This window comes from Schistocerca serialis, chromosome 2 (assembly GCF_023864345.2).
Source record: "Schistocerca serialis cubense isolate TAMUIC-IGC-003099 chromosome 2, iqSchSeri2.2, whole genome shotgun sequence".
NCBI lineage: Eukaryota > Metazoa > Arthropoda > Insecta > Orthoptera > Acrididae > Schistocerca > Schistocerca serialis.
Window position 1 is genome coordinate 856,053,556 of NC_064639.1, and position 72,089 is coordinate 856,125,644.

A 72,089-nucleotide genomic window follows, 5' to 3' on the forward strand; every position below is an offset into this window, starting at 1 on the left:
CAACCACTGCAGCACAACCTGTTGAGATGGATGAAGTCACGAGGGAGGAGGTAGGCACTGCATTTATTCCATACACAGGCGCACTCTCGGGGAAAATCGCCCACATTCTGAAGAAACACCGGGTCGGAACTGTGTTTTGTCCTCCAAATAAAACTCGTGCACTGGTGGGGAGCGCCAAAGATGACCTCGGTTTGAGGAAGGCCGGCGTGAACCACATTCCGTGTCAATGTGGCAAGTCGTATATTGGTCAGACGATGCGTACCGTCGAGGATCGATGCCGTGAACACCAGAGGCACACTCGACTGATGTATCCGAGCAAGTCGGCGGTCGCTGAACATTCTTTGTCGGAAAATCACGCCATGGAGTATGACCGCACGAGGATTCTGGTATAGACGTCGAGATACTGGGACAGCGTTGTTAGAGAGGCCATCGAAATTCGCACCAATGACGACCTCATAAACCGTGACTGTGGCTATAATCTTAGCAAGGCTTGGGAACCAGCGATCGGGTTAATCAAGAGTAAATCGAGGAAACGAATAGTTGTGACGACCACGGCGGAAAGAGCCATCACACTGACGTCATCTCAGACGCCGTCGCAATCTGTTCCACCGCGCGACCGTGGCGCGGGGCGCGGACGGCGGAGGGAGCGCGCCGCGGGCGGAGGGTATTTAAATCGGCCGCCGCCGCGACCGAACCCAGTTCCCTCTGAGCAGCCATAGCGTACGGATCTCCGTGCCGGCACGTTCACAGGAGCTCAGTCCGTCAGTTCACCTGATGAGGGCGACATGTATGATCGTCGAAATATTGTGCCCGTTGGACACTATAGACCGGCAGCATACCCGTGGATATTTTGTACATCCATTCCTGTCCATTGTATATTCCGACGGTCTTGGGGAATTCCAGCAGGGCAATGGGACAACCCATACGTCCCGAATTGCTACAGAGTGGCTCCAGAAACACTCTTCTGAGTTTAAACACTTCCGCTGGCCACCAGACTCCCCAGATATGAACATTATTGAGCATATCTGGAATGCCTTGCAACGTGCTGTTCAGAAGAGGTCTCCACCCCTCGCACTCTTACGGATTTATGGACAGCCCTGCAGGTGTCAATACCTTCCAGCCTGCAGGATTCATGGTGTCAGTTCCCTCCAGAACTACTTCAGCCATTAGTCGAGTCCATGATACGTCGTGTTGCTGCATTTCTGCGTGCTCGCAGGGGCCGTACATGATATTAGGCAGGTTTCTTTGGATCTTCAGTGTATAAGCCTATTGTTCTCAAAGCCCATTGTTGCTTATCCGGCGCTATTTGCTGATTTTATTTGTAGTATGCGATTTACGAGCATCTAAAACTAACGGCCAATTTTTTTTAGGCTATCCATTTTCAAAGTAAGCAGCCTGTGTCTGTGTTACAAGGTGCTACATTTCTCGTCCACGCCAAGTGCACAGTGGAGATCCTTCTTGTCTGAATTTCGGAAATACATCTTTAAGTCCTGATTTCCGTAATAGACTTGGTCGAAATATGTTGTCACGTCTAGCTCCTTTTGTTTTATCGATATAATTAACCGATGCACGACTTCTAAGACAGATTGATCTTTGACCTGGATACAGGAGGTTATCTTTGAAGGCTTCAGAAACTAACTTGCATTATTTTAACATGCGGAAATCCTTCACTTCATTGGTCGATTTTACTAACTTTTCCACTTTCCTTTCCTTTTCAATTATTCCTGGTATTTTTCCCGTTTCCTTCTCTCGGGCGCCAAGTGCTCCTTATTATCGGGGCTCCACAGCCTCTTTATACCCCTGCATCTAGTACTGTTGTTTCTAACTAAATGAAAATGACTCTTGGACGGATCGGCACTGCCTCATCGGCGAGGTTTCAAGATTTCAAGGAGGATGTTAAAGATGGCCTGTAACACTTAGGACCAAGTGTTTCACAAAACAAAGCGTAGTACAGCTGCCCGAAAAGCCTGCATACAAAGTGATCCCTTTCGGCAGTTTCCACCCCCCAACTAAGGTATCTAACAGGTTCGCCAGAGTATGAAGATGGTAGAGAATCGAAGCTCCAACGTGGACAAAATCTTAGTGCGTTAGTTAGCTCAAAAATACAGTTATTTTGTAAACATTTTTCTTTTAGGTCGATGCGATTTATCCAAGAATTTTTCAGTTTCCCAGAATACCTTCTCTCTAGTATACGACTCTCGTAACCCTACAAAATTCTTAGCTACGACTGTCAAAGCCTCTTCATTGTACTGAAAATATTTTCGAACAACGACTTTCTTCAGAGATGGGATATGCAGTGGAAGAAGACATGTTGACGTCAAATGAATGCTGGTGAATACGTGGATATTCTGACAATTTGTACTGCACACCCGTCAGTTTTCATACTGCTAAAGCAGGTACGTTGTCCTCGATTATTTCCGAAGACAAAACTTCTGTAGAAACTCGCCCACGTATGAAGAACGAGGTCAGTGACAATGAGACGATTCACTTTCTAAACTTAGTAAGTTTTCGTGAAGTACAGCTGCTAGGATTTGTTATCAGAAAAGACGGAGAGATTTTGTCATAAATCTAGATATAGACAGAACAGTGCAGTTATCAGCTACTTTTGCACAGGACATAAGTATTTGAAACATAATAGTGACAGCGAAATAGAGCATGAAAATTCTTATATAAAAACCACAACACAACCGATGGTCAACACGAACGGTACACGAGCCGAAAAATCTCTTAGAAATATCAGGGGCTTGCGAAGAACGCATTAGATTAAATTTCATATATGAATAAGTATAAAAAGGTATTGCACTATGCAATTAGAAAATATATTTATTTTTCAGACCTGTTTCAAAGCATTCATTATCAATGAAAGAAATGCGGGCCCTAAGTCAGAGTGACGTTCCATCGACAGTTATGAAAACAATACAAGCGGCCTTGAAAACTGGCACAGGGTAATTACGTTTAAACGTGTTAGATAAAGCAAAACCAAGTAAATCGAGGAACATTAACGACCTATAGCAAAATCTGATTACTACAGTTGTAAGTAGGCTGTTTATGTTTTCTCTATGTAAGTAGGCTGTTTAGGTTTTTTTATTGGTAACGCCACCTCTGTATGAAAATCACTGGCTGTGCTGTGTGCAGTCTGTGGCTGCTTTGCATTGTTGTAATACTCGCCATTGTAGTGTTGGGCAGCGGCAGCTGGATGTGAACAGCGCGTAGCGTTGCGCAGTTGGAGGTGAGCCGCCAGCAGTGGTGGATGTGGGGAGAGAGATGGCGGAGTTTTGAAATTTGTCATGAACTGCTATATTTATATATGATGATATCAAGGTAAATACATTGCTTGTTCTCTATTAATATCTTTCATTTGCTAACTATCCCTATCAGTAGTTAGTGCCTTCCATAGTTTGAATCTTCTATTTAGCTGGCAGTAGTGGCGCTCGCTGTATTGCAGTAGCTTGAGCAGCGAAGATTTTTGTGAGGTAAGTGATTTGTGAAAGGTATAATTTAATGTTAGTCAGGGCCATTCTTTTGTAGGGAATTTTGAAAGTCAGATTGCGTTGCGCTAAAAATATTGTGTGTCAGGTTAAGCACAGTCATGTATAATTGTTGAAAGGGGACGTTTCATACAGTACTTGAGTGACACCCCAGTATCCCATAGACCACCAAAAAGGCGAAAGACTTTCCACGCACAATAAATATATTTACTACGTGCATGACGATCGTAAATGCATGCACAAGATATTCCAACACAATGTGGGAGATCCTGAGCAATATACTGCTGGATTTAAGTTGCAAACATATTTACGGGACTATTCGCTTGAAGAATAACTGACAGCGTTGCCATAAAGACTCTTGGTTCAAATGGTTCTGAGCACTATGGGACTCAACTGCTGAGGTCATTAGTCCCCTAGAACTTAGAACTAGTTAAACCTAACTAACCTAAGGACATCACAAACATCCATGCCCGAGGCAGTATTCGAACCTGCGACCGTAGCGGTCTTGCGGTTCCAGACTGCAGCGCCTTTAACCGCACGGCCACTTCGGCCGGCTATAAAGATTCTGTCTAAGACATTTAACACACTAGTGTCTATCCAGGACGATGTTCTCGTCTGGATCGTTGACTGCGAATTGGGGAAGCGTTCATCTGCCAGACGAGCCACTGTGGTGGCGTAGAGAAACTCTAGCAGGCGTGGGTACGCCGGCGTTTCCCATTTGTCGGCGGGCCATGTCATGCTTGTGTCTTCGTTACGAGGTGCCGCCTTTGCTTTGGCACCCCGTTCCTCGAACGACACCACATTCACTGGCAGCAGATATTTGTGAGGAAACAGGGCTGTAACAAAGGTGAAATGAGTGGTACTTTTGACAACAGGTTCCCCAAAATAAGGCAATCTGGTTCACGTTTCTCGTAATATAGAGGGAGTGATCTTGCTTCTAGTTTGTGTTCGTCCACTACTGTCAGTAACAACGAATGTACATTATCTGACAAAAAAAGTGAATTACCCAGCAGGAAAGGGGGAAACGGAAACGAAAGTTCATGGGCTGAGATTGTATGTAATGCTTTTTCGGTGATTACCAGATACAGACAAATTCAAAAAGAACTTTACAGTTTTGAGCCCAGATATCAGAATGACGCTGCACCACATCTGGCTTAGATGCATGCACTGATTCCGTTGGGACGGGTGGCACAAAGATATTTTATCCGTAATACCCTTGTTGTAACTGGGATTCACAGTCATAAATTTTTTTTGGAGGACATCATCTTTACGCTAGTTACTGTTAGAAGTTTTTACTACACTATTGCAATTTCGGCCTTAGGCCATTATCAAGTGCTAATATTATGACTTTAAGCCATGTCAGCTTACATTACGTTGACATATTATGGCTTTAAGCTATGTCAGCTTACATTACGTTGAGATGGCTTAAAGCCATAATATCAGCACTTGATAATGGCCTAAGGCCTAAACTGCGATAGTGTAATAAAAACTTATAACAGTCACTGGCTTAAACATGATGTCCTTCAAAAAAACTGGCCCACAGCTGTTGGAACTGGTTCTCAGTATCGTGGATACTGGCACTGTGACGGAGTTGGCATCCTGACTGCTCCCACACACGCTCTATCAGGGAAAGATCACTCACTGGCCGAGACACTTCCTCATCACGCCGACTGTTCATAGAGTCACGTACCTGTTGAAAAATGGCACCACGACACCGTCACGAGAGATTTAACGCCTGAGGACACAGGATGTCCATGACGTACCGTTGGACGGTCAGAGTCCTGTCAGTCACTTCCCTGTGCTTGGACCTCTTCCTCCCGAACTCGTCGTCGGGAGGAGGTAATTTTAACTAGACTCCGGATAGGGCACTGTCTTTTTAGCCATCGACATCTTTTAAGCTGCGATCCTCCCCCACTCTGTCCCCACTGCTCTCAACTGTGGACGGTGAGACACCTTTTACTTGAGTGCCCCTATTTTACTCCATTACGCGCCCGTCTACAGCTGTCGCCTGATATAGCTTCCATTTTAGCAGACGGCACGCGATCAGCCGATCGCGTTCTCGAGTTCATTAGTGCCAGTGAGATGACGTCAGTCATTTGAAGCTCTGTTTGGGGACAAACAACCCCCCTTCTATAGTGGTTTTTAAAGCTTTCCTTCCGTTTTTGGTTTCCCCACTTTTTCAGTTTCGCTCCCATTGCCGCTGGTTTCCTGTTTGGTTTTTTTAGCTTTTCCTAAGTCACGGACCGGGCGCTAATGACCGTAGCAGTTTTGCGCCCTAAAACCATTAAAAAAAAAACTGCCAGCCACGACCTGAAGTCATACCCGATGGCTCCCCACGTCAGGAGTAACGCCGCTGTGTCTCTCCAAAATATTGGAGTAATAAGACCTCTTGCCACGTCAGAGCCATACTCGCTGACGGTGACCATCCTGGTTAGTGCAGAACCGCGATTCACCGTTGAATGCAATGCGACGCCATTCATCAATAGTCCATGCTGCCTGGTCATGGCAGCACTCCAAACACAGCCGTCTGTGATGTGTTAGCTGTAGCCTACGCATGGGACGGTAATACCCTGGTCCGACTGCTGATAGTCTCCGATTAATTGAGCGGAATGACTCAGAATGTTTCAGGGAGTCATTTACTTGTTCTCGGGCAAGTGCAGGTATGAAGGGAAAACGACGTTAGTGGTCGACCGGAACCTTAACAACGAGTTTCCTATGTAGTCCAACATCCGACCACCGTCACACCCAAATGTCCCAAAAATTAGAGACTGCAAGGTTCGACCAGCCGACCAAATGGAGACCCACAATGCCGCCCTTTTAAAACACTGTATCACATGAGAATCCGGCACCTCCTTTTTCTTCACAGTGATCCTTAACACCTGCTGCTATTCACCCCCTCAGGTACCCTATCATTCGCTCGTGTGTGTGTGTGTGTGTGTGTGTGTGTGTGTGAAAGAGAGAGAGAGAGAGAGAGAGAGAGAGAGAAAGAGTGGGGGGGGGGGGGGGGAGGTAGGCTTACAAAAATGGAATACGGAGGGAGGAAAAAAGACGTTAACGTTCCATCAACGGTGAGGTCTTTAAAGGCAGAACAGAAGATAGAACTCGAAAAGAATGGATCTACAGCTCAGCCGTAGTGGTCTCATTAAATGTTCACTTTCGAGCAGTATTTGTAATTGATACCGAAATTACAGTTTCTTTCTTGAGGCCTTTGTCCCGCTTCAACGCGGGGTCTGCCGTGTTACTATTGAGTTGGCAGTGTTAATTGCAGAGGGTAGCCGGATGCCCTTCCTGCTGCCACCCCGAACCACCCCGGGACAGAATTAGTGTACGCCAGCTGACTGTGTCTAGTGTAAGCCATGGAACAGTGCGAACGTTTTCAAAAGTCTGCGAGTCGTGTAACCGAGGTGGAACGTGGGGACCATCCCGGTTTTCACCTAGCGGGATGTGGAAAATCGCCTAAAAACCACATCCAGGCTGGCCAGCAAAATACCGAAATTACCATAATTTTGTTAATGTTATAAAATACGTTAAAGCCAAATATTACATGTTTCCTGTTATGACAGTTTGTGATCCTGTTTTCATTTTCGGCATTACGTAATATCCTGCCAGAATTTTTCACATTAGACTTTCCAGTGTATTTAGAACTTAGTTTCGCTAGTATCTCATTACTGCAAGCCGTACACTTACTCGTAAAACATGTTAATTCTTACATCGATATTTACGAGAAGTTGCGACCTTGTGGGTTGCATTCTAGCCTGGGAGTGTAAATCACATTTAGGACGGATTGACTTACTTAAGGCTGGTTGCTTTAGAAGATACAAATCACGTCAGATTAGTTCCGCAACTGGACGAATCAAGTTTTCACTTGGCCAGCCCATTGACACACTTTACTGGGATTTAAACTTCGCATTCTTTTCAGAGCACGGCGTTGACTATACCTTACTTTTGAACATAATGTATTAAGTGCTAATCATAAAATTGTTCAGTGTATTGTTAAAGCACAATTAATCCCTGGATTGTTTCATGTGCTACTGGGTAATTAACCAGTGTTGCTCTGTTACTCATTTGTGTCACTCCTCTACTAGACTCGAAAGGGAATCAAATGTGCGAATAGTGCATTCAAAAATGGTTCAAATGGCTCTGAGCACTATGGGACTTAACTTCTGAGGTCATCAGTCCCCTAGAACTTAGAACTACTTAAACCTAACTAACCTAAGGACGTCACACGCATCCATCCCCGAGGCAGGATTCGAACCTGCGACCGTAGCGGTCGCGCAGTTCCAGACTGTAGTGCCTAGAACCGCTCGGCCACACAGGCCGGCCAATAGTGCATTAATACGGCACCAAACGAGCTATCAAAAAATTTGTTGGTTTCCTAGCAAGCAGTATAAAGTCTTGCATGGGAGAAATATGGCTAACTCGTTGCATTGCTCGTCTCAAATTCAATAGCAGATCCATTGAAATGAGTAGTGTCTGTTAGAAGTGCACAAACGAGTAAAAATTAACTAACTGATTTCACCACCTAAACACAAAAGTCGTTTCTGCGTTCTCCTGACCCCTTCAAGAGTTCTACACGATTCTAACAAAGTTCCCCTATCTCGTACAAAGTTCTTTCCGAGTAAATTTTAACTTCATTGTCATCTGAACTATCTCCTATCAGCCGAGTGACGTCGAAAACGTTGGATTCTATTTTCGGTTATTTTTATATGACAGCATTTCCCAGTCCCATCCCTAACTGTGTGGTGATGGTGAAGTTTCAACTCATAACATTATTCTTCCGTACAGTAACTAATATGTGAACTGAGATCCCCCGGAATTGCTTCAAGAGGAAGAGCTTTACAAATTCAGCAAGTCAATAACGCGTTAGTCCACTTCAGGCTTGCACACTCTGCATGCGAAACACACCTTGTCCAACAATATCGCCGGATGTCTCCCCAACTACCGATGGAGGTGGTGCAGTGGCTAGCACACTGGACTCGCATTCGGGAGGACGACGGTTCAGTCCCGCGCCCGGCCATCCCGGTTTAGGTTTTCCGTGATTTCCCTAAATCGCTCCACGCAAATGTCGGGATGGTTCCTTTGAAAGGCCACGGCCGACTTCCTTCGCCGTCCTTCCCTGATCAGATGAGACCGATGACCTAGCTGTTTGGTCTCCTCCCCCATAACAACCCAACCCTCTCCTCCCCATTTGAGAACATTTGCAGCGTTAACGGCAGGGCCCCCCAACCAGCTTGGGATTTTGACGATCTAAGTTGCCAATTGGACAGAATTTGGTACGATATCCCTCAAGAGGACATCCAGCGACTCTATCAAACAATGCGAAGCGAGTAATTGCATACATAAGGGCTAGGGGTGGACCAAAGCGTTATTGACTTGCTAAATTTGTGAAGCTCTTTCTCTTGATAAATTATCCAGTTTTTCTGAAATTGCTAAATTTGTGAAGCTCTTTCTCTTGATAAATTATCCAGTTTTTCTGAAATTGCAATCATTTTTTGGCTGTACATCTATGTATACCAATTTCCTCATGGTGCGTTAGTGTATATATTACAGAATGAATATGTGTATCGAGATAGCGTTTCCGCCAAGTTAGACCGGACAATATGGCATATTTCCTCGCGTTTGCAAGTCATATTATCGTTTATAATCGCCATATTACAATACAGACCTTGTTTTTTTGTAGTGGGACTAATACGTGTCTCTGTGGCATTTGAAAGAAGCTTCAAGAGACTCAAAGACCTAACAAGTATGGGACTTGATCAAACAGTATCAAATAACAGACCACAGGCCAATGCGCCGTCGTCAGGAGAAAGGGTTACATAAATGTCTGGCTTATTATACTTGTTGCAACACAGAACAGTAAGGGGTAGAAATTAGAAAAAAAAATTATTAAACCTCACGTTGCCTCAGGAAAATTCAAGTCATGCCAGAGACAGAGGCAGAAGCAGGAAGCAAAGCATTATGTCGCAAGTGGGTCAGGTAAGTAAGGACCAAGCGTTCAGCAGAAAAAGAGGACGGAAAACCAAAGGAAGCGAGACAAGCATTTTCGTTAGCTCGTAACGCATGTTGCGAGAAACTGTATCTGCTTCTCTACTTCATAAGATCGCATAGAGCAGTTACCGATATGTTACGTGGATGTAGCAGAATAAGGTGGACACATTCGATCATTACATCTACATCTACGTGATTACTCTCCTATTCACAATAAAGTGCGTGGCAGAGGGTTCAATGAACCACCTTCAAGCTGTCTCTCTATCATTCCACTCTCAAACAACACGCGGGAAAAACGAGCACTTAAATTTTTCTATGCGAGCCCTGATTTCTCTTATTTTATCGTGATGATCATTTCTCCCTATGTAGATGGGTGCCAACAGAATGTTTTCGCAATCGTAGGAGAAAACTGGTGATTGAAATTTCATGAGAAGATCCCGTCGCTACGAAAAACGCCTTTGTTTTAATGATTGCCACTCCAACTCACGTATCATGTCTGTGACACTATCTCCCCTATTTCGAGATAATATAAAACGAGCTGCCCTTCTTTGTACTTTTTCGATGTCATCCGTCAGTCCCACCTGATGTGGATCCCACACCGCACAGAAATACTCCAGAATAGGGTGGACAAACGTGGTGTAAGCAGTCTCTTTAATAGACCTGTTGCACCTTCTAAGTGTTCTGCCAATGAATCGCAGTCTTTGGTTTGCTCTACCCACAATATTATCTATGTGATCGTTCCCATTTAGGTTATTTGGAACTGTAATCCCTAAGTATTTACTTGACTTTACAGCCTTCAGATATGTGTGACTTACCGTGCAATCGAAATTTAGCTCATTTCTTCTTGTACTCACGTGAATAACTTCACACTTTTCTTTATTCAGGGTCAATTGCCACTTTTCGCACCATACAGATATCGTATCTACATCATTTTGCAAGTCGTTTTGATCATCTGATGACTTTACAAGACAGTAAATGACAGCATCATCTGCAAACAATCTAAGACGGCTACTCAAATTGTCTCCTATGTCGTTAATATAGATCAGGAACAATAAGGTCCTATAACACTTCCTTGTGGAACACCCAATACTACTTCTGTTTTACTCGATGACGAACCGAGCTTTGCTCCATACCCCCCACTAGCTCCTTATAACTACTCCAACCCTCCAGCTCCCGTCATGAGTTGATCATTGCGATCGATGGCATTTATAGTAATAGCATTGTATTCCATGATTACGATACAGTAGTTAATCTATGTCCTAGAAGCCCCAGCACAGTATATGAACCAGCTGAAGATGTACTCGCCACATGCCATCTTCATTTCTTTCTCTTGCTACTGCCTTTATCCCGCAACGTGTGCAGGGTGAATGTGTTTCAAATGTCTCCTGGTCGTGGAACTGAGACGGGACGTGGGGACCAGCCCGGTATTCACCTAGTAGGATGTGGAAAACCGCCTAAAAACCACATCCAGGCTGGCCGGCACACCGGCCGTCGTTAATCCGTCGGGCGGATTCGATCCGGGGCCGGCGCCCCTACCCGAGTAGCTCTCTCGGCTACCGTGGCGGGTTTCGCCACTTACCATCTACTGATTGATAAACTGACTGTCTTCTGACAGTATTACATCGCAGAGTGCTGCTAATACCGAACTTCAACACAGATGCCAGTAACAGGGACTCTTGGGGTACACATACCCTTTCAACACTTAGGTATCTTCGGGTGCTGAAACCTACCAAGGGGTACGGAGGAGATCAATCGATCACAGGGCTACCGACACCAGTTACACTGTGGATGGGTCATCAGAAGTCATCGTAGAATTCGGAGTGGGACCGAGTACACTCTGCAACCGGCGCGGGAACCACTTAACGCTAGTCAACTGTCATCCTTCTCTCCGACGGCCACCGCGCCGCCAGGGTCCCTGACATCACCTCTTGGACGTAAAAACATGAACTGATTCGACGGACGTCATCTAGAATCAAACACACAGCTGAACTAGCAACATTAGAGGCTGCTGCAGAAGAACGACGACTTGTAAACATTGTGAATAAATAACTGTATTCTAATAATGTTTCACTGGCGTCGTTGACGCTTCACAGGTTCCCAACAACTATGCTAAATTCACGCAGAGGTGTCTCCCTTCGGCTCTCCGTAAATTGTTGCCAGAGGTTTTTTTCTTTTTTTTTAAATCTTTATTGCAATACATAGTAATAATTATACTATATAACCCACCACCTTAATGATTAGTGGGTCCTAAGTGATACAATGTTGTATGTTATTTGCAGCTATTATAGTTAATTTGTAAACTACAGACTGTGTAAACAGTACAGGTTAATGGGCAAACTTACTATTTTTGTTAAACTATACATTACTACCTACTTATTAGTAATCCTTACTGCCTGCAGCGTTACAGATGTGTCAGTATGGATATAAACCTACTACAAGTCCTTTTTCATTGAGCTAATCCCGATGAGCGTGGCCCTGACACGACAATTACTAGTCTCTGTAGGTCCCTATTTTAGTATCTACTTCCTATTAACAACTAACTAACCTACGTCAAATCCGGTGCTGTCATAATCGTGAAGTTGGTGTACCGCAATCCCCCTAGCCCTGCACGTGGCGGATTCCAACTAACGAGTCGACCTGTCCATGGAAGGAGGCGCAGGATTAGGGTACTAGGACGCGTACAGTAGTTTGTTTTAATCGCGAAAGTCCCTCAGGTATGCAGTCAGAACTTTACGTGATACCTCATTTGCCAGATTATTCGAAGTTTCGAAAGTCTCTTCGTGTCTCAGTAGGTCGTATGTATTATTGTTTGGTAGTTGTTGTCTTAATCTAACTGCTACATCATCGAAAAGGAGGCACTCGTAAACCGCATGGTTGGGAGTACCCTCCGATGCGCCACAGTCACACTCAGGTGTAGACCTTTTCAGAAACCGGCATAGATATGTCCGGTAGGACCCATGACCAGTGAGCAAATGAATTAGACGCCGGGTTGGCTCGAAATTCCTTATGCCTAACCTTTCTTTAACATTTGGCAAGAGTCTGAAGGTTCTTCTGCCAGATTCATCCATTTCCCATGATTCCTGCCATGAATCCTCGCCCCTTTTCCTCATCTCTCCCTTTTCCATAGCCTGAACTTACAGAATATTTTCTATTTTCCCTTTCTTAGCCCAATACCATTCTGCTTGCTCTCCAATTTTAATGTCCAGAGGACAGAGCCCCATTATCACTAATAGGGCACCACCTGGAGATGTTCTATAAGCCCCAACAGATCTTAACAGCATGTTCCTCTGTACTCTTCTGACTGTCATGGCAGGCACCACCCTTGTCAGCCTGTGTGTGCCCAGACTCCCGAGCCGTAACACACTGTTGAAGATAGTATACTGTTACGATAAAATTTTATTAGGTGGGGGGGGGGGGGGGAGGTGAAATCTTTTGTGTCCTGTGGAGATGAGGTTATTGAGTACTTGTAATGCTCTTTGGGTTACGGATTCAATGTGCTTCCCGAAGTTCCACCTTTCATCGATGATAACTCCCAAGTAGCGAGTGTCATGTCTTCTGAGAACTGGTGAGCCCCCAATTCTCACTGTAGGATTTCTTACTAGCTGTCCTTACAGCAATAGGTATGTTGATTTAGCTGGTGAAATAGACATTTTAGTATTACTGCACCATAGTTGCAATTTCCCTATGGCCCTTTCTATTTTTGGTTCTATGTCTTCGCAGCTCCGGCCGCCAACCAGCAGAAGGAGGTCATCGGCATAGGATATCACCTTTAGCACCTCTTCACTCTCTTGCTTGTTGTCTACAAGTGGTTCCATATGGATATCCCAGAATAGTGGACCTAGAACGGAAACCTGGAGACATCCCTTAGTTAAGGTTTTTCCAACTTTACCGCTAGGAGATGACAGCCAGACCCCCCGATCCCCACAATAGCTCCTCAAGCAACCATTTAGCGGCCCTGGACACTTTCTCTCCCGCAAGCAGGAGAAGAGCGAAGGCCACCACAGGTTGTCAAAGGCGCAACTGATGTCAACCATGATGCCATCAACGTACCTGTACGGTGTCGAGTCACAGACCTCGGCCGCCAGAGCGATTGAATCAGTTGCCGATCGCCTTGGCCTGAAGCCGAACTGCCTGCTGCTCATCCCGCACAGCCCTCGGTGTGCGGTCAGTGTGTCAGCTAGCAATTTCTCAAGTAATTTTTCAAAATTATGTAATAGGCAAATAGGTCTGTAAGACTTAGCTTCGCCGCCATCAAGAGTTTAGGCGAATTGATGGGCGTGTTATGTTCAAAGTACCTTCTGTGGACGCCATCATCATTTAACCATACAGTAAAGTAAAGCTGCATGGGGTAAGACAGAGATTTAGGAACCAGGTTTTAAATTGTAAGACATTTCCAGGGGCAGATGTGGACTCTGACCACAATCTATTGGTTATGAAATTTAGATTAAAACTGAAGAAACTGCTAAAAGGTGGGAATTTAAGGAGATGGGACTTGGATAAACTGACTAAACCAGAGGTCGTACAGAGTTTCAGGGAGAGCATAAGGGAACAAGTGACAGGAATGGGGGAAAGAAATACAGTAGAAGAAGAATGGGTAGCTCTGAGGGATGAAGTAGTGAAGGCAGCAGAGGATCAAGTAGGTAAAAAGACGAGGGTTAGTAGATATCCTTGGGTAACAAAAAAAATATTGAATTTAATTGATGAAAGGAGAAATTATAAAAATGCAGTAAATGAAGCAGGCAAAAAGGAATACAAACGTCTCAAAAATGAGATCGACAGGAAGTGCAAAATGGCTAAGCAGGGACGGCTAGATGACAAATGTAAGGATGTAGAGGTTATCTCACTAGCGGTAAGATAGATACTGCCTACAGGAAAATTAAAGAGACCTTTGGAGGCAAGAGCACCACTTGTATGAATATCAAGAGCTCAGATGGAAACCCAATTCTAAGCAAAGAGGGGAAAGCAGAAAGATGGAAGGAGTATATAGAGGGTCTATACAAGGGCGATGTACTTGAGGGCAATATTGTGGAAATGGAAGACGGTGCAGATGAAGATGAAATGGGATATGTGGTACTGCGTGAAGAGTTTGACAGAGCACTGAAAGACCCGAGTCGGAACAAGGCCCCGGTAGTAGACAACATTCCATTGGAACTACTGACTGCCTTAGGAGAGCCAGTCCAGACAAAACTCTACCATCTGGTGAGCAAGATGTATGAGACAGGTGAAATACTCCTCAGACTTCAAGAAGAATATAATAATTCCAATCCCAAAGAAAGCAGGTGTTGACAGATGTGAAAATTACCGAACTATCAGTTTAATAAGTCACAGCCGCAAAATACTTACGCGAATTCTTTACAGACAAATGGAAAAACTGGTAGAAGCCGACCTCGGGGAAGATCAGTTTGGATTCTGTAGAAATGTTAGAACACGTGAGGCAATACTGACCCTACGACTTATCTTAGAAGATAGATTAAGAAAAGGCAAACCTATGTTTCTAGCATTTGTAGACCTAGAGAACGCTTTTGACAATGTTGACTGGAATACTCTCTTTCAAATTCTAAAGGTGGCAGGGGTAAAATACAGGGAGCGAAAGGCTATTTACAATTTGTACGGAAACCAGATGACAGTTATAAGAGTCGAGGAGCATGAAAGGGAAGCAGTGGTTGGGAAGGGAGTGAGACAGGGTTGTAGCCTCTCACCGATGTTATTCAATCTGTATATTGAGCAAGCAGTAAAGGCAACAAAAGGTATTAAAATCCTAGGAGAAGGAATAAAAACGTTGAGGTTCGCCGACGACATTGTAATTCTGTCAGAGACAGCAAAGGACTTGGAAGAGGAGATGAATGGAATGGACAGTGTCTAGAAAGGAGGCTATAACATGAACATCGACAAAAGCAAAACGAGGATAATGATATGTCGTCGAATTAAGTCGGGTGATGCTGAGGGAATTAGATTAGGGAATGAGACACTTAAAGCAGTAAAGAAGTTTTGCTATTTGGGGAGCAAAATAACTGATGATGGTCGAAGTAGAGAGGATATAAACGTAGACTGGCAATGGCAAGGAAAGCGTTTCTGAAGAAGAGAAATTTGTTAACATCGAGTATAGATTTAAGTGTCATGAAGTCGTTTCTGAAAGTATTTGTACGGAGTGTAGCCATGTATGGAAGTGAAACATGGACGATAAATAGTCTGGACAAGAGGAGAATAGAAGCTTTCGAAATGTGGTGCTACAAAAGAATGCTGAAGATTAGGTGGGTAGATCACATAACTAATGAGGAGGTATTGAATAGAATTGGGGAGAAGAGGAGTTTGTGGCATAACTTGACAAGAAGAAGGGACCGGTTGGTCGGACGTATTCTGAGATATCAAGGGCAGCGTGGAGGGTAAAAATCGTAGAGGGAGACCAAGAGATGAATACACGAAGCAGATTCAGAAGAATGTAGGTTGCAGTAAGTACTGGGAGATGAAGAAGCTTGCACAGGATAGAGTAGCATGGAGAGCTGCATCAAACCAGTCTTAGGACTGAAGTCCAGAACAACAACAGCAACATATTCTGTGAAACTTACGCAACATGCTAATTTATCAGAAGTTAGACGAAATTCTAGAGCCATACTTGTTACCAGTCTGATTTACTGTTTGTAATTTAGCGGGTCGAGAGTGAAGCATAAAATAAGTTCGTACTAGTCACTTATTCTACTTTTAGACGGTATGGGCATGCAACACAAGCGTGTAGTGAATGCCCCAAGGTAATGATCAAGCAAAAGAAGTAGATGAGTCTAGTTTCGTGTATTGTAAATTATATTTTTCTTGTTTTTTATATGTTGCTGTGTTTCAAACACTTATTTTCTGTATAAAATTATGTTTGTGGTAAACTGAACAAACATGCTAGGCACAATATCAGCTAGTACTAGTGACAGTATAGCCGCTCTGATGGAGCAAGTGTCAAAATTGTTAGAAGACAATACTCAACAAAACTTAGGATATCGAACTGATGGTTCAATTAGAATCTTTGCGGGGTGCGCAAGAGTCACAGTCGGGTTCGAGTGAATTGAAGTCGTCAGTACCAATGCTCTACTTTTTATTAGGTCCTTCAAGAGCTAACCCAATCACATCCTTCTCCGGAAAAACAGCAGAGGACATAACGGCATTTATTAACGATGTAGAGCCATACTTGTTACCAGTCAGATTTACTGTTTGTAATTTAGCGGGTCATAGTGAAGCATAAAATAAGTTCGTACTAGTCACTTGTTCTACTTTTAGACGGTATGGCCATGCAGCACAAGCGTGTAGTGAATGCCCCAAGGTAATGATCAAGCAAAAGAAGTAGTTGAGTCTAGTTTCGTGTATTGTAAATTATATTTTTCTTGTTTTTTATATGTTTCTGTGTTTCAAACACGTATTTTATGAATAAAATTATGTTTGTGGTAAACTGAACAAACATGCTAGGCACAAGATCAGCTAGTACTAGTGACAGTATAGCCGCTCTGATGGAGCAAGTGTCAAAATTGTTAGAAGACAATACTCAACAAAACTTAGGATATCGAACTGATGGTTCAATTAGAATCTTTGCGGGGTGCGCAAGGGTCACAGTCGGGTTCGAGTGAATTGAAGTCGTCAGTACCAATGCTCTACTTTTTATTAGGTCCTTCAAGAGCTAACCCAATTACATCCTTCTCCGGAAAAACAGCAGAGGACATAACGGCATTTGTTAACGATGTAGAGCCATACTTGTTACCAGTCAGATTTACTGTTTGTAATTTAGCGGGTCATAGTGAAGCATAAAATAAGTTCGTACTAGTCACTTGTTCTACTTTTAGACGGTATGGCCATGCAGCACAAGCGTGTAGTGAATGCCCCAAGGTAATGATCAAGCAAAAGAAGTAGTTGAGTCTAGTTTCGTGTATTGTAAATTATATTTTTCTTGTTTTTTATATGTTTCTGTGTTTCAAACACGTATTTTATGAATAAAATTATGTTTGTGGTAAACTGAACAAACATGCTAGGCACAAGATCAGCTAGTACTAGTGACAGTATAGCCGCTCTGATGGAGCAAGTGTCAAAATTGTTAGAAGACAATACTCAACAAAACTTAGGATATCGAACTGATGGTTCAATTAGAATCTTTGCGGGGTGCGCAAGGGTCACAGTCGGGTTCGAGTGAATTGAAGTCGTCAGTACCAATGCTCTACTTTTTATTAGGTCCTTCAAGAGCTAACCCAATTACATCCTTCTCCGGAAAAACAGCAGAGGACATAACGGCATTTGTTAACGATGTAGAGCCATACTTGTTACCAGTCAGATTTACTGTTTGTAATTTAGCGGGTCATAGTGAAGCATAAAATAAGTTCGTACTAGTCACTTGTTCTACTTTTAGACGGTATGGCCATGCAGCACAAGCGTGTAGTGAATGCCCCAAGGTAATGATCAAGCAAAAGAAGTAGTTGAGTCTAGTTTCGTGTATTGTAAATTATATTTTTCTTGTTTTTTATATGTTTCTGTGTTTCAAACACGTATTTTATGAATAAAATTATGTTTGTGGTAAACTGAACAAACATGCTAGGCACAAGATCAGCTAGTACTAGTGACAGTATAGCCGCTCTGATGGAGCAAGTGTCAAAATTGTTAGAAGACAATACTCAACAAAACTTAGGATATCGAACTGATGGTTCAATTAGAATCTTTGCGGGGTGCGCAAGGGTCACAGTCGGGTTCGAGTGAATTGAAGTCGTCAGTACCAATGCTCTACTTTTTATTAGGTCCTTCAAGAGCTAACCCAATTACATCCTTCTCCGGAAAAACAGCAGAGGACATAACGGCATTTGTTAACGATGTAGAGCCATACTTGTTACCAGTCAGATTTACTGTTTGTAATTTAGCGGGTCATAGTGAAGCATAAAATAAGTTCGTACTAGTCACTTGTTCTACTTTTAGACGGTATGGCCATGCAGCACAAGCGTGTAGTGAATGCCCCAAGGTAATGATCAAGCAAAAGAAGTAGTTGAGTCTAATTTCGTGTATTGTAAATTATATTTTTCTTGTTTTTTATATGTTTCTGTGTTTCAAACACGTATTTTATGAATAAAATTATGTTTGTGGTAAACTGAACAAACATGCTAGGCACAAGATCAGCTAGTACTAGTGACAGTATAGCCGCTCTGATGGAGCAAGTTTCAAAATTGTTAGAAGACAATACTCAACAAAACTTAGGATATTGAACTGATGGTTCAAGTAGAATCTTTGCGGGGTGCGCAAGGGTCACAGTCGGGTTCGAGTGAATTGAAGTCGTCAGTACCAATGCTCTACTTTTTATTAGGTCCTTCAACAGCTAACCCAATCACATCCTTCTCCGGAAAAACAGCAGAGGACATAACGGCATTTATTAACGATGTAGTGGCTGCAGCTGGAATGAGTAATTGGTCAAATGAAACTACTCTCAAGACTGTCAATTTACGCGTTACTGGTGAAGCCAAGAGATAAGTGATGTATCGCGAAACGCTGAGCAAGGCACATATATTTGAACAATTAGATTTTTTTAAGAAAAAAGTTGTATTGATTCACACGAGAAGGCAAATGAGACTGTGGAGACTTTTACAAACAGAATCTCTAAAGCAAATGCGCAAACGTATGAGTTGATAGGGAATCCTAAAGCGGATCACGTCATAATCAGGGAGACAGAAAACAGAGGTCTCGATGTGTTTTTACGAGGAATTCATTCGGAGTTTGCGCGAGACTATACATAGAAAATCCAGAGGATTTAGCTGCAGCACTACTTGTTGCCATGCATTTGTGGGGAACAGATGTTGCTACACGAGTAAGCAATGATATGCGAATTTTTGCTTCTGAAAAACATTGTTATCGTTATGGAAAGAAAGGGCATTTGAAAACATAATACAATCAACCACAATGTTACAGTTGTGGGCGTTACGGACACAAGGCAAACGAGTGTGGGACTAGGAAGGAGGGTAACAGAAACAAGCAATGGAAAACGTTAAAGATAAACAGTGGTGTTTTGTCCTCCAGGAAACATACCCAGTAAGTCAGAGTACTGCAGACACTAATGTAGAGTCTGATTGACGTTTGATGGGCTTTGTAAATGGTAAACAATGTAAATTTTTAGTCTATACCGGTGCACATGTATCTGTGATTAGTCTAGACCTTGTGGGTAGCAGAAGACTAAGGACTCCATGGTACAAATAACGTGGAGTGGGAAATAATGATTTGGTATCATTGGGGACAACGCAGCTCATTTTTAGGATTTGAACTAAAGAGATTTGTGAGCTTATGGAAATGTCGCCAATTGTGGGACAAGGGTATTCCGCGATTCTCAGACTTCCTGGGTAGGCATCGTGCAAAAATTAATCTTTCACAGTGCATAGTTAAACTTGGTGGGAACGTGGTTCGGATGAGACCTACACCAGTGACTGTTTCAATAATCTACCAGTACTAGGAAACCACACAGAACAGCGAAACACCAACAGCCACTAGCAGACAAATTTGTAGATCAACAGTTACGTGAGGGTATTATACTGCAGAGTGATAGCCCACGCGCAGAAAACATTGTTATTGTACTAAAACGTCTGTCGACGATCCTCGAAAATATCGATTTTGTTGTGACTACCATTACTTGAACGCACAATCTAAAATGGATGCATATCCAATCCAGAACATCTCAGATAATTAGAAACGTAACAAGATGTTACGCTTGATCTCGGAAGTGGCAGTCACCAACTGGAAGTGTTTCCCGAAGACAGACTCAAAACAGCTTTCACAACCTTCAGGTCATTTCCAGTATTGAAGAACGTTGTTTGGATTGAAAAATGCTACGGCTACATTCCAACCCCTGTTAGATAGGGTATTTCGTGCATTAAAAGCAAGAATCTGTATGGTACACCTCAGCGATACAATCGTCTATTACAGAACTATAGAAGATTATATCAAACGTCTAGATGAAATGACGTGTGGAGAAGGGCCGTTTTTCTCAGATACAAATAAGTTTCCTCGGGCATATCATCAGTCAACACGGAGTGAGGACGTATCCTTGACTTATCTCCACCGTACGTGATTTTTCCGATTCCACAAATTAGTAAACAATTACAGTTATTGGATTATGCAATTACTATCGTAAATTCGTGAAGGCATTCGCTGAAACTGGACAGCCATTAACTAGGTTACTACAAAAATGTGTTAGTTTTCAGTGGATTACATAGCGTCAAGAAGCATTCGAGAAACTCAAGGTTTGGTTCAATTGGCTCTGAGCACTATGGGACTCAACTGCTGAGGTCATTAGTCCCCTAGAACTTAGAACTAGTTAAACCTAACTAACCTAAGGACATCACAAACATCCATGCCCGAGGCAGGATTCGAACCTGCGACCGTAGCGGTCTTGCGGTTCCAGACTGCAGCGCCTTTAACCGCACGGCCACTTCGGCCGGCAGAAACTCAAGGAGACGTTAACATCGGATCCTGTGTTAGTATTCCTTGACTTTGAACAGGAATTCATATTTGCGTGTGATGTATCCAACTATTCTTTAGGCTGTGTTTTAAGCCAGAATGTTGATGGGACAGAAATCCGGTGGCATATGCATCCAGACAGTTGATTAAGGGTGAAACTAATTATTTGACAACGGAAAAAGAGTTTATTTTTGTTGCTATTTGTATTGTCGGTAATTCAAAGTGATCTTTAAAATACTTCTTAGGGTTGAAAGACCTATCAAGTCGATTAATGAAATGAGCATAGAAATTAACTGAGTTCGACAATGAAGTTATTCATAAGCCGGAAGTCAAACACACAAACGCATATACGCTATGTAAGAAGCTTGCAGTTTTACAAGTAGTAAGTGGGATCCTGAAAGTTCGATAAAAGAACAGTCAACTGACAGTGAGTGTCAGTAATTCCGAATGCAACCTAAATTGTGAACGCCACGAACCTATCCTGTAGTGTAGGAATTGAAATTCTCGTATGAGACATTGAGGACTCAGTTGCAACAGTTATTAGGAGTTGTGCCAAGAAGGTAAAACTTAAAAAACGAGGTTAGTTAGATGCGGGAGAGAAACTGTTAAAAACTGTGTTTTGAACAGCGGGTAATGAAGAATTTTAAAAGCACACTTGCAAATGTACAAGTGTTAATGGAAAGTACAAAAGTAAAAGTAGATTGGCACACAATACGAATGGGAAAAATGGAGCGAGGAATACTCAGCCTTACCAAAACAGTACGGAACTTAATGACAGAAGTAGAAAAATGTACGTAGAACACCAGAAATGTCTGAAATAGTAATTTAAAGAAAATACAAGCCCAGCTAAGCAAACTGGATGAGGAAGTGGTAACAGCTACATTGTTACGAACCTTAGCAGACAGATTAGTGGATGCAAGGGGTTGAGGTCGAAACTGTGCACGAGGCAGTCCATCACGCTACTCATGGAAAATTGAGTGCAACGTTATTAAATCCACAGCAAATTTTGACAGTATTACAGAAAGCACAAATAGACGTTCTAGACCTATTAACTGTGAGGAGGGCTATGCGAGAGGCGTTCAATGAATTCGAAAGTAAAGTTCTATGTACTGACTTGGCAGAAAATTATAGCAAATTTTGGTTTTATGTCAAAGCGGTAGGCGGGTCAAAACAAAATGTCCAGACACTCTGTGACCAAAATGGTACTGAAACAGAGGTTGACAGACTAAAAGCTGAAATACTAAATGTCTTTTTCCAAAGCTGTTTCACAGAGGAAGACTGCACTGTAGTTCCTTCTCTAGATTGTTGCACAGATGACAAAATGGTACATATCGAAATAGATGACAGAGGGATAGAAAAACAATTAAAATCGCTCAAAAGAGGAAAGGCCGCTGGACCTGATGGGATACCAGTTCGATTTTACACAGAGTACGTAAAGGAACTTGCCCCCCCCCCCTTTCTTGCAGCGGTGTACCGTAGGTCTCTAGAAGAGCGTAGTGTTCCAAAGGATTGGAAAAGGGCACAGGTCATCCCCGTTTTCGAGAGGGTAAGAGTGATTTCAGGTGTGCCGCAGGGGAGTGTCGTAGAACCGTTGATATTCACAATATACATAAATGACCTTGTGGATAACATCGGAAGTTCACTGAGGCTTTTTGCGTATGATGCTGTAGTATACCGAGAGGTTGTAACAATGGAAAATTGTACTGAAATGCAGGAGGATCTGCAACGAATTGACGCGCGGTGCAGGGAATGGCAATTGAATCTCAATGTAGACAAGTGTAATGTGCTTTTATATACATAGAAAGAAAAATCATTTATCATTTAGCTACAATATAGCAGGTCAGCAACTGGAAGCAGTTAATTCCATAAATTATCTGGGAGTAGGCATTAGGAGTGATTTAAAATGGAATGATCATATAAAGTTGGTCGTCGGTAAAGCAGATGCCAGATTGAGATTCATTGGAAGAATCCTAAGGAAATTCAATCCGAAAACAAAGGAAGTAGGTTACAGTACACTTGTTCGAGCTGTCAATAACAAAAACAAAGAGGTTTCCAACAATACATGCACTTGTTGACAATGTATCGTCTGTTTTTAGAGCTATGTGTTCCTCTTCCTTTCTGGCCCGAACTGTCTCTGTCTCTACTATATCCCACTTTTTTTTATTTTGTTGCCTGATGTAATTATATTTTTCTCATAATAAAGCTGCTTAGATTTCCGGATTACTTGATTTAATATTTTGCATTATTATTTGTAATGCATTACAATGATAACATCAAAGATGTCGCTAGATAGCAGATACAGTTTCCTTTCTGTCCAACATGGTACCTTTATTTCTTATGTAATCCATGGTATATTTTTGTACTTCTGTTTGATTTGAGTTACATTTAAGGGAAAACAATTTTCAAATGAGGAAGTAACTTTATTAATTAATGTTTTGTATTTTACATTTGAGTCAGAAGAGTTGCAAATATCTATCCAGCTCATGTCTTCGAGCAATCTCCTAAAATTCTCCATTTTTGACTAATTTATTGCCCTCCTGCGCTCAGATTTAATAGCCTTTATATCCGATATTCTGCAGAACATTTCTAAAAACGCAATTGTGTGATATCAATTTAAAAAGTGTTTTCATATGCATATTTAGTAATAATATTTATTTTTTTAAATTGCAACACAACACACAAACCTTATCTCTTTTACACAGAAGTATATACGTATACACAGGGAGTCTCACCTAAGTCTGCCATCTCAAATATCTCTGGAACAACAATAGATATTCAAAAACGGTTTTCACCAGCATGAATGTACGGCGTGTTTTTGTCTGCACGTTTATATTGTGTCTCAGTGTACACTGCAATTTTCAGTGTGTTGTGAAAACGCCGTTAATGCTGTGCGGAGTTAAAAGTTTTAAATTCTTTTGGAGAACGGTATGCAGTTAATAATAGCATTAAATGGTTTTTTGAATAATTTCGTGATGCCTTCCGCTGCTGTTCTCTTCATTTCAACAATTCTACAATTTTGCCCCTAGGTCATTATCATGTATTTCATGGGCGATTCTTCAGTGACATAACTCTTTAGTGCTACAGCTCTCACGATTACATGTAAATGTCATAAATAATTAGAAAAGGTTTCTCGGCATTTTAGGAGTACAATACTTGTGTCGTGACATAAATATGTTTAAACAAAAAAGATTGTTGTTTCAGTGTTTGTATTAGCTTAGGAACTGAAATATGTTACCTTAGCAGTTAACAGTCGTGAGAGTGCAAATATACATAAATATACATAAATGACCTTGTGGATAACATCGGAAGTTCACTGAGGCTTTTTGCGGATGATGCTGTAGTATATCGAGAGGGTGTACCAATGGAAAATTGTACTGAAATGCAGGAGGATCTGCAACGACTTGACGCATGGTGCAGGGAATGGCAATCGTTTAGCTACAATATAGCAGGTCAGCAAATGGAAGCAGTTAGTTCCATAAATTATCTGGGAGTAGACATTAGGAGTGATTTAAAATCGAATGATCATATAAAGTTGATCGTCGGTAAAGCAGCTACCAGACTGAGATTCATTGGAAGAATCCTAAGGAAATCTAATGCGAAAACAAAGGAAATAGGTTACATTACACTTGTTCGCCCACTGCTGCAATATTGCTCACCAGTGTGGGATCCGTACCAGATAGGGTTGATAGAAGAGATAGAGAAGATCAAACGGAGAGTAGCGCTCTTCGTTACAGGATCATTTAGTAATTGCGAAAGCGTTACGGAGGTGATAGATAAACTCCAGTAGAAGACTGCAAGAGAGACGCTCAGTAGCTCGGTACGGGCTTTTGTTGAGGTTTCGAGAACATACCTTCACCGAGGAGTCAAGCAGTGTATTGCTCCCTCCTACGTACATCTCGTGAAGAGACCATGACGATAAAATCAGAGAGATTAGAGCCCACACAGAGGCATACCGACAATCTTTCTTTCCACGAACAATACGGGACTGGATTAGAAGGGCGAACCGACAGAGGTACTCAAAGTACCCTCCACCACACATCGTCAGGTTGCTTGCGGAGTATGGATGTAGATGTAGAAGAACGTAGCTTTATACTGAGCAAGCCAAATAGCACATTAAAATACGAATTCCAAAAGTGCGTATTAAGCGCAGTACCAGTGTTACACCGTACATCCACAGTCCATTACATGAAATACAATTGGAAAATGAATACAGATACAAGACCACGAAGTATTAGCTGTTTCAGATGGACAGATACTCATGTCATTACGTCTGTAGGACATTTGAATGAATGGACCAAAGACAATGCTATTATTTGTCCAACAAAGGTGATACAAATCAGCAGCCAGTCATCTGAAATGCAGTTAAATGGAAGCAGTAGAGTGCAAGAAAAAAGTTTTAACTCCTCAGCCAAAATTCCAGAAAATTGGATATTACTGGATTTACTCCATATTTACTCCTGAAACAGTAATTATTACTTGCTATATAAACGGCATACCAACAGGGATAGTGAAATTAGAAGGCAGAGAATTGCTAATTAATGGAACTAACCCTTAATGACGATACCTTAGATTCAACTTTGCTAGAATCCCTAGAAGAATTATTAACTTCAGAAAAAGGACAAATTTCAGTCATGCATAATGCAGCTTGTGATACAATACCGCTAGAAACGCAGACAAAATTCAATTATTTTCAGTGCATCAATGACAAGCATAATCTTGGTTCAGGTGCTTTTTTGTGCAACCTACTTCTGTGTAAAGTGTAAGATACCTCATTCAAAAGAGGTCGCCATCCATTAGATAACTATGGAATGGACACTAACTAGCGACAAGTAATGTAAGTGGAAAGTGTAAATAGTGTATTCAAGCCGCACAGAATGATAGATTACATTAATTTTGCTAACTAAGATTCGAGACACAGTTTAAGAAACAACCCAGATAACAGCTATAGAGTACCTTTTCTTAATTAGTAACAAATGAAAGACAAGGAAAACCTTGGAAATTTTTTTTAAATAGGAGGGATGTGTTACGTCAGAACAGTAAGGCGTAGAAATTGGGAAAAAATTGTAATGTCTTACATTGTCTCAGGAAAATTCAAGTCGTGCCAGTGAGGGGAACGACACTCTCTGCTGAGTAAGGAATAAGCATCCAGCAGAAAAGAGGACGGAAAACCAAAGGAAACGAGATGAGCATATTAGTTGGGTCGTAACGCAAGTCGCAAGAAGCTGTATCTTTTTCATAACAGAACATAGTGAGGGACCGACTCAGTAGTTTGCAGGGTGTTAACTGAATGTAATAGAATAAGGAGGACATATTGCTGCATTGCGAACCGATCTTTGCGTTATAGCCTCCCTCTAGTTCCCTTTAAATACTCCGGCTCTCCAGCTCCCGTCATGAGTTGATGTCTGGAATCGATGGGGTTCATAGAAATAGAACTAGATTCCACGATTACGATAGTATGTCCTAGATGCTCCAGCACAGTCTACGAACTAGGCGAAGACGTACTCAAGATGATGGCCTTTCCTGATGAACTATAAGCTTCTCGCCGCCTAACATCTACAGTTGAAGGAACTCACTGTCTTCCAACAATACCACATCGCAGAGTGCTGCTAATACCGGACTTCAACGCAGAAGCCAGCAGCAGGGCCTGTTCGGGCCCACGTTCCTGTTCAACACTCAGGCGCTTGCGGGTGCTGAAACCTGCCAGGGGGTAGGGAGATCAGCCGACCACTCGACTACCGACACCAAGCACATTGTGGATGGGTCATAAAGGGTCATCGTAGAATTCGGAGTGGGACTCAGTACACTCTGCAGCCAGCGCGAGAACAACTTCCCCCCGCTTTCCAGCAGCCGCCGCGTCATCACAGTCCTGGGTGTGACAACGCTGAACTGACTCGACGGACATCACCTAGAATCCAACAAGCAGCTAAATTAGCAACAGCCGAGAATGTTAAAGAAGTATTGTGAATAAATAACTGAATTCCAATAATATTTTGTTGGCGTCGTTGACGCTTTACAGGTTCCCAACAGTCATGCTGATTTCAGCCAGAGATGTCTTCTCTCCGGCCACTGTACGCCAAATATCAGCAACCACGTAACTCAGGCAGGTATGGTTCCTGTGTTTACCTCAGCTGTGTGTTCTGCTGTTGTGGCAATAAGATAAGTTTCTCGTGAAACTGTTGACACATTCAGATTGTATGCAACGATCAAATAAGATGAATATCGGTCATGGTGAATGTCGCCAAACTATTACAACAGCGGGCCAGGTACTCACGATTTGTTTTTGCGGACGTTATAAACAAAAGTTCTAGAGTCTGTAAGTGTGCAGTATAAAATACTTCGCGAAAAAAGAAGAGCGACTGATGAAAGAAATGAAACTAACACTTTAGTAGTTATAAAATACATCGTAAATGTCACTAAGAGGCATATGAGATGTACGAGAGGGATCAACCAAACGAGTGGTCTGCGAACACTACATTGCACCGCGTTTCATCGTCTTCACATTTCACTGCATCTAAAGCTTCATGGCAATGACGTTCACAATTAGTTAAAGCTCTCCGAATGTTTTCTTCGGAAAGTGCAAAGTGTTGCTGCATATCTATGCAAAATTTTGTTTAAGGAAGAAGTATCGTTTTCAGACCATGGGCAAGTTAATCTTCGCAATATGCAGAATCGTCACTCGGAAACTCACAATGACTCAAAGAAGTCTAAAAAACAACTATCTTCGACTATCAATGTTTGATGTATGTTTCTCAAGACCGCATCATCGATGAGAATCGGCACTGATCAACCAGAACATTATGACCACTTACCTAAAAGCTGGTATGTCAACCTCTGGCATGGAAGCAATGAAGCGTCTTGACATGGAAGCAAGGACGTCTTGATAGATCACTGGAGGGAGCTGGCACCACATCAGCAAACACAGGTCAAGCTCTGACACGACGTTCAATCACCTTCCAGATGTGTTCGATCGGGTAGAGATCTGACGAGTTGGGGGGCCAGAAGATTACGCTTCCGGCTTCGTGAAATGGCGCATTATCGTGTTGAAAATTGCCACTACCTTCGGGAAACATGACAGTCGTGAAGGGGCGTGCGTGGTCTGCAACCACTGTACGATACACCTCGGCCGTCACGGTGCCTTGCACGAGCTCCACTGGACTGATGGATGTCCACGTGAATGTTCCCCAGAGCATAATGGAGCCGCTGCCAACTTGTCTCTGTGCAGCAGTACAAGTGCCAAAGAGCTGTTTCCCTGGAAGAGGACGGATTCGCGTCCTCCCAGCGGCATGCTGACGGAGCTTTCGGGATTCACCAGACCATGCAACGCTCTGACACTGGGCCAACGTCTAGTCCCGATGGTTACGTGCCCATTTCAGTAGTAATTGACGATGTCGTGGTGTGAACATTGACATGGGTCGCCGGCTGCGTAGGCCCATCGTTTGGAGAGTTCGGTGCACGATATGTTTAGACACACTTGTGCTCTGCCCATCATTAAAGTGTGATGTTAGTTCCGTCACAGTTCGCCGCCTGTCCTGTTTTACCGTCTGCCCAGCTTACGACGTTCAACATCTGTAATGAGGGGTTACCACCCAACCCAACAACGTCTGGATGTGGCTCTACCTTGGAATCGCCACGTGTTGAAGAAACTCATCATAGCAGTCCTTGGACACCCGGCCAGTCGTGCAGTTTCCGAAACGCTTGTGCCGAGCGTCTGGACGATCACAGTCTGCCCTCGGTCAAACTATGACAGATAGCGCGCCTTCCCTATCCTACACACAGACAGCATGCTATCTAATACTACATGCAGCGCGCGTGTGTTTGACTAGCGGTCACTCCTCGTCAGGTGACGCTGATGTCGCCTGGACGGGGTTATATCGATAGTAGGTCGGTGGTCATAATATTCTGGCTGAGCAGTGTAAATACTCACAAGTATACCGAGTTCCGGAGGTACGCTGATGCCGCAGTTATTGGAAGACATCACGCTGGAAATAAGGCAATCAGTGCTGTAATATCATGGCTGATGTCCCTCCCATGCTGCACATACAATGACAGATCGTCTTCAGGGGGGACGTTGATGAAATTGACCAAAAATGTCAATTTTCGATTATTTTTTATTTGTTAGTACAACGCATACACAGTAAGTTCCCAAAGTTTCAATGTTGAAATCGCGTCCGAAGTGCCTAAAAATTAATTAAAAGTGTGACGCGGCCTCCGTGCCACGTCCACATTTTGAAGCAGCACTTCAATACCAGTTCAGCGAACAACGATTCTTTGTATTACTTTCAACCAAACGTGTGCGGGATACATCTAGAAGGCCGTGATACATGCTCTTTGGTTTTATAGATCATCTTTGACTCTGTTCCGTATCATATAAACGATTCTCTAAATTCACTCATATGGAAACGATTCCCTAAAAACACATGTGCATCTGCTACAGTTGTCACAATTGCAACTTACGATGCAGTTATTGTACTTAATGATGGGAACGTCGGGAGGTTGAAGGTATTAGAAAGAATGGGCTTCAAGATAGGAAATTTTACCCAGGAAATCCTCAGAAAAATATACAGCGCGTCTCTGCAGCTGAAAAGTCAGTTGAAGACCTGATAAAGGAAAGAAGACGGACAATAAGAAACCAGAAGAGAAGCCTTGAAGGGAAAGACGACCCAGAGTACAAATGTGGTGCCTTCTGAAGAAGTGACATAAGGAAAAAAGTTAGTGCGAATTTTAAATTCCGTTTCCTGAAAAGTTTGTTTTTTAAAGTTTATGTACCTTTTCCTAAGATTCTATGAATCCTAGAATTATGAAATTTCGTATACATATTTCTGTACACCTAAAAAACGTTGTCTGAAGAGAAAATATTGAAAGCTGAGATATGGGGCAAGGTACTATTAATTTTGTATGAATTTAAAATTGTAGTTGTGGAATCATAATTAAAAAATTATGAAAATTCTCCTATTTGACCTATTCCAAAAACTTCATGAGAGAAGCTTACAACATATAAAGAGATGAAAAAGAGAAATTTTTGTAGAAATCTCTTGAATACTTCCTGAGAAAAAGGAACATCCATTATTAATCGAAAATAAAATTTCAAATTTCATTAAAAAAAGTTGAATATATATAATCAAAGGATTTTATATGTAAATGTGTTACTTTTATGTAAAGCGTGGTACAAAATTTCATTGTTATATCTCCAGAACCTTGGATTTGGTGCATTTTTGAAATAGTGTGTGTTTTTCATCAACGTTGCCCCTTAAGAGAACACTTGGAGAGCAATGAAACGGTTGTTCGGGAAACTCAAAATCGTCTGGACACTCACTAAACTTAACACTTCTATACTTTTATCTTTGGCGAAAATTAAAACGCCAAATCTATCAGTAAACACCGACTACGACTCCCGAAGGCATGACAGCCATAATAATAGGTACACAAACCGTACCTGATTTACGTACTTACTTTCATTTAGTGTAACAAGGCAGACGTTTATGGAACCTCTTTTCCTGATGACAGGACAGTTATTTGCGGCATATTTATCTTGATGTTATTTGATCGAATCCCATACGTGCTATGTCGTTGACGCTCTCTTAGAAGCTTCTTACAAATGCCACAGAAAAGAATATATTCCTGCATGATATAAAAAGAAAACGAAGTCGGTGTCGTAATTCGGCGACTGTAAATGATTAAAAAATTACTTGTGAACACCAGGAAATTCCCATTATCAACTATAACCTGGCGAAACTCGCACCGGGGTTACTGTGATGAGACTATGCGTTGTTTATTGTGATGGGAGTAAATGGAGGTGTGAAGTCTGGTACTGGCAAAAAGTCTGCTCATTTCGCTTAGCACCAAGGGGGCCGCCGAATTGTACGTCCCCAACCTGCACACAGATTACCATCAACCTTTATCAGCTGACCTCACTCGATGAGACCTTGCGAAGTGGTTCGCAATTTAGCCCCTGACTTTGACACAAAGGCAGGTGACCATAAACTGTATGCCTAGACTTCTCGTCTCCTTGATGGCAAAAAGTTCCAATGAAAAATTTCTCCGAAAATCAGTGTGGGTATCTTCGAGTCGAGCACGGCTTCCCATAGCCATAAATTAGTGACCTCTGCTGCGAAGGCTGGTACAAACAATTGACTGTTCATTTTTGAACAGCTGTCAAGGGGAATACGAAGTTTAATACCGTATGAATTCTGTTTCACGCTTTTAAACCGTCTATAATCGGAGCAAAATCTTTATCATGCGTCATCTCATGCATGAAACATGTGCAATTTGGAGGATAGAACGGAAAGCATTGCAGGAATATAGTGATTGCTGCTCCTAATGTTGCGAGTATGCAAATATGTCTCCACTATCCAAAGTGGCCTTGACATTACGTGAAATGTCACCGGCGTCATTCCATGAATATCTCCGATACAAAGTGGCCGTTAGCTAGAGGTGTTTGCAGACTTCAGTACTGCTGCTTGTTCCATTTCTTGATTCTTTCATTGTCACTGATCTTCCGTCCCTAAGGAGAGATTAGTACTTGTGTACAACATCCGTGGTGCTCCCACTCTGTAAGACTTCCCGACAACCTTTCAACGTTTTACATACTGTATCATTTCTCTTTTGGTTTGCTGTTGCGCACATATTTTGCATCTGTTCCAGTTTTCTTTTTCTTTTTTTCAGAAGTTAAGATGTGCCCGTATTTGGTTAGATTTATATCTAAATTTCAGTTACCGATAATGTTAATTCATACCCTAAAATAATTTACAGAGCTGGAATATTCAAGATTGGCGTTTTATAATTTTTACTATTGCCTGAAGTTTGTGCACTGTTATTGGCGAGTGAAGTAGCACACTGGTTATGAGACTGGACTCGTATTCTATAACAGTGGAGTTTATATCCCAATTTCGGTCATTCAGGTTTACGTGTCACATCGCACTTCTACATGACTTGTCCAGTCTTGCACTCCGTCTTTATTAGTTACTGTAGTTACTGTGGATTAGACCTTAACACCGAATGTTCCTGTTATTGTTCTGCATTTGCTGTTTCGATATAAGTAAACCAGTAATTTAGATTCTCTCTCTCTCCGTCCTAACAGGCCTCGAAAGGCCTAACGGTACTGACCGACCGCCGTGTCATCCTCAGTCGATATGCATCATTGGATGCGTATATGGAGGTGCATGTGGTCAGCACACCGCTCTCCCGGCCGTTGTCAGTTTTCTTGACCAGAGCCACTACTTCTCTCTCAAGTAGACGCTCAATTGCTCTCACAAGGTCTGAGTGCACATTCTTGCCAGCAGCGCTCAGCAGACCGGGACGGTCATCCATCCAAGTTCTAGCCAAGACCGACAGCGCTTAACTTCGGTAACGCGACGGGAATCAGTATTACCACTGCTCCAAGGTCACTGGCAAATTTTCACTGATGATCTAAAATGAATAGTAATAACAGTGATACAAATTTATGAAAATTGTAGCGTTTTAGAACACGTTGGACGTGGAGGCGGATGACTGAACCCCACTTGTGGAACACGTTTCTATCATCATAACGTAGTCGGCAACGGAAGAAAAGATTTTGGAGTTCTCTTCATTATCGTCATCCGCATCTGGGCATCACGATTTGGGTATTCCGTAATTTCCCGAAATCGTTCCAGGCAATTGCAGGGATGGTTCCTTTGAAAGGACACGGCCGATTTCCTTCCTCATACTTGGAAACTTTCAAGCTAGTTCTCTTTCCCTAATGGCCTCAATGTCGACGGGACGTTAAACCCTAACGTCCTTCCTTCCTTCGTTATTTTGTCACATTGTAAACTGGTTCCCTGGGTTCCAAAGTTCTCCCTAGTCTTAAGACCACATGATAAAATAACATGATTTTCATAGTGGTGTGCAATGCGGCATTTAGGTCGGTAGACAAAATGGTATGTCCTTTTGTTCCCACTATCGTTGAGCTTCGAGTACTGTGGAATTGATACGTTCCGGAAACCAGATCGAAGTTTTATCTGAAATGTTTTGTATAACACGGGTACATCAAAAATCAAAGGTTTCTGAGGTCATAGGCGGCTCTATTCAGCTTGGACACAGGTTGCGGAAAGCTGTGGAAAAGACATTCTATAATCTTGTGTGGAAACGTGGCATTTCGTGACTATACAGATCGCAAACCAACCATTACTCATTTGGCCATAGCTACAGTCAAAACAATAGGGTGAAAAAAGTGAATATACATAAATATAAATGAGACCACGAGTTTCTCTCGACGAAACAAACATACCGACTGTCTTTCACTGCACACAAGGTATCTTGATGTTTGATTCTTTGGGAAATAGTGAAACTACCACTGCCTCTGATATACAAGGTTCATGGACCTCTTCTGGGGTGAACTGTAGCAGAAACGACTATGATTAGGGCGCCAAACAACACCCTAGCACCTGGCCAGTCCACCTGCTCATACATTAGCAGCTGTGGTGGCAAAAACGGATGATATGGACTTGTACAATGTTCTCATGCGCGTAAATCCCAATATTTGACCTATTTGACCTCTACATGACTTTTTTCTGCTTTCTAATGTTACATAAATAGCTGTAAGATAGTAATAGTCAGAAAAAGAGACTACGAATTACGCGAACTAATACTAAACTGGAATCTGAATCAAGTTTCATTTCTCCGTTTCTAGAAAAATCGAATCTGATAGGATCAACTTAAAGCGGAGAAGTACATTATTGTTGCTTCATAATTTCTTTTTTAAATTCCTTAACAAACTTATAAATCCACCCTCTTACGGTTTTGTTCCGTTGCGTACATGAGTTGATAACGAATTCTGAAGAACAGTGTATAGACGTTTTTCATCAAGCGAGTAACAAAATGCCCAGATTTGTGGCGAGTCATAGTTGAGTATATTGTTCTTTGCTTTTTCTGTTGAAGAAGCATGCCAATGGCAAGGCCGTGACTGGCGGAATCGAACGTTCAGTCTAACTCGAAACCATTTTTAAGGCCCAGACAGGGCACCTACTGTGGAAACTTACAGCAATGTTGGTATCCATACTCGCTTGGATCACAGGCGTTTTGACGCAACGACCATGAGTAATAATTGGAACGTGAAATGAAAAATTTATATTATGCAGCACCAATAACTGATCATGTATACTGATTCAGAATATATTCTTTAATTAGTTTGTAAGACACAGTTTCTTACTGCAGCTCCTCTTAAGGTTCTTTCTATTTTTGATCGCATGATACCGCAATATTGTCCTGTCTGAAGTCATTTAATTCAGCTTTAGTTCTAGAAACGTATCTTCGAAGATTAGTACTAAAATAGACGTAGCTGAGTGAGTAGAATCAACAGTATTTCGCCGTATCTAAAGTTTGTGTTGCAAAGGTGCAGTTACTGAAGTATCTTAGTGTGCTCCACTTTTGTAACATACCGCCTGACCTCGCTCAGTCCACTTCCAAGCTGAGTTCAAAGCTGGTCATTCTGTTATTTGCTTGATTAAAACGTCTGTAGAGTTCTCAGTATAACTCATATCGACTCATGTACCAATCGAACTCCACAGGAGGATGGATTAATAAATTTGGTAAAAAAATTAAAAATATGTTTTGTGACAACAATAATTTACTTCTCCGGTTTAGCTTCCTTGTGTGAGATTCGATTTTTGATTGTAACCGTAGAATACCTAGTGGTGCCCACTCAGTGGAGCGGAGAAAGTGACAGAGCTAGCCGACGAGAAGAGCTTGAAGGGAATAGATTGCTTTCAGTGTGTCGGGCCAGCTGTGGCAAGTAACAAATATGTAGAGTGTGTTCTACAAATCACAGAGTGGAAGCTGAATAAAAGAACTATAGAATATTTCTTGAGTCCTGTGTGACAGGATCATAAACGCCAAAGGACAGACGTGTAACACAATCGTGGAGCCAGCATTGCTGTATGGAGGGGAAACGCGGACAACCGCTAAAAAGGAGTGCAAGAAGTCCCATGTAGCTGCGACCAATATCCTGAAAGCAGTGTGCGGAGTTATCAGGATGTAGAAGATCACGAATGAGAAAATTAGAGGACTTTTTGAAAGTATTTAGGTTTCCAAGAAAGTTCCGGAGAGAAAACTCCTGTGATGTGGTCAAGTCATGAGGAGAGATTAGAATCACATTTCCAAAAGAATTCTGACAAGAGTTGGATCGACTGTGTTCGAAACAATCGGATGGAGAAATAAATGATGGACATAATACATAGTGCCGGATGAAATTATATAAACTTGCAAAAATGTCGACATTGCATAAGATAAGGAAAGATGCACCAGAAGAAGACTGCCTACAACTAACAATTTGCCGTTTTCTCTCGTAGTGTAACTAGTCACAGAGTTCATGAGGAGAAAATATACATCACATACGTCACAAATTTCCATCAAGCGATCAGCAACAAACAGTTACATGTTGGTTTGTATCGTAGGAGGAAAGCACTGAGGGAGAGACACAGTACGGGTCGTCTATTACAGAGAACAGTGAGTGGAAAATCTGGAGCAGCTCCAATTTTTAACTGGAATTTACCTCACTGTGAATTCCATCTGATGGGATGTGTGGAACAGTCTGCAGTCAGAACGTAAATGCATTAACTGTGTCTGTATTTACTGAACCATTATATGAAGTACTGTAAAATATTTAGTAATCTTGTCATCTGCCTCAAGAAATAATGGCCCTTTCACTCTTAAACAACTGCAATAGTATTCCAGATAACATTTCTTAATTGTTTACATATTTCTGGCCAGAAGTCGTTCAGAGTTGGTCTGACTAACACCCACATCCGAACAGGTCAGTGAGCTACCAAATGTGAAAATAAGTAGATTTCTTTCTTTAATATTTATTATTACTTCACTGGGTACCCTCTGTCTCGCCAAGAATGGCACTGAAATTATTGTATGAGATGCGTGAGAATCTGCATTCAACGCCAACACGAAGCATTTGAATAAGACTGTGAAAGAATCTGTCCCTAAATTAGCCCCCAAATTATCTCGCTATCGAAAGGACTGGAGATCCTATCCTTTGTGCCGTGAGGTGCGGCACGTTCGTGTTTCCTGCCGTAGGCTGTAAATGATGAAATTGGTGACGGCAGGACACACACGACACGCCACGAGCAGAGCTCGGCAAGTGCTCGGCGCGTCATCAACGGTCGGATGCGGGCAGTCGTGGTGAAGCGACGGCAGATGGGAATTGGCCAGCGAACGGAGCTCTACCGGCAGCTTGGAGGGCGAGGACCGCCTCCTAGAGAGACGAAGCAAGAAACCTTTAGAGGAGCAGCGACATAACCCCGTGGGCGGACGGCCGAGGCTGATAGGCATTTGCCGTCAACACGGGGAATATTTTCAGCTGGAGCAGCGTTGGGCTTTGTGCATCCAAGAAAAGCAATGCAGCCGGCAGCGAAGAGCTTGCTGCTGGGGCCTGTTTTCGGGCATGACTGATGGAGAAATGTGTTTCTGCTGTGATAGTTGCTGGCTCTAATGTTTACAATTGCTGGCCTGCTTGAATTTCCTGTGGATTACGCGATGAAACACAAGGAGACTGTTGTTGGGCCAAGTGCACTCAACTGGAAGAGTGGTAGTTGAAGGAATTGCTCCTAATGAAAATTAAATTATCATTGCTGTTGGATTTCATTGCCTTACGATTCTGACTTTCTCTGCGGTGCGGAATGTATAGATCGTTGGCTCCATTGTGACTTTTGTTCAAAAATGTTCAAATGTGTGTGAAATCTTATGGGACTTAACTGCTAAGGTCATCAGTCCCTAAACTTACACACTACTTAACCTAAATTATCTTAAGGACAAACACACACACCCATGGCAGAGGGAGGACTCGAACCTCCGCCGGGACCAGCCGCACAGGTGAATTTTGTCTCTCTTATTTTGTCTATTTAGTATTAAGTTGGGTGTCATATTTGGTTGCGTGTTTTTGGAATTTGGTTTTGGGGCAGTATCTGTTGTTGAGTGTATTATATGCTTTAGTTGTGCGTTGTTATTTGTGCATCTTATTTCATGCCCTTCGGTGTACGCTATTTAACTCATAGGGTTGACGTCTATTATATTAGGTACTACTGTTGTATTGTGTCCTATATTCGTTTGTGCCCTCTTATTGTAATGTTAAATGAATTGGTGAAAGATAGTTAAAAGTGTTTTCTCAGTATTAGTTCGTAAGTCATATTTTGTGCGCTGAGTTCTTTCGTCGTTGCTTATTCATCATGTGCTTTGGGATGTCTATACCTTTTAATAATCTGATTTTGTTATTCTGAGAGCAGTGTTCTTTGGTCTTTGCCTATTGTGCATGCACTCCAGGTTGTTTATACCTGTTAATACACTGGAATTATATTCGCTTAAATAGTTAAGCCAAAACAACCTTAACCACTTACCAGCCGCATCAGATCCTGCACCACGTCTTCTTTTTCCTCGTAAGACAGTCAGAAGAAAGTCGTACGTTTTCTTTTTTTTTTTTCCCACATCGCAACAAGTGAACGGTTCTACCAGTGAGCTCTTACGTAACTACGTCTACTTCAGTTCCTGTGAGACATATATTTGCTGCTCCCGTTACCTCTCTAGCACGCAACGTGCGACCTTTCGAGATGAGGCTGTTAGCTACAGCAGTTCCATAATGATGAGATGATTTCCTCTATGGCCTCTAATGACTTGGTAATGATACCGTGCGTCACTTGCAAGGACTGTTTTCGAGTTCGCAGAATAACCGGCAGCGTTCCGTTTCGCAACGATACTCTTCGTCGGTGGTCTGTTTCCTTTCCAAGAATGACAGGTGTGTAGGTGGTGGCAAGCTGAAGCACAGCTGCACGTATCCAACAGCCTTATGAATTTACGGAAACAGAGCAAGCAGGTAGCGATTGAAACCACATATTTATGTACCATAGCAGATGCTTGCTTTCATTACATATGAGCATTCACAGTTTTCCGTAGAAATGTTGCTTCTGAAATACGAAAATCTTCTTAGGGGTAGATTTTTTATACGTAATTCTACATTTACTTACCTATATTTTCATTCTTAATAACCGTAGTCAGCACATACATCTCGTTCTAGCATGTACTGATGGCTCTTCCTGTCCTGTTCACGGAGTGTTTTTCTTGCCTACAGGGATAATATTACATCAAGACGCTCAAACCTCCAACATAAAATTTGAAGTTACACTGCATTATTTTCAGTATGTCTGGTTATTTGCCGCGCGGGATTAGCCGAACGGCCTAGGGCGCTGCAGTCAAGGACTGTGCGGCTGGTCCCGGCGGAGGTTCGAGTCCTCCCTCGGGCATGGGTGTGTGTTTGTCGTTAGGATAGTTTAGGTTAAGTAGTGTGTAAGCTTAGGGACTGATGACCTTAGCAGTTAAGCCCAATAAGATTTCACACACATTTGTACATTTCTGGTTATTTTTCTCCCACAACAGAATAACGTTTGAATGATAAGCCTATGTAAATCTTGTGCAGATTACATTTCTTCAACCAGAAGCACAGCTGCAGATAAAAAAAGGTTACTTCCCAAACATCTGTAGGATTTGCAGTGAGAGAGCTTACACGTCCGTGGAACTGTCCTTGGAGGAACATAACATTATTCTAAAAGAAAAGAAGTAAAAGATATGCTTAAAAGGGCCAAATGGAAGTCCAAATGCAAGTCAAAATGAAATTAACTTTCAGACAATAAAGAATGATACAAGTAGCGATGGTTCTAAACCGCTTTGGAAAGCAAGTGATCACATATGAAATTTGTTTTATACACTAGAGGTATACCAAAACAAATTAGGCAGCGAAATCAAAATCTTTGAAATCAAGATTGTACTGACATACCCGAAAGGGGTGATTATTTAACAGAGACACTTACTGCATTGAATTAGTAAATGATGTAACAGGTACGAAGAAAAGAAACGGAACGGGATAACAGTTATAGAGTAAGCGAGAATTTCAAGACAACGGTAACAGTACAGGGATAGAGCATGCTTAGTTCAACAGGACTGTTAGAATATGGCCGGCCGGTGTGGCCGTGCGGTTATAGGCGCTTCAATCTGGAACCGCGTGACCGCTACGGTCGCAGGTTCGAATCCTGCCCCGGGCATGGATGTGTGTGATGTCCTTAGGTTAGTTAGGTTTAATTAGTTCTAAGTTCTAGGCGACTGATGACCTCAGAAGTTAAGTCGCATAGTGCTCAGAACCATTTTTTTTTGTCAGAATATGTCTTGGAGAAGACGTCATAAGATACAGTGACAAATGGATAGGAGAAACAAATGACAACAATAAAACCGTGAAAAAGCAAATCAGACACTTGTTAGGCACACACCATATTTCATCAGTTAAGATGGCAGCTGGTATACCAAAGAACAACAGAAAAATTTTGAATTTCCTTAAAATATTGTGTAGTGCAAGGTATGAATCAGAGACATAATTAATAATGAAAAATCCGGATGTAATATATGAGACCATTTCAGATACGAAAAAGGGAAAGCTACAATGAAATAATGGTGTTTTAGTAGCAATGCATGCGGATATGTAGTATTAAAGGAACTCGCAAAATTATTTGCAGAATGTCTTCAGAAGTACGTAATTCCCAAACCTAGAGTAATGCACTAATTGTTCTAGATCGCAAGAACGGAGACAGACATGATTTACGTGCCTGCTCTCCCTGATGTACGATATATTAAAAAGGAGGACTTTAATCAAGCAAAGGAACACATGTGCACTAGAAGCGGATACAGCACAATGGCCTTTGCAAAGAAATTATAGAATAGTGCAATGTGTGTGAATGACCACTTTATCTGGGAGTCATATATTCTAGACGAAATTTTGACTCAGCTGCATCAGACTCTGTGCTAAACGCTTTAGAAAAACAGTCGACATCGAAGACGATATAGATCATTTGTACTGACTGCATTTCACTTCATCGTGTTGGTGGGAAAATTCACAGTAAAGAAAGCAGGCGATCAAGGAAACTAAGTATCACCAGAATAATTCACGTCAGCCCTCCAGGAAGTTTCTTGGTCGTTGACTGGGAAAGCAGAGAAGGAATAAGTGGTAACTAATACAGGGTATCCCAGAAATGTTGTGACAAACTTCGAGGGACTGCAGCGGATGTCTTGAGGAACAAATCGAGGATACGAACCCGTGTTTGGAAACGTCATTCAACGTTGCTACAGACCGTTGAAGATATAGTCGACGGCGCTTGCTACTAGGACACCCCTTCGGCCTAAACGTGACTTCGTTCGCTGACGGACCTAGGCGGAACGTCTTGCAATGTTGTTTGTCATTCAGAGACTGACTGACCTGATCGCGAGTGGAGAAAAAAATGGTTGAAATGGCTCTGAGCACTATGGGACTTAACTGCTGAGGTCATCAATCCCCTAGAACTTAGAACTACTGAAACCTAACGAACCTAACGACATCACACACATCCAAGCCCGAGGCAGGACTCGAACCTGCGACCGTGGCGGTTCCAGACTGTAGCGCCTAGAAACCGCTCGGCCGGCACCAGTGGAGACGATAGAGTTATCTGCTATACACACAAGCTTTGTCTCCTATGAATGCAATTGCCTGCAGCCACAGTTAATGATGGTTTCAAACACGAGCTTCCATCTGAGGTTTATTTTTTCCCTGTATACCGAAAAACACTGGAAATTTTAGAGGATTCCAGGAGAAAAATAACCCACAGAGGGAAACCCGTGTTCGAAACCGTCATCCATCTGGTCAACAGACTATCGCAGTCACAGGAGGCAGGGCGTTTCTACGAAGCGGATAGCTCCATTTCCTCCATGGGCGACTGTGGCAATCAGTCGCGATCATTGAATAACAAACAACATTGCGAGACGTTCCACTTGTGGTCTGTCAGCGTACAAAGTGACTTTTGCTGCCTATTGGTAGTCGCCGGCGCCTGTAATTTCGACGCTCTGTAGCTTTGTTGGATGACGTTTTCGGACACCGGTTCCTATCCTCTATTTGTTCAAGACATATTCTACAACCGCTAGAAATTTGTCACATTTCTGGGACACACTGTATACCAGAACAACCCTCTTTCCTATGACGTAGCACTGATTACCTCTAGTGAAGACAGACACCAGAAACGATACAAGTACTTAACACAGAAAGATTGAATCTAAGCCTGAAATACTTAAGTACTAAAAAAATCTTTAACAAACACGTAGCAAACGAAATACTACGTGAAGTTCTGGTATCATGGAATACTATTTACTTTTGTAGTTTTATGTCCTTACTGAACTCATTCTTAGCTCCGAAACATTTTTTTTTTTCACTCAACAGTCTTCTCACTGGTTTGATGCGGCCCGTCACGAGCTCCTCTCCTGCGCCATCCTCTTTATCTCAGAGTAACACTTGCAACCTATGTCCTCAATTATTTGCTGCATGTATTCCAATCGCAGTCTTCCTCTACAGTTTTTGCCGTCTACAGCTCCCTCTAGTACCATGGAAGTCATTCTCTGTTGTCTTATCATATGTTCTATCATACTGTCCCTTCTCCTTGTCAATGTTTTCCACATATTACTTTCCATTCCGATTCTCCGCAGAACCTCCTCATTCCTTACCTCATCAGTCCACGTAGTTTTCAAAATTTGTCTCTAGCACCACATCTTAAATGCTTCGATCTCTTCTATTCCGGTTCTCCTACAGTCCATGTTTCACTACCGTACACTGCTGTGCTCCAAACGTACATTCTCAGAAATGTCTTCCTCAAATTACGGCCCATGTTTGATAGTAGTAGACATCTCTTGGCCAAGAATGCCCCTCTCACCAGTGCTAGTCTGCTTTTGGTATCCTCCTAGCTCCGTTCGTCTTTGGTTATTTTTCTGCCTAGGTAGTAGATTTCCTGACCATGATGTAAAGTTCCTTGCTGTTCTCATTTCCGCTTCTTTCGTCTTTCTTCGATTTACTCTCAGTCCATATTCTGTACTCATTAGACGGTTCATTCCACTCAGCAGATCATGAAACTCTTCTTTACTTTCACTCAGGACAGCAATGTCATCAGCGAATCGTATCATTGATAGTCTTTCACGCTGAAATTTATTTCCACTCCTGGACCTTTATTTTATTTCTGTCATTGCTTTTTCGATGTACAGATTGAACAGTAGGGGCAAAAGACTACATCCCTGTCTTGCACCCTTTTTAATCCGGGCACTTCGTTGTTGGTCGTCCTCTCTTATTGTTCCCTCTTGGCTCTTGTACGTATTGTACGTTATCTGTCTTTTCATATAGCTTTCCCCTACTTTTTTCAGAATTTCGAACATCTTGCACTGTTTTACATCGTTAAACGCTTTTTCCAGGTCGACAAATCCTATGAACGTGTCTTGATTTTTCTTTAGTCTTGCTTCCATTATCAACGGCAACGTCAGAGTAACCCTGTGGTACCTTCACCCTCCCTAAAGCCAAACTGATCGTTATCTAACACATCCTCAATTTCCTTTTCCATTCTTCTGTGCATTATTCTTGTCAGCAAGTTGGATGCATGAGTTGTTAAGCTGACTTGTCAGCTCTTGCAGTCTTCGGTACTTTATGCATGATATTTTTCCGAAAGTCAGATGGTATGTCGCGAGACTCATACGTTATACATACCAACGTGAATAGTCGTTTTGTTGCCATTTCCGCGAATGATTTTAGAAATTCTGATGGAATGTTATCTATCCCTTTTGTCTTGTTTGATCTTAAGTCCTCCAAAGCTCTCTTAAATTCTGAATCTGAATCTTCCCCCTTATAGAGGCATTCAGTGTATTCTATCTATCCGCTCTCTCCTCTGCATTTAAAATGGAATTCCTGTTGCAGTCTTAATGATACCACCCTTGCTTTTAATTTCACCGAAAGTCGTTTTAACTTTCTTAAATTCTGAGTCACTTCTTCTGACAATCATCTTTTTTTCGATTTCTTTACATTTTTTGCAGCTGTTTCGGTTAATTTCCTGCACTTCCTATTTATTTCATTCCTCATCGACTTGTATTTCTGTATTCCTGAATTTCCATGAACATTTTTGTACTTTCTTCTTTCACCGATCAGCTGTAGTATTTCTTCTGTTGCCTGTGGTTTCTTTGCAGTTACCCTCTTTGTACCTATGCTTTTCTTTCTAATTTCTGTGATTACCCTTTTTAGATATGTCCATTCCCCGTCAACTGTACTGCCTACTGGCTATTCCTTATTGCTGTATTTATAGCCTTAGAGAACTTCACTCTTATATCATCATTTCTTAGTACTTCCGTATCTTCGCGTATTGATTCTTCCTGACTAATCTCTTAAAGTTCACCCTACTCTTCATCAATACTATATTGTCATCTAAGTCTGTATGTGCTCCTGTGTACGCCTTATAATCCTGTATCTGATTTCGGAATCTCTGTCTGGTCATAATGTGATCTAATTGAAATTTCCCCTATTACCCGGTCTTCTCCAAGTATACTTTCTTTCTTGTGATTCTTGAACAGAGTATTCGCTATGACTAGCTGAAATTTATTACAGTATTCGCTGTTACTAGCTGAAATTTATTACAGAACTCAGTTCGTCTTCCTTCCCTCTCATCCCTTGTCCCAAGCCCATATTCTCCTGTAACCTTTTCTTCTACTCCTTTCCCTAAAACTGCGTTTCAGACATCCATGACTATTAGAGTTTCATCTCCCTTTACGTACTGCATTACGCTTTCAGTATCCTCATACACTTTCTCTACCTTTTCATCTCCAGCTTGCGACGTCGGCATGTATAGCTGAACTCAAACATACTTTATCATAAATTTCAACCATTTGGCAATCAGTATTTCTGTTTTCTTAATAAAATTCAAACAACCTGCCACCGAAAAAAAAGTTTCAAAAATAGTGGCAGTTGGAGGTTAATGTAGAATAATCAAGAAATATGCAATAGGTCTGTAAAACGCAGATAATCGTGTAAATTTGGGGAAAACGTGTTGTATGTACACGAAACACAATTTTGAGATGGCTCTTTATTCGAACTCTTAAAAAAATTACTCATCAATAATAGATAAAAATAATGTTATTCGATAATAAACCTGTCACATTTATTAAGTTCAAATAAACTTCCTGAACAGATTCGAGTGGCCGATGTTAAATGCTGAGGTTCATAGGTAAAGAGAGCGCCAGGATGGTACAGCACAGTATTTTACAATTTTGAGTAGTATAGTAAGTAATGCACAGTTAAGCTGTAAACAAAACCAAAAACAGTTAAGAATACTATTGTTGTGATGAAATTATTCAAGTAAGACGGACAAGCTGCATCAACATAAATATGAAGCTGACAGACAGAAGTCCTTCCTGATGGCGTATTGTTACCAAAATTTTTAGCGAAATAGAGGGGCAAATGGATTACAATTATATGTACAAGGTGACTCAAAAGTTATGTCCTACAGAAAATAATCTACATAGTGATTCAATAGTCTTGGCCCATAGGACAAAGTAGTATTCAGGAATATGACAGGAACGAACATTTGAAGCAGAAAAGTCTAGTAAATAAGAGCTCCTAAATTCATACTTTAAGAGTTTTGAGCACTTGTTCACTGTGAAACACATGTCTTCTACTGAACAAGTGTTCACAGATCTTGAGGCATTCATTTTAGATCCTACGTTCAGTAGACAGATTTTCTTGTTTTACTCCATACTACCTTCTCCCAAAATATGAATAGCAAAGAGTAGAAGAGATTTGTTTCACAGTATCGATGATGAGTAAGTACTCATAGCTCTCAGGGTATTCATTTTGGAGCTCATGTTTAGTAGATTTTTTACTTCGAATGATCGTTCCTGTCATCTCCCTGAACACGACATTGTCCTATTGGCCAAGACTATTGAATTACATATGTGGACTTCATCCTATGAGACGTGCCTTTTGTAACATCCTGTGTACAATAATTATGTCCACAGACAAAAAAATCACTTTAACATGGATTGGGTTATAATTATACAAAATAAAAAGACGGTTATGAAGAGGCTATGACAATGTACATACTAAATATCGTATAGTCCTAAAACGATGTACTTAGTTTTAGTATTCCTTTACGTACTACATACTCAACGATTGTGATCAGCTGTTCTCTCCCTTCACTGATTGAGTCTGTAGGGCAAGATTGCATTTTAACTGTTTATTTTGACTGTTATTGTATTTTTTAAAATATACATTAGGAAATGAGACACTTAAAGTAGTAAAGGAGTTTTGCTATTTGGGGAGCAAAATAACTGATGATGGTCGAAGTAGAGATGATATAAAATGTAGACTGGCAATGGCAAGGAAATCGTTTCTGAAGAAGAGAAATTTGTTAACCTCGAGTATAGATTTAATTGTCTGGAAGTCGTTTCTGAAAGTATTTGTATGGAGTGTAGCCATGCATGGAAGTGAAACATGGACAATAAATAGTTTGGACAAGAAGAGAACAGAAGCTTTCGAAATGTGGTGCTACAGAAGAATGTTGAAGATTAGGTGGGTAGATCACGTAACTAATGAGGAGGTATTGAATAGGATTGCGGAGAAGAGAAGTTTGTGGCACAACTTGACTAGAAGAAGGGATCGGTTGGTAGGACATGTCCTGAGGCATCAAGGGATCACAAATTTAGCACTGGACGCAGCGTGGAGGGTAAAAATCGTAGAGGGAGACCAAGAGATGAATACACTAAGCAGATTCGTAAGGATGTAGGTTGCAGTAGGTACTGGGAGATGAAGGAGCTTGCACACGATAGATTAGCATGGAGAGCTGCATCAAACCAGTCTCAGGACTGAAGACCACAACAACAACAACATACATCATTGCGTTCTGCCGTGTAGCCGTCGTTCTACGTACTGTATACGTCTATAACCGTTTATGAAACTACTGTTTACATTGACTATTATCGTATTGTGCACTATTTTTTTTACTACGTATGTAGTATGTGTGGCACACGTTGACTGAATCCATTAACCTAGGGCTCGGTAATATACTACGTAAACATGGGGCACCGTATCGTTTTACCATTGACTTATGCTATGTGCCTTCAGTGATTGATTTTGTAGAGTCATATTGTCAATTTACTGTTTATACTGACTGTTATTGTATTACTCACGTTTGCACGTACGTAGTACACAGTGACTGATGTATAGAGTAATCTCAAAATCGGTAACATATCACCTAGTCATGCAGCATCGTTTTGTTATGCCATTGATCCACATTTATTCCATTTTATTGTTCTTAACTTTTTACCTTACCTATTTACATTAGATTTAAATTTTAGACATGTGACTTAACTGCTTGCTTTTCTTTACTTCGGTTTAAATATTTCAATACGTAAGTTGCTCTACTTCATAATGAAACACTGCATATGATGTATACATGTAGATTACGTTTAGATTATTTTTAGTGTTTTATAAGTTAAATAAAGTGGAATGATCGTATCATTGATGGTCCGGAGTACGCAACTGCTGAAGCTCTGCCGCCGAATTGCAAGTCTTTTCAGTTGACGTCTCATTCGGCGACTTGCATGTCGATTATGACGAAATGGTGATGAGGACAACACAACACCCAATCCCCGAGCGGAGAATATCTTCGACGTGGTCCTGACTCGAATTCAAGCCCACTGCATGGCAGTTAGACGCGCTGACCAACGAGCTAATGGGGTAGACACTAAAGTTATCTATTATCTATGTATTTGAATAATTTTGTCTGCTACAATAACTTTGTAAGAAAGGAAGGAAGATTGGGTTTAACATCCTGTCGGTACTGAGGTCACTACAGACGGAGCACAAGCTCGGATTGTGCCAAGGATCGAGAAGGAAATCGCCCGCGCCCTTTCAAAGGAATCACCTGGGAATTTGCCTGGAACGGTTTAGGAAAACAACGAAAGACTTAATCTGAATGGCCGGATGCGGATTTGAACCATCGTCCTCCGGAATGCGAGTCCAGTGTGCTAACCACTGCACAACCTCGCTCGGTAATAACTTTGTAAGCCAGAGCCCCACATCAGGTAAAGTGTCACTATTGTAAGAACATTTGTGTCAGTCTTCCTTATTTTAGATTTCAGCTGTTAGTTGCAGCATAGCAGCTACCACTATATGTTGCGTTTTTCATTTTACATCAATGACATCATTAGGACGTATATTGCCTTAGTTTCTTTATCACGATAATATACAGGGTGAGTCACTAATTATTGCTACTCCGAAAGTATGATGGTAGATGAAATGTTTGAGGGGCAAATGTTGCATGGGACAACGGGGGCCATAATATGACGTTGATGATTTGTTGCTAGGTGGGGTCGCTTCAGAGATATGAAGGTCAACTTTTTTTTTTAATGGGATGCTATTGTTTGGTACTTATTTTATGATATCTGCTATCGAGACGAATCCAATGATGTATTAACTGTGTAACAGTAAGGACTTTGAAGGTCAACGAAGGTTAAAAAGGTGGCATGAACGTCCATCTGCAGATGATGATCGAAGTGATGACCATAGGCTTCAACGCAGTGCTGCAATCTTCTTATCATGGATTGAGTGGTATTCCTTATCACTTCGGAACTTACCGAAGCACATGGCCTGTGCAATTGTCTCTCGTATATAGTGCAAATAGTAAATATTCGTCGGATATGGCGTCTCTATCTAACGTGCCATTGAATGTAAACACCTTCGACGGTTTCAGAATACAGCACTAATAGGAACGGTAAGACTAGTATCGTCGAATCAAGCGAATGTGAATGATTTATTCCTTCGAAGAACAAGTCGATATGCTTCTCATTTACCGGGAATGCCAACGAAATTCAGTGAGAGCTAGAGACTTATAGGCTGAAAGATATCCTCAACGTACTCACCCTACAAGTCGTACATTTCAATATGTGTATGATAAATTGAGAACACATGGATCTTTGACGCATCGGAAACATAGCCGGCAAAGGAAAGTTACTAAGGAGGATCGGGAATTGGTACTGTTGCCACTGTGAGTCACTCGAGATCCTTGTGTTAGTTCGCATTAAATCGCAAGGGAATCTGGCATGAGCCAGAGTAGGGTTGTTCGTGTTCTGCATCGCCATAAATATCATCCTTACCATATCAATCTCCACCAAGAATTAAATGGTACGGATTGTATGCGTCGCATTGAATTCTGACGATGGGCTCAACTTCAAATTCCAAGCGATGATACATTTATTAATTTGATTTTATTTACTGACCAGGCTACATTCACGAACCATGGAAATATTAATTTACATAGCATGCATTACTGGGCGACTGAAAATCCATGTTGGCTGCGGCAAGTTGTACACCAAAAACCGTGGTCGGTGAATGTATGATGTGGGATCCTGGAGGACACAATTATAGGCCCCTATTTCACCGTAGGAAATCTTAATTTTAGGAAGAACACCAAATTCCTGCAAGAAGCAGTAGGTCTGTTATTGGAAGAAATACCTTTAGGAACAAGGAAAAAAATGTGGTATCAGCAGGATGGGTGTCCGGCACATTTTTCGCTGATGGCTAGAATTGAGTTGCTGAGACAATTCCCATATCGTTGGACTGGACGTGGAGGAGGTGTGTCGTGGCCGGCTCGTTCACCAGACTTGACGCCTCTGGATTTTTTCTTGTGGGGATTCGTAAAAGACATTGTGCCGATGTGATAAGGAATACCACTCAATCCATAATAAGAAGATTGCAGCACTGCATTGACACCAATGCTCATCACTTCGAACACCTTCTGTAAAAGGACGTTGATGCCACCGTTGTGACCTTTGTTGACCTTCAAAGACCGTACTGTTACACATCATTGGATTCGTCTCGATAGTCGCTATCAGAAAATAAGTACCCAACAATAGAATCCCATTTAAAAAAACAAAGTTGACCTTCATATCTCTGAAGCCACCCCACATAGCAACAAAAAACCAACCTCATATTATGGTCCCCATTGTTCCATGCAACTTTTGTGCCACAAACGTTTCAGCTATTATCATTCTTTTGGAGTTATTCTAGGTGGCTATAGTCAGTAAATCACCATGTGTATTGTTCGTCTTTACATTCTGTGTAATTATAAGCCACTCCATGCTAATGATATTTCTTTTATCTGTAGACATATAAAATATTGTTGTATAGATATGTATAAATTATGATGCAGTTAGTACTTCTACTTTAATAAAAAGCTTTATAACATTACGCCATCTCCAAGAACTTTTGTCTGTGCTTGTCTTTACTCACCCATATACTCATGTCAAAAGCACGATTCGTAGGTATGTGTTTAATGTGATTATTTTAATGTAACTTTAGCTGTATCATCTTGTCATTTATGGAATGTATAGGCTTACATTATGATGCTTCTGTGGCGATTTTAGTCATTTTATGACAGCTGATGTATATACTTCACTGCTGATATTCCCTTGTGTTACTGACAGACAGTCGACAAAAGAGCTCTCTTATCTTAGAGGCCACATTTTATATTCTCTTGAATTGTGTTCCAAACATCTTTTGTAAATACCGTTAATGTTGAATGCAGTCCTAATCTTGTAAACCTCCATTTCAGTATCCTTCAGATATCAAAATGACCAGAAGCAGTCGAAGCTATTTATTTTCCTACATGCGATCTTGGCTGCTAAAGATTTTACAAAAAATCAACATTCATTGAAATTACAGATCTATGTGTCTACACCGTCAAAGTCAAGTAACTAGAATTATTTGTTAATGCAGTAGAGGTAATTTTACATTCATCTGTTTATATGAGTCACATACCTAATCATCGTTCCTAGCACCTGCACAGTCAAGGTGAGTTATGTGGAATACCAAATATTCCATACTGCCTGACATGCCTTCACAATGTAACAACAGAATCAACTGTATCTGTAGCCAAAAATCGAGCATTACATAATGATCTACTAATCTTTTGATAAATTGCATAGTTATAATCGTTAGTGTACATTTTCAATAATTATTGCAATTGTTTAAAACCTAACTCTAAAAATTTTGTGAAGCTATGACAACAATTTTTCTGCACCATAACTCACACTATGTCTGCAAACGAACCGAGCTCGCCACAGATCATCAAGGGAACATCTTGAAGTATATCGTACTTGTACTGTTTGTGGGTACCACTTGACAGATGAGAAACCAAGGGATTGCATATCGTCCAACTATTCTACATTGCCCAAAGATCATCTACATATTAACAATGAAATCGTCGACTTAGTTGTGATTTTGTATTTAAGCCACCTGAAGATACCAAATGGGTTGAATGTATAGTAAGTAAATCAGAGAGTGAAAGTATCCACTAGTACTTGAAGTATAATAAATAAAGTTCGGATACAACCGAAGAGGTAAATTTACAATCACTGCATATTACATGTCTTACTCACTTTTCTGAGACATGGACTTTGAATCGGGTAATGGGGATATGTGGGTTGGAATGTACTGACACAGGAAAAAGAACTAACGGTTCAGGTAACAAAGTGGAAGTGAAAATTCAATTACACAGATCAAGCACTGTGATTTAATTGACATATGTGATCAGTTAATTACAAAATTAGTCAAATACATTAAAATTGTAGTATCTTATAACAACGCAGATATGATATCGCCATTTGAATTTTAATTGCAAATTAATAGACAATAATTATAATTGCAGAATGATGGAGTTTTTATTTCTCAGCTTGTGTTTTTGATGATATGTATTACAACCAAACGAATCATTAAAAAAAATATATGACAGTTAATCTACTGAAAAATATGAACACTTCATATGTATGGAGATGTATTGTGAAACTATTTACAAAAACCTTTCGACATGATAATAGGTTTTGTGAGGAACCACAGCATATATCAAATTATTTACGTAATTAGAATTAATGGGTATTAAAGAACATGTAGCGTTGTTTAATTAAGTATTTTCTTTTTAATAACGGAATTGTCAGAGTTGAGAAAAACTCTTGACAGTTTCGATTTTTATTCAAAGCATATAGTAACTGGATATGATCTGTAGCATTACTTTGGATGTTTCTCATATTTGATAGTACTTTGTAAAATTCAGAGAGGATATTGTGACTATGTATTGTCAGATTCTTTACGAAATGATTTTGATGTGCTAATATTTCTTCATGTGGAACAACAGCATTATAAAGTTGTTTACATAATTAAAATGACATACTTAAGAAACGTTTTTGGAAACACATAACCAGAAACTTCTGAGAAAAGCTTTGTTGTGGTATTTATATACAAACTGTAAGGGTTTAGTATGATCTGTAACATTAATTTGGACATTTTTCATATTTAAAGGAAGTTGGAGACCATATGTTGACAAAATGTATCACAGTTACGATAGTAATGAAAAAATGTTTACAAAACCAAAAATTCGGAATTTTTGAAGGTGATGATAAAACTCTCTTCATATAAGACGATTTGTTAGAATATGCAAGTGTGTGTTGTGGTCTTCCAACCAGAGACCCGTCTGATGCAGTTCTCCACAGTTGTCGGCACTGTGCAAGCCTGTTTATTTTATGTAACTGCTGCAACCGAAACCCATTTGAACCTGCTTGCTGTAGTTAAGCCTTGGTCTTCCTCTAAAATGTTTGCCCGCGCCCCCTCATTTTCTCCCATTACCAAATTGACAACAATTTCTTGATGCTTCAGGACGTGTCCTATCAACCTATAGTCTCTTTCAATTAACTTTACTGCAGAAGTAATGTATGGCAAATAGCAAAAGGATAGCGAAAAAGCTATCATATGAGAACAGTAATTTATGTGAGTGAGTACGAAAGCTGTTTAGAGACAAGCTAGGTCGAATGCCATTTAGTACTGAGTCAGCCTGTGGTTTTAGTCTCTGTAGTGAGATGGAAATCTGTTGTCCAAATTAATACTCAGAAAAACATTTAGCGTGAATCGACGAAATTACTACATAATTACTACATAATTACTTACAGCAACTAAGGAACCCCACAAAAAAGAGATAATTTACACTTGAATTTAGGGACGAAAATTCAGGTATAACAAAATAAGATAAATTAATTTTTACTCAAAATGCTTACTACCACATGTTGTACCTCCCATTTTATTGCGAACTGGTATTATTTACAGTGACTTGCAGGGCTAGGGTAGCGATGGATTACGCCTAATTATTATGGTTTTCTGGATATTGCAAAGAATTGGGGGATTTTAAAAGATGTAGACAGCTGATTGGATGATACAGATAGTGAAGTTCTTTGATCTGTTCCAAGAATAAGTAGAACCTGAAACGAGGCCCTAATGAAACTTAACATGTAGGAGACCACAGTATAGGGATGAAACTAGATTAGTGAATAATCCAGCAGTGGATGTGAAATGACTGATGATGACGTGTTTTCCGCTCCCTGCCTTCGTGCTAATTACTGTTTGTGTGGAAATGTGCAGTGCTGCCTGCCACCTCACAGTTGCGTCCGCCCCTTTCCCTTGTTGCTGTTTCTCCTCCACGTCACTGCTGCCGCTTGCCTGCCTGGCGACCAGGGGTCCACAACCCCACGGGCTGCACGGTGGCGCAGCTGCCTTAGGCCGTCCTCAAGCTGAACGTGTTTCTCATGCGTGGAGCACACCAAATGTAATTTCCGTCACAATTGGTGCACCCTCGGAAATATGCCTGTAATTCACATGGAACGTACTCCTCTCCACAATTTGCGACTGAAACGTTCACGAGCGGCAATAGTCGGCCATATTCGGCGGGCAAATTTCGCAGTTTGTTTACGAAAATAGACGCGAATAAAATTGCTACGTTAGCTCCATCAAAACTTAATTTTCCTCCATTGTCCATATGCTAGTCATGCTGTTCTGTCACTAGTGTATGTAAATAAAAACTTAAATTTGTATAACAGTGATACAAGGTATAAAGAGAAGCTCCATGTCCAGTCAGTACGGATATAAGTTCTTAAAATTTCCATTACAAATAGCGCAGTACAAATTTGCAGTTTTCTTCCACACAAAACATAAATTATTTCATAGTTCTCACAAGGGAACCTCCCCATCGCACCCCCCTCAGATTTAGTTATAAGTTGGCACAGTGGATAGGCCTTGAAAAACTGAACACAGATCAATCGAGAAAACAGGAAGAAATTTTGTCGAACTATGAAAAAAATAAGCAAAATATACAAATTGTGTAGTCGATGTGTAACATAAGCCACATTAAGGACCGTGCGATCTGGGGAGTGCCGTGGTCTCGTGGTTAGCGTAAGCAAGTGCGGTTTGAGAGGACCTCGGTTCGGTTCTTCCCTAGAGTAAAAATTTTAACTTTTTATTTTTTTGTGGCGGTGTTCGTAGCGACAAGCAATTCGCTGCAGAAACGGCTTACGAAGTCACCGCCACACTTTTAATAGCGGGCCGACCGGTCCGCTGGAACAGTGAACAGAAAGATGAAAACCCAAACACTGATTAAATAAAAGTCGGTACTTATCTTTATTAACGAAGATACAGAAACACGGTAGTGAACTCCGTGTCTACAGAGATCTGTCTAGTTCGAGTCGGAGCGGCTAGGTCAGCGTCGGCTGACGACAAACAACAACTCTGCTGCGATGAACACACAACTGACTAGCAAGTACACAATTCGGTGGCGAGTATACGACTGAGCGGCGAATACAGAACTGTCCTAGCGCTCGCGACTCCAGCGCTTAAGAACCCAGAAGCCAGCGGTGGCGCGCGCAGACTTGCGGCGATTTCCTGTCTCGCTGGCGCTGCTTATGCGGACGGCGTCCGGACTTTGATGCTGCCAACCTTTTGGCAGCGGGCTCCGGTGGCATTACTGGTTAGGATATAACATATTTTCTAGCAATTGACGTGTGTCAATTATCAAAGTTCAGGCACTCACACAATCAACATCGCTCTCGAGAATTCCAGGACATGTTCAGATTTGCTTGGACATATGCAGGATTTGACGGTCTACACACGGAAAAAATTGGAAAACATTAAAAACATATGTTTTGACAGAGCACAGGGAAAACTGTGTGACTGTGAAACTGTTGCATTCATTTGTTGCAGTTTATGTGACAAACTCTTATGTTTTCATCACTTTTTTGGGAGTTATTATCGCATCCACAAGAAAACCTAGATCGGGCAAGGTAGAAGAATCTTTTTACCCATTCGCCAAGTGTACAAGTTAGGTGGGTCGACAACATATTCCTGTCATGTGACGCACATGCCGTCACCAGTGTCGTATAGAATAGATCAGACGTGTTTTCCTGTGGAGGAATCGGTTGACCTATGACCTTGCGATCAAATGTTTTCGGTTCCCATTGGAGAGGAACGTACTTTCGTCTACTTATCGCACGGTTTTGCGGTGTGGTCGCAAAACACAGACACTAAACTTATTACAGTGAACAGAGACGTCAATGAACGAACTGACAGATCATAACTTTGCGAAAGTAAATAAAGTAAAATTCTCACCCGAGGGAAGACTTGAACCAAGGACCTCTCGTTCCGCAGTTGTTCACGCTAACCACGGGACCACGGCGCTCCTGAACTGACACTATGCTTGATGTTGCTTATCTTGCACATGGACTACTCAGTTTGTATATTTTACTTATTTTTTCCATAGTTTCACACAATTTCTTCCTGTTTTCTCGATTGATCTGTGTTCAGTTTTTCAAGGCCTGTCCACTGTGCCAACTTATAACTAAATCTGAGGGGGGGTGCGATGGGGAGGTTCCCTTGTCAGTTATTAATAAAACCATAAGGCTCTTCTTATTAGATCAATGCTTCTATTAAGTAGCAGAAATTTTAGGAAACGTGGAATTTGAAACCAGAAAGTTCAAAATCTCCTACTTTAAGAAGTGCAAGCTCTCTTGCCGTTGGAGGCATAAAACCAGAGTCGTGAGCTATAAAGGCAAACATAGTGATTTCGCATCGGCTACATGCATATTTTTTATATTTCCCAAAAGATTCTGGGAGTTTCTTAGAGGTATGATCTACTACACTTCATGCTGCCCATATATAACATAAAAATGTATTTGTCCCTGTCTGTATGTTCCTCATCCTCTCGTGAATCACTGGACCGATTTCAACCAGATTTGGTATACATATTCCTTACTGCAAGGCATTAGTCAACGTGGGGGTGAGACCCTCATCTCTATCATTGTTCAGAAGATATGCCATCATAAACACTGAGATTCGTGGAAAACTGCTTTATTGTCCATGACATTTAAATTTATTAATTCTTTGCTACTGACTTTATTCGCAACATATTTTGTTGGTTCAAATGGTTCAAATAGCTCTGAGCACTATGGGACTTAACATCTGAGGTCATCAGTCCTCTAGAACTTAGAACTACTTAAACCTAACTAACCTAAGAACAGCACACACATCCATGCCCGAGGCAGGATTCGAACCTGCGATTGTAGTGGTCCAGACTGAAGCGCCTAGAACCGCTTGGCCACACCGGCCGGCGCATATTTTGTTAGCGGTATACACAACTGAACATGGCTACAAAAACATATTACTGTACGATTCATAGTTCCATAGGTATGGTGTCATAAACACTGAGACGTGCAAAAAAAAAAAAAAAAAAAAAAAAGGAATAATCCCGCATCACGCATGAAGTTTTGATACATTTATTCATTACTACTGAGACATTCCTACAGTTGAATCAACTTAAGGAGATCCCTGATACCTGACAGCACTTTTGACTGCTTGCAGCTGAGAAGCGCAAACGTCTGTAGGTGAAAAAAATAAATGTATATAGAGCTATGAAGAGGCCCTGCCATACAGACGTTTACAAAATCGCTTTGTCGACAGACGATGTACCTGCGCCCAGCCTACAGAAATTGTCCAGAATTATCTCACACCTAGTCTACAGCATGATTACACATACAGAGAGGTGACAATAGTCATGGGACCCCTTAATGTCGTGTCGGACCTCCTTTTGCCCAATTTAATGCAGCATCTCGAAGTGGCATGTATTTAACAAGTCGTTGGAAGTCCCCTACAGAAATGCTGCCTCTGTCCATAATTGCGAACGAATTGCCGGCGCAGGATTTTGTGTACGAACTGACCTCTCTATGAAGTCTCACAAATGTTCTATGGGATTCATGTAGGGCGATCTGGGTGGCCAAGTCAAATGGTTAAAAATGGTTCAAATGGCTCTAAGCGCTATGGGAATTAACATCTGAGGTCATCAGTCCCCTAGACTTAGAACTAATTCAACTAAACAACCTAAGAACATCACACACATCCATGCACGAGGCAGGATTCGAACCAGCGACCGTAGCAGCAGCGCGGTTCCGCACTGAAGCGCCTAGAACCGCCACAGCCGGCCGCTGTGGCCAAGTCATTTGTTCGAATTGCCCACAATGTTCTTCAAACCAATCGCGAACAATTGTGGCCTGGTGACGTGGTGCATTGTCGTCCATAAAAATTCCATCTTTTTTGGAAACATGTAGTCCGTGAATGGGTGCAAGTAGCAGAACATAACCGTTTCCAGTCAATGATAGGTTGAGCTGGACCCGAGGACCCAGTCTATTCCAAGAAAACACACCCACACCATATGGAGCCACTATCAGCTTGCACAGTGCCACAGTGGCTTGTAGCCAACTGGCGTCGATGGTGTTGTGAGACGTGCGCCACACACCAACGCTTACCAACTGAAATCGGGACTTAGCTGATAAGGCCACGGTCTTCCAATCGTCTAGGGTCCAACCGATATGGTCAGGAGTCCGGGAGATACGCTGAAGGCGATGTCGTACTGTTAGCAAAGATACTAGCGTCAGTCGTCTGCTGCTATAGCCCATTAACGCCAAATTTCGCCGCACTGCCCTAACGGATACGTTCGTCGTACATCCCACATCGATTTCTGCGCTTATTTCGCGGAGTATTGCTTATCTGCTAGCACTGACAACTCTACGCAAATTCCACTGCTCTCGATCATTAAGTGAGGATCGTCGGCCACTGCGTGGTCTGTGGTGAGAGGTAACACCTGAAATTTAGTATTTTTTGGTACACTCTTGACATTGTGGACTAGAGATGTTGAAATCCTAACGATTTCCGAAATGGAATGTCTCATGCGTCTAGGCTCAACTACCATGCCGCGTTCAACGTGTGTTAATTCTTGTCGTGCGTCCATAACCACGTCGGAAACGTTTTCACATGAGCCACCTGAGTACAAATGATAGCTCCGCTGATGCACTACACTTTTACCTTACGTACGCGCTACTACCTCCAGCTGTATACATAGATATCGCTATCCCATGACTTATGTCACCTCACTCTAAGCTAAGAATGTACGGAAAGAAGATGTTCGTCTTGGTGACAGGTCGAACTTGTTTCTCTGTTGTAAACATGCTGTACTAAACAAGTGAAGTTACCGTGTTAGCATAGGAATGTAAACGTGCCACTTCGTGAACTTCGATTTGATAGAAACAGTATCGCCGAGGGGCATGAATGCCCTTAACAGTTGAAGCAATGGCTGCGCGAATGAAAAACATGGCCGAAAAAAGAATCATATCTCACAACAGTCGAAAACAAAGTTACTGCAGTATTTTTCTATGTTTCACAGCTTTATCTACTGTTGTATGTGGAATTTGGCTACAGCACAAGTTCAACGACAGCATCTACAGGAGCTAGCTGTATTCCGAGAAGTAAATAATCGTAAAACTTCAGAACTGGAAGCTTCCTCATAACTTACAGCTCAGCGCGTCTAGCAAATAGCCTGTTCCATACTTTAATGTGTTCCATACTTTAGTGTGCTCCCTGCCGTCGTTGGATAAGCAGCTGCAGCAGCAAGTCGTATACTCCTAGCTCACTCATTTGTTACATAGTTTAATTCTTAATTTCTTTGCGTGTTTTTGGTACTTGCATTGTCTAATTCATAAATTTCTGGCGTATTATAGTATTTGAGAGTTGTAGCATCGCGTTTTAGTACCTGAATAGTGTAAATTCGCGTAGTCTCCTTCCGCCGCCGAGCAGTGTGTCAGCAGTGCGCAAGTAGCAGCATTACTGCATTTACTAGGCAATCTTGTATTTTAATAACCGTTTAAATTTCGTGTCGATTTGTTTGCACTCTCTGTAGATTAGTTCAGACGTTCTTTGCACAACAGTTTTTAGCATGGATAGGGACTGCAACTGCTGTGTTCGGTTGCGGGCTGAGTTGGCATCCCTTCGCTCCCAGCGTCAGGCAGTGTTGGCTTCGGTCACACAGCTTGAGGCTGTTGCCAATGGGCATCACTGTGGGGTTCCGGATGGGGGTTTATCGGGGACGGCCAGCTCGTCCCACGCATCCCCCGATCGGACTACGACTGTGGTTGCCCGGGATACTGCCCGCATTGAGGCTGATCCCTCACCTGTGGTAGAGTGGGAGGTCGTCTCAAGGTGTGGCAGGGGGCGAAAGACATTCCGGAGGGCTGTACGGAAGGCCTCTCCAGTTTGTCTGACGAACCGGTTTCAGGCTCTGTCTCAGGCTGATACTGATCTTCGGCCTGACATGGCTGCTTGTCCTGTTCCAGAGGTTGCCCCTCAGTCTGCAAGATCCGGGCGGTCGCAGAGGGTGGGCTTGCTGGTAGTTGGGAGCTCCAACGTCAGGCGCGTAATGGGGCCCCTTAGGGATATGGCAGCAAGAGAGGGGAAGAAAACCAATGTGCACTCCGTGTGCATACCGGGGGGAGTTATTTCAGATGTGGAAAGAGTCCTTCCGGATGCCATGACGGGTACAGGGTGCACCCATCTGCAGGTGGTCGCTCATGTCGGCACCAATGATGCGTGTCGCTATGCATCCGAGGAAATCCTCTCTGGCTTCCGGCGGCTATCTGATTTGGTGAAGACTGCCAGTATCGCTAGCGGGATGAAAGCAGAGCTCACCATCTGCAGCATCGTCGACAGGACTGACTGCGGACCTTTGGTACAGAGCCGAGTGGAGGGTCTGAATCAGAGGCTGAGACGGTTCTGCGACCGTGTGGGCTGCAGATTCCTCGACTTGCGCCATAGGTTGGTGGAGTTTCGGGTTCCGCTGGATAGGTCAGGAGTCCACTACACCCAACAAGCGGCTACACGGGTAGCAGGGGTTGTGTGGCGTGGGCTGGACGGTTTTTTAGGTTAGATGGCCTTGGGCAAGTACAGAAAGGGCAACAGCCTTAACGGGTGAAGGGCAAAGTCAGGACATGCGGGGACCTAGCAGCAATCGGTATTGTAATTGTAAACTGTCGAAGCTGCGTTGGTAAAGTACCGGAACTCCAAGCGCTGATAGAAAGCACCGAAGCCGAAATCGTTATAGGTACAGAAAGCTGGTTGAAGCCAGAGATAAATTCTGCCGAAATTTTTACAGAGGTACAGACGGTGTTTAGAAAGGATAGATTGCATGCAACCGGTGGTGGAGTGTTCGTCGCTGTTAGTAGTAGTTTATCCTGTAGTGAAATAGAAGTGGATAGTTCCTGTGAATTATTATGGGTGGAGGTTACACTCAACAACCGAGCTAGGTTAATAATTGGCTCCTTTTACCGACCTCCCGACTCAGCAGCATTAGTGGCGGAACAACTGAGAGAACATTTGGAATACATTTCACATAAATTTTCTCAGCATGTTATAGTCTTAGGTGGAGATTTCAATTTACCAGATATAGGCTGGGACACTCAGATGTTTAGGACGGATGGTAGGGACAGAGCATCGAGTGACATTATACTGAGTGCACTATCCGAAAATTACCTCGAGCAATTAAACAGAGAACCGACTCGTGGAGATAACATCTTGGACCTACTGATAACAAACAGACCCGAACTTTTCGACTCTGTATGTACAGAACAGAGAATCAGTGATCATAAGGCCGTTGCAGCACCCCTGAATATGGAAGTTAGTAGGAATATAAAAAAAGGGAGGAAGGTTTATCTGTTTAGCAAGAGTAATAGAAGGCAGATTTCAGACTACCTAACAGATCAAAACGAAAATTTCTGTTCCGACACTGACAATGTTGAGTGTTTATGGAAAAAGTTCAAGGCAATCGTAAAATGCGTTTTAGACAGGTACGTGCCGAGTAAAACTGTGAGGGACGGGAAAAACCCACCGTGGTACAACAACAAAGTTAGGAAACTACTGCGAAAGCAAAGAGAGCTTCACTCTAAGTTTAAACGCAGCCAAAACCTCTCAGACAAACAGAAGCTAAACGATGTCAAAGTTAGCGTAAGGAGGGCTATGCGTGAAGCGTTCAGTGAATTCGAAAGTAAAATTCTATGTACCGACTTGACAGAAAATCCTAGGAATTCCTGGTCTTAGGTTAAATCAGTAAGTGGCTGGAAACAGTATATCCAGACACTCCAGGATGATGATGGAATTGAAACAGAGGATGACACGCGTAAAGCTGAAATACTAAACACCTTTTTCCAAAGCTGTTTCACAAAGGAAGACCGCACTGCAGTTCCTTCTCTAAATCCTCGCACAAACGAAAAAATGGCTGACATCGAAATAAGTGTCCAAGGAATAGAAAAGCAACTGGAATCACTCAACAGAGGAAAGTCCACTGGACCTGACGGGATACCAATTCGATTCTACACAGAGTACGCGAAAGAACTTGCCCCCTTCTAACAGTCGTGTACCGCAGGTCTCTAGATGAACGGAAGGTTCCAAATGATTGGAAAAGAGCACAGGTAGTCCCAGTCTTCAAGAAGGGTCGTCGAGCAGATGCGCAAAACTATAGACCTATATCTCTGACGTCGATCTGTTGTAGAATTTTAGAACATGTTTTTTGCTCGAGTATCATGTCGTTTTTGGAAACCCAGAATCTACTATGTAGGAATCAACATGGATTCCGGAAACAGCGATCGTGTGAGACCCAACTCACTTTATTTGTTCATGAGACCCAGAAAATATTAGATACAGTCTCCCAGGTAGATGCTATTTTTCTTGACTTCCGGAAGGCGTTCGATACAGTTCCGCACTGTCGCCTGATAAACAAAGTAAGAGCCCACGGAATATCAGACCAGCTGTGTGGCTGGATTGAAGAGTTTTTAGCAAACAGAACACAGCATGTTGTTATCAATGGAGAGACGTCTACAGACGTTAAAGTAACCTCTGGCGTACCACAGGGGAGTGTTATGGGACCATTGCTTTTCACAATATATATAAATGACCTAGTAGATAGTGTCGGAAGTCCCATGCGGCTTTTCGCGGATGATGCTGTAGTATACAGAGAAGTTGCAGCATTAGAAAATTGTAGCGAAATGCAGGAAGATCTGCAGCGGATAGGCACTTGGTGCAGGGAGTGGCAACTGACCCTTAACATAGACAAATTTAATATATTGCGAATACATAGAAAGAAGGATCCTTTATTGTATGATTATATGATAGCGGAACAAACACTGGTAGCAGTTACTTCTGTAAAATATTTGGGAGTATGCGTGCGGAACGATTTGAAGTGGAACGATCATATAAAATTAATTGTTGGTAAAGCGGGTACCAGGTTGAGATTCATTGGGAGAGTCCTTAGAAAATGTAGTCCATCGACAAAGGAGGTGGCTTACAAAACGCTCGTTCGACCTATACTTGAGTATTGCTCATCAGTGTGGGATCCGTACCAGATCGGGTTGACGGAGGAAATAGAGAAGATCCAAAGAAGAGCGGCGCGTTTCGTCAGAGGGTTATTTGGTAACCGTGATAGCGTTACGGAAATGTTTAGCAAACTCAAGTGGCAGACTCTGCAAGAGAGGCGCTCTGCATCGCGGTGTAGCTTGCTCGCCAGGTTTCGAGAGGGTGCGTTTCTGGATGAGGTATCGAATATATTTCTTCCCCCTATTTATACCTCCCGAGGAGATCACGAATGTTAAATTAGAGAGATTAGAGCGCGCACGGAGGCTTTCAGACAGTCGTTCTTCCCTTGAACCATACGCGACTGGAACAGGAAAGGGAGGTAATGACAGTGGCACGTAAAGTACCCTCCGCCACACACCGTTGGGTGGCTTGCGGAGTATAAATGTAGCTGTAGATGTATTAAAATCAGATTTTTTCGATATTGCACTGCAAACACAGTTCAATTTTTGTTTTCGTTGCTGATAGAAAACTAGCAAAATAAATACCTGGGCAAGGACAGGCTTCTCAGCTAGTTTATCAAAAATTAGCTGAGTACCCGGCATTGCCTGTATGTGTATTTACTCCAATCTTCTAATAGTCAACCTCCTCCTTATTTCTCTCTCTACCCGTCTCATCCTTCATCCTCTCTCTGTTCATCTTCTCCTCCCCCTCTCTGTGCCCATTTCCTCCGTCCCTCTCTCCCTGTTCGTCTCCTTCGTCTCCTTGTCTTTCCTTTCTCTGTCCATCTCCTCCTTGTCTCTCTCTGCCCATCTCTTCCTCTTCCCATTTTCTGTTCATTTCCCTACCCCCCTCCCTCTGTTCATTTTTTTGTCCCCCCTCTCTCTACCTGTCTCTCCCTCACCCTGTCTCTGTCCCTGTCTTCCTCTTTCCTTTCTCTGTCCATCTTCTCCTTACCCCTCTCTCTGCCCATGTCACCCTCCCCGTCCTCTCCGTCCATCTCCACCTCCCAGTGTCTGTGTCTTTCTCATTATTCTCCTCACTGTCTGTCGACCTCCTCCTCCTCTTCTCTTTCCACGTTTCACGCTCATCCTCACAAAGGGCTAGTGGTTGTTAACCCACAGTATTCGTAACTAACATGTGTACTAATTTTGGTTGAAATCGTTCCAAGGACGTCGGATGAACTTTTTACCCGTGGCTTTGTCCGTTCGCACGTGTCAAATATATGTTTAACATCTTTCAGGCGTATTTTAATTCGTATTTCACCTGTAACTTCAGCGAATTTCCCCCTGCAGTTTCATTTTCGCAGAGCTTAACGTTTATGACCTATCTCCTGAAATATGTGCTACACAATAGTATAATTTTGCAGTTACGTCCAGTGGCTACGGTCTGTGAAATGTGCTATAAATAGAGTTAGCAGTAAAGAAGTAATAAATTAGATCATCATGTATGATGTGGCAGCTTTTCAGGCATCTCAGTGTTTATGACGTCATACCTCCCGAACTCTGCGTGGTACAATGACATATTTTTCTTGGTGCATTCAACGGGATGTACGGATACTGTTTGCAAATTGCGTCGTGAATACAGTTGGTAGTAAAGAAGAAATAATTTAAAACGTCATGCTTCATGAGGAAGTTTTACTGCATTAACATCGAAAATGTAGTAAGCGATAAACCTGTTTCCTTTCATCATTTGGCGGAGGTTGTCAGCGACAAAAAGTCCCATAAAGTTCTGAAGTTATCTTAAAGCATGTTGCATGTCAGAAAGTGCTGTCATTCACAAATACTGGGTGACTAAAATACGGCAATTTGTGCGTCGTGGGCTACACTCCTTTTTCACCCCCACACCTCCCGTTTGATAGGTAGGTGGTTGTTAACACCACAGCGATTATTTCCAGGCAGTACCAAGTTTGGTTGAAATCAGTCCACCTGTTTACGAGATAATGTGGAAGATAAATACCTATATAATATACATACATACGTACATACCCTATGTGATCAAAAGTATCCGGACATCTGGCTGAAAATGACTTACAACTTGTGGCGCCCTCCACCGATAATACTGAAATTCAACATAGTGTCGGCCCACCCTTAGCTTTGATGACAGCTTCCACTCTCGCAGGCATACGTTCAATCATGTGCTAGGAGGTTTCTTGTGGAATGGCAGCCCATTCTGCACGGAGTGCTGCACTAAGGAGAAGTATCGATGTCGGTCGGTGAGGCCTGGCACGAAGTCAGTGTTCCAAACCATCCCAAAGGTTATCTATAGGATTCAGTTCAGGGCTCAGTGCAGTCCAGTCCATTACAGGGATGTTATTGCCGTGTAACCACTCCGCCACAGGCCTGCATTACGAACAGGTGCTCGATCGTGTTGAAAGATGCAATCGCCATCCCCGCATTGCTCTTCAGCAGCGGGAAGTAAGAAGCTGCTTAAAACATCGACGTAGGCCTGTGCTGTCATAGTGCCACGCGAAACAACAAGGGGTGCAAGCCCCCTCCATGAAAAATACGACCACACCATAACAGCACTGCACCCGAATTTTGCTGTTGGCACTACACACATTGGCAGATGACGTTCACTGGGCTTTCGCCGTACCCACAGCCTGCCATTGGATCGCCACATTGTGTACCGTGATTGATCACAACACACAACATTTTTCCACTGTTCGATCGTCTAATGTTTACGCTTCTTTCACAAAGCGAGGCGTTGTTTGGCATTTCCGGTGTGATGTGTGACTCATGTGCAACCATTCGACCATGAAATAGAACTTTTCGCTCCTCCCACCGAACTGTCATAGTACTTACAGTGGATCCTGATGCAGTTTGGAATTCCTGTGTAAAGGTCTGGATAGATGTCTGCCTATTACACATTACTACCCTCTTCAACTGTTGGCGGTCTCTATCAGTCAACAGACGAGGTCTGCCTGTACGGTTTTGTGCAGTACCTGTCCCTTCACGTTTCTACTTAACTATCACATCGGAAAAGTGGACCTAAGGATGTTTAGGAGTGTGGAAATCTCGCGTACAGACGTATGACACAAGTGACATCCAATCACCTGACCACGTTCGAAGTCCGTGAGTTCCGCGGTGCGCCCCATTCTGCTCTCACGATGTCTAATGACTACTGAGGTCGCTGATATGGAGTACCTGGCAGTAGGGGGTAGCACAACGCACCTAATATGAAAAACGTATGTTTTTGTGGGTGTCCGGATACTTTTGATCACATAGTGTATATGGTATTTACATCCATTTTTATAATACGTATGGATAAGAGCGTTCTAAAAGAAAAAAAAAAAGTGTGTGAAATCTTATGGAACTTAACTGCTAAGGTCATCAGTCCCTAAGCTTACACACTGCTTAACCTAAATTATCCTAAGGACAAACACACACACCCATGCCCGAGGGAGGACTCGAACCTCCGCCGGGACCAGCCGCACAGTCCATGACTGCAGCGCCCTAGACCGCTCGGCTAATCCCACGCGGCTAAGAGCGTTCTCTGTAGAAGACTGCGGTCTATGTCAGCGGCTGATTCCGTTGTAGTTCAGTGCAATATGGCTAGTATGTAGTCACCGGAATAAATGTGCGTCTCAATAAACTCAACGAAGGAGGAGCAGTGCTTGTAACACGACGTTATACTTCAGAATTCTCGCAACAGACATTGTCGAATCGAGGCGTCAGGTCGACTACTGCTAACAGACTTAACCCAGCAGTTTTATGCGCGTCCATTATCGTAAGCAAACGGGACGATATACGTCCAGATGCAGCCAACAGCTTCCATCGGAAAGCGCTGCTGTCGGAAATCACGGTGAGGAGCACGATCCGTGAGATTTGGAAAGACGCTTCAGAGCGGTCAGGATCCACGACAGACACGACGCCTGACGCTCTTCACGACAAGAATCGCGCCCCGTGTGAGGACGTCTTTAGACAGTGGTCGGCGTGGCGCCTAAGCTGGCTGCGGTGGGAGGTCGCGGCCGGCGCACCGCTATCTGGCCGCTCTCAGCCAGCCTTGAGGCGCTGCTCCGCTCTCGATGACCGCCACCTCACACGGCACGCAGCCAGTCCTGTCCTCTGGTCTCTCCTGCAGGAAATACTTTACTGCAAAGAGCTGCTGTACTAGTTTTTAGAAGTGCGATGTCATGGTTATACAAGAAAGTCTTCAGCACTCTTGTTGCCTCCCTTCACTTATTTATCACTTAAATACCAATCTCGCTTTTCACATAAGTTGCTGTCTCAAACGAAGCTTTTTTTCAGAATGGAAGAGTTAATTCCTTTATCTACCACAAATGTAGCCACGCAATCCAAATGGAAATACTATCTTCCTGTACCATCTAAATGCATTAACTCGTTATGGTCGAGGGAATGTGGTGAATAACTGCACGTACCCTCTCTCCGAGGCCGAATGAGACTGAGTCAATGGCTGCTTGGGATGATAAATGAGGTATAGTGCTCTGATGAGAGCGGGATTGGGTTTACAATATTCAGTTCTATATGAAGGGCTTATTTCAATAGTGGTACAAGTCCATTTTTGTTCATTCTGTGATACAGAGTCGTAAAGTTAAATGAGCGCTGAAAAATCTGCAGTTGAGATCCCAGAAATATTCACGTATATGTTAACTTTAGAACTCTGTATCTCAGAATGAGCAAAAATCGACTTGTACCACTATTGAAATAAGCCCTTCATATGTAACATAACTCAGTAGTTAGTTACATGCTCCAGAGATCAAATGAATGACATTTTTTATCTAAATTATGTGGAATGAGTCAGTTAAAAGGATATTTATACCTAATTACATGCTGCCCATTCGCGTTTCTAAATGCCACACTGAAGAAAATTTAACATTAATGAACGCTTTATTTTTCAATCCTACTCATGCCACTACATTTAAAACTAGGTTTTCATACAGGCTAGTAGTTTTTAGATAGAAATCATTAGAACAGAGGGTGATGTCCTGAATAAATGATTTTGGGTTAAATGTGAAACTTGATTTTCTACTTGTCAGTCATTTTATGTTATTGAATGAAGATAAAAAAATTTGTTGATGCATGCTGAACTGGACCTCTGGCAGCTTGAATAATGGGTAATAAAAGTCACTTGTTCTTCTGGTATTGTAAAAACACTGCTACTCTTCTCAAATTCTGATGCATTATTTATGACGAATTTAACTAGTGAATACGTATACTGTGATGGTGCAGTTAAAATTGTGCTCCATGCAGATATAGCTACAATATGACAGTAGGTGAACACGTATTATTCTTATTGCTCGCTTTTTTGTAACATCTCTTTTGTACTTCATTTACTGTTGAAGTATACCGAATTAGGAGTACTTAATAATTAATAAACAATTATTTTTAATAATTCGTATTCTTGCGGGATTAGCCGAGCGGTGTAGGGCGCTACAGTAATGAACTGTGCGGCTGGTCCCGGCGGAGGTTCGCGTCCTCCCTCGGGCATGGGTGTGTGTGTTTGTCCTTAGGATAATTTAAGTTAAGTAGTGTGTAAGCTTAGGGACTGATGACCTAAGCAGTTAAGTCCCATAAGATTTCACACACATTTGAACATTTTTGAATAATTTGTAGAACATCTATAACACATACACCGACGAAAAGTTGACGCTAATAAGCGTAGTAATATAGCGTACAAACACATTTACCAAAGTCATTTAGCGCTAGCATACTAGCATATTAATGTGGATTTGACATGCATTCAAACGTATGGGCTATAGAAAGATGTACAGTCTTTTAACATTACAATGCACTCATGACTGTAAGCGTCTTCCTGCAATATTTAAACAGCAGGTTAAATATCTTCTGAATAAAAAAAAATTGAAGTAGTTACTGTCTTCACCGCCATGATACATAATACTTGCTGAACAGTGTTTCCGTACTAAACTTACTATACGGTACAGGAAAGGTGTACAATGTATAATGTGATGCGGACGTGTTAGCTTTAGTGTATTGTGTTGTTTGTTTTTCTGTTGACAAATTTCGAGTGAAAGGAGACCAAAGAGACTGACATAGTACATTGTAAGGTACATTTACAAATTCGATGTGGATGTTTGTAAGATTTTCTATGCAAAATCCAAATATGTAACTGCTGCATGGTATTTAATTAGTGACGTTACATTCTGCAAAGAGTATCTTGTGTCACAGAAAAATGACCTCCATAACAACACGTCGGCAATGAGGATACCCGTCTACCATGGCGAACAGACCGGGAGCAGTACAGCAAATTACTCGCTAATTCAATCCTGGGCAATAAATATCGGTGGGCAGCCTTATCATTCACAACCAACACCTCCGCTGAGTACAGAACTAACCATCCCACACGTCTACATCGACTACCTCTCGTCACGGAGCACAGAGATTAGCGTGATTATCGCAGGCAGGTAGCAGATGTATTGTCATGTAACAGACTTTTAGATAGGAATGGGCTCGCTGATACGTCAGCCATCGTCTCTTACCGGCGAACGGTGCAGAATCCCACCAGCTGATCATGTGCATACATATTTTCACCTACAATACCCAGCAGCGTCCTAAATCATCAGGAAAACGATGCTCCATGTCATTTACAGAAGAACGGAAAAACTGGGAAACGCCGTCTTCGGAGAAAATACGTACGGATTAAGTTGAAATGAAGAAGCATGAGAGGAAATACTGACATTACAAGTTTTTTAGAAGACAGACTGAAGAAAACATATGTCTTGCTGCGTTTGATAATTTGGGATAAGACTTTGACACTATTATGCTGGAACCAACTCTTTCAGATTCTGCTTATCATGCCATAACTGTTTGATGAACACTATACAAGCATAGGAGTGCGTGTATTCAGTCCCCTCCCCAACCGCGGTCCCTCCTCCACAGGCCACATTCGCTCCTAGGTCACCTGACCTGCAGCCGATTGAGTACATCCGGGACACCATCGAGGCTTCGAAAATATTTTTTCGTGGAAACTGTACCACTCCACTATCACATTCCAGTTTTTTTTCTATTCTAGCACATTATTTCGGCTTTGAAGACCTGATAGTACCTGTTAGGAAAAGAGATAAGGTGACACAATGATAAACTGCTGATTGTGTGCCTCATAGTGAAACACGGTACTCTTACTACGGTTCATAGGCATGGTGCTTAGATTAAAATCATGAATAGGTGCTGCTGAAATTTTGTTGTCGTTGTCTTGGGTCCAAAGGCTGTTTCGATGTGGCTGTGCGCGGTAGTCTATCTCGTGCAAGCCTCTTCATCTCTGTATAACTACTGCATGCACCCTGCGTCTCTTTTACCCTGGTTACTGTATATTCAATCTCCATTTGAACCTGCTGTACTCCCTCCTTCACAACCCCACTCCCCAATTGCTCCATTACGATATTTCTTATCTCCGCAATACTATTAGATACCTCCTTATTAGTAATCCGATGTACCCCTCTTGCTCCATTACGATATTTCTTATCTCCGCAATACTATTCGATACCCCCTTATTAGTAATCCGATGTACCCCTCTAATCTATCTACACCCTTTAATCTAAAGCATTCATCTGTACCACCGCATTTCAAAAACTTATATTTTCTTCCTGTCTGAACTGTTAATCACTACGTTTAACTTCCGTACAACGCTATACTCCAGACAGCATATCTTCAGTAAAGACTTTCTAACACACTTATAAAATGTTAACAAACTTCTGTTTTTCAGAATCACTTCCATGGTACGGTAAACTCCAGTGAAATTCCTTCAAAAAAGACTTCCTAACACATAAAATTATATTCGATATTTACAAATTCCTCTTTTCATTAATGGTTCTGTTGCTGTTTCCTACGCGAGGTTTTGTTACCCAAATGGAAAAACGTATCCACTACTTTTAGTGTCTGATTCCCGAATCTAGCTCCTTCAATATCAAGAGGAGGAATTCGATTTCATTCGGTTACTCTTGTTTTACATTTGTTGATGTTCTGTTTATAATCTCTTTAGAGGACATTATCCATTCCTATCAACTCATCTTGCTTTGCCATCTCTGGGAGAATTACAATGTCATTGGCAAACGTCTCCGTGAATAAGAATTTCTTTCCCAGATTTGTCCTTATTTTCCTTTACTTCTCCTCCAACTCCTATAACTGTAGTCAGGTTTCTATACAAATTGTAGACACGTTTCGCTCTCTGTAATTTGGTCCTGCTACCGTCAGAATCTGAAAGAGTTTGTTCCAGCATAGTAGTGTCAAAGCCTTATCCCAAATTATCAAATGCAGCAAGACATATGTTTTCTTCAGTCTGTCTTCTAAAAAACTTGTAATGTAAGTATTTCCTCTCGTGCTTCTTCATTTCAACTTAATCCGTACTTATCTTCTCCGAAGACGGCGTTTCCCAGTTTTTCCGTTCTTCTGTAAATAATTCATGTCATTAATTTCCATCCATAACTTACTAAGATGATGATCCTGTATTATTCACACTTGTCAAGACCTGCCTTCTTTGCAGTTGGAATTAATAGAAGCTCCTCGACTTCAGACAGTATTTCCCCTGACTCATTTATCTTACTTACCAAGCGGTGTAGGTATGTCATGGTATGTTCTTCAAGGGATGGCAATAATTCTAAGGGAATGTTGTCCACTCCAGGTTCTTTTCGAGTTAAGCCTTTGGGGATTCTGTTAGATTCTTCACACAGTATCATATCTCCCATCTAATCTTCATTTATTTCCTTTTCCCGTTACATAATAAACCTCAAGTTTGTTGGTATATCCCTAATATATATTCACTCCACCTTTCTCCCTTTTTTCTTTGCTACTGACATCTACTATTCGTACAGACGCTTCTTTTTCCTCCAAAGGATTGATAAACTTGTTTGTAGCCAGTATCTATCTTTCCCATAGTCATACACGCTCCAAAACCTTTGCATATTCCATTTATTCATTCTGGATTTACCGTTCTCCACTTCCTGTCAGTCTACACTACTGACCATTAAAATTGCTACACAAAGAATAAATGCAGATGATAAACGGGTATTCATTGGACAAATATATTATACTAGAACTGACATGTGATTACATTTTCACGCAATTTGGGTGCATAGATCCCGAGAAATCAGTACCCAAAACAACCACCTCTGGCCGTAATAATGGCCTTGATACGCCTGGGCATTGAGTCAAACAGAGCTTGGATCGCGTGTACAGGTACAGCTGCCCATGCAGCTTCAATACGATACCACAGTTCATCAAGAGTAGAGACTGGCGTATTGTGACGAGCCAGTTGCTCGGCCACCATTGACCAGACGTTTTCAATTGGTGAGGGATGTGGAGAATGTGCTGGCCAGGGCAGCAGTCGAACACTTTCTGTGTCCAGAAAGGCCCGTACAGGACCTGCAACATGCGGTCGTGCATTATCCTGCTGCAATGTAGGGTTTCGCAGGGACCAAATGAAGGGTAGAGCCACGGATCGTAACACATCTGAAAAGTAGCGTCCACTGTTCAAAGTGCCGTCAATGCGAACAAGAGGTGACCAAGACGTGTAACCAACGGCATCCCATACCATCACGTCGGGTGATACGCCAGTATGGCGATGACGGACACACGCTTCCAATGTGCGTTCACCGCGATGTCGCCAAACACGGATGCGACCATCATGATACTGTAAACAGAACCTGGATTCATCCGAAAAAAACGACGTTTTGCCATTCATGCACCAGGTTCGTCGTTGAGTACACCATCGCAGGCGCTCCTGTCTGTGATGCAGCGTCAAGGGTAACCGCAGCCATGGTCTCCGAGCTTATAGTCCATGCTGCTGCAAACGTCGTCGAACTGTTCGTGCAGATGGTTGTTGTCTTGCAAACGTCGCCATCTGTTGACTCAGAGATCGAGACGTGGCTGCACGATCCGTTACAGCCATCCGAATAAGATGCTTGTTATCTCGACTACTAGTGATACGAGCCCGTTGGGATCCAGCACGGCGTTCCGTATTACCCTCCTGAACCCACCAATTCCATATTCTGCTGACAGTCATTGGATCTCGACCAACGCGAGCAGCAATGTCGCGATACGATGAACCGCAATCGCGATAGGCTACAACCCGACATTTATCAAAGTCGGAAACGTGATGGTACGCATTTTTCCTAATTACACGAGGCATCACAACAACGTGTCACCGGGCAACGCCGGTCAACTGCTGTCTGTGTATGAGAAATCGGCTGGAGACTTTCCTCATGTCAGCATGTTGTAGGTGTCGCCAGCGGCGCCACCTTTGTGTGAATGCTCTGAAAAGCTAATCATTTGCATATCACAGCATCATCTTGCAGTCGGTTAAATTTCGCGTCTATAGTACGTCATGTTCGTCGTGTAGAAATTTTAATATCCAGTAGTGTAATTTGTAAGTAGTCTCCGTTCGTTTTTGCCTTGTTCATTTGTTGGAGTCTTATATTGTCTGCTTTCGCCTGTTAAATTCAATACCACGTGTATTGCTATACTCGGGACAAATTATACATATTAAAAAGATGTTGAAAAGTATTCTTTTACTCGGTTTTCAATATTGGTTGAAGTGTTACAAGTTATTCGTATTACTCTGTTGACTATCCCGCTTCGCCTGAGCAACTGCAACCCTCTGTCACTAGATGGCTCCAAACTGTAATATGTGTACGGCGATGATGCCAGACAATACAGGAGCGCTGCAACATCTGGAACAGTCCAACGCCTTGGGTTCACTTACGTCGATCATCCTCCACGTAATCGCGACTTGATCCCATCTAATTCTCATTTTCTTTCGAAACTTAAAGAACACCTAGGACGACTTCAGTTTGATGGTGATGTTTCTGTATCCTTCATCGGATAGCGATG